This window comes from Rutidosis leptorrhynchoides, chromosome 7, assembly GCF_046630445.1.
Source record: "Rutidosis leptorrhynchoides isolate AG116_Rl617_1_P2 chromosome 7, CSIRO_AGI_Rlap_v1, whole genome shotgun sequence".
In the NCBI taxonomy this organism is placed as follows: domain Eukaryota; kingdom Viridiplantae; phylum Streptophyta; class Magnoliopsida; order Asterales; family Asteraceae; genus Rutidosis; species Rutidosis leptorrhynchoides.
In genome coordinates, this window is record NC_092339.1 from 52,534,277 (window position 1) to 52,606,365 (window position 72,089).

General features: G+C 32.8%; 2 protein-coding genes across 4 annotated transcripts; both read left to right on the forward strand.

Annotated features, from left to right (window-relative positions):
- The first annotated feature begins 17,840 nt into the window (after positions 1-17,840).
- On the forward strand, positions 17,841-21,393 carry LOC139857081 (two-component response regulator ARR2-like). Of its 3 annotated transcripts, XM_071845799.1 has the most exons (7): positions 17,841-18,033; positions 18,227-18,379; positions 19,000-19,350; positions 19,459-19,535; positions 19,878-20,430; positions 20,527-20,753; positions 21,034-21,393. In XM_071845799.1, exons 1-7 carry the CDS (start codon positions 17,874-17,876, stop codon positions 21,112-21,114), a joined length of 1,602 nt encoding a protein of 533 aa, XP_071701900.1. In that variant the 5' UTR covers positions 17,841-17,873; the 3' UTR covers positions 21,115-21,393. The 3 variants fall into 3 exon arrangements, with proteins under 3 accessions (XP_071701900.1, XP_071701899.1, XP_071701901.1); XM_071845798.1 differs by having other exon boundaries at positions 19,878-20,753; XM_071845800.1 differs by lacking the exon at positions 17,841-18,033 and having other exon boundaries at positions 18,241-18,379; positions 18,558-19,350; positions 19,878-20,753.
- Positions 21,394-38,855: 17,462 nt separating this feature from the next.
- LOC139857080 (two-component response regulator ARR1-like) lies at positions 38,856-43,022 on the forward strand. The gene is made up of 6 exons (XM_071845797.1): positions 38,856-39,180; positions 39,344-39,496; positions 40,458-40,841; positions 41,271-41,347; positions 41,481-42,473; positions 42,619-43,022. Exons 1-6 carry the CDS (start codon positions 39,000-39,002, stop codon positions 42,697-42,699), a joined length of 1,869 nt encoding a protein of 622 aa, XP_071701898.1. The 5' UTR covers positions 38,856-38,999; the 3' UTR covers positions 42,700-43,022.
- Positions 43,023-72,089: the final 29,067 nt, after the last annotated feature.

Here is a 72,089-nt window from a genome sequence, read left to right on the forward strand (position 1 = left end):
TGTTAACAAAGTAGTAAAACCTTGGTTTACACGCAGTCGATAACCTGGTGTATTCATTAAACAAAGTATTAAAACCTTGTTACAATTCGAATCCCCAATTAGTTGGAATATTTATCTTCGGGTATAATAATAATTTGACAAGGACACTTGCAATTTATATTTATGACTGATGGACTGTTATGGACAAAAACCAGACGGACATATTGAATAATCCAGGACAAAGGACAATTAACCCATGGGCATAAAACTAAAATCAACACGTCAAACATCATGATTACGGAAGTTTAAATAAGCATAATTCTTTTATTTCATATTTAATTTCCTTTATTTTATATTTAATTGCACTTCTAATTATCGCACTTTTATTTATTGTTATTTCATTTTATCGCACTTTTAATTATCGTACTTTTTAATTATCGCAATTTAATTTTTATCGCATTTTTATTATTCGCAATTTCATTATCGTTATTTACTTTACGCTTTAATTTAAAGTCTTGTATTTATTTTATATTTTACATTAGGTTTTAACTGCGACTAAAGTTTTAAAATCGACAAACCGGTCATTAAACGGTAAAAACCCCCCTTTATAATAATAATATTACTTATATATATATTTGTATTTTTATAAAAGTAAACTAATATAGCGTTGAGCTTTGCTTAAAGATCTCCCTGTGGAACGAACCGGACTTACTAAAAACTACACTACTGTACGATTAGGTACACTGCCTATAAGTGTTGTAGCAAGGTTTAAGTATATCCATTCTATAAATAAATAAATATCTTGTGTAAAATTGTATCGTATTTAATAGTATTTTCTGCTAAAATTTAATAGTATTTTATACCCCTCTGCTTTGACTTCAATTATATGTTTTCTAGCATATAATTTTGTGGTCCGAAAAGGAGTTTTTATGTTTTCAAACATAAATTTTCATTGTTCAAATTAAATATTGTTTGCAATATTAAACCTATAATTCACTCAACATTTTTGTTGACAGTTACTCGCATGTTTTATTCTCAGGTTCATGATTGATTGCTTCCGCTGTGCTTAGAGAGTCTGCATATTTATGATGGCAGCTTTTGTTAAACATTAACTTGCATTCTATTTTGTTACATTAAAAAGTGGTTGTTTGTTGACTTTATTTTGGTCAACTTTTGGTTAAAGTATTATTGTATAGTTTTTCTAAACTTATACATTTTAGTAGATTTCCTTTATAGGAAATCATTTTTAAATAAAGAATGCAAGGTTGTTTTATTAAATTCATATAGATTGTCGATCAAGCTGTGGGACCAAGTGACGGAGCCGTTAAGTGTTTTGACGGAGTCGTCACAGAAAGGACGATACAAACGCTTGAAGACATGCTACGATCATGTATTATTGATTTCGGAAACAGTTGGGATCGACATCTACCGTTAGCAGAATTTTCCTACAACAACAGCTACCATTCAAGCATTGAGATGGCACCGTTTGAAGCACTTTATGGTAGAAAGTGCAGGTCTCCGATTTGTTGGAGTGAAGTGGGGGATAGACAGATTACGGGTCCGGAGATTATACAAGAAACTACCGAGAAGATCATCCAAATTCAACAACGGTTGAAAATCGCCCAAAGTCGACAAAAGAGCTACGCTGACATTAAAAGAAAAGATATAGAATTTGAAATTGGAGAGATGGTTATGCTTAAAGTTGCACCTTGGAAAGGCGTTGTTCGATTTGGTAAACGAGGGAAATTAAATCCAAGGTATATTGGACCATTCAAGATTATTGATCGTGTCGGACCAGTAGCTTACCGACTTGAGTTACCTCAAAAACTCGCGGCTGTACATAACACTTTCCACGTCTCGAATTTGAAGAAATGTTTTGCTAAAGAAGATCTCACTATTCCGTTAGATGAAATCCAAATCAACGAAAAACTTCAATTCATCGAAGAACCCGTCGAAATAATGGATCGTGAGGTTAAAAGACTTAAGCAAAATAAGATACCAATTGTTAAGGTTCGATGGAATGCTCGTAGAGGACTCGAGTTCACCTGGGAGCGTGAAGATCAGATGAAGAAGAAATACCCGCATATATTTCCAGAAGATTCATCAACACCTTCAACAGCTTAAAATTTCGGGACGAAATTTATTTAACGGGTAGGTACTGTAGTGACCCGAACTTTTCCATGTTTATATATATTAATTGAGATTGATATTTACATGATTAAATGTTTCCAACATGTTAAGCAATCAAACTTGTTAAGACTTGATTAATTGAAATATGTTTCATATAGACAATTGACCACCCAAGTTGACCGGTGATTCACGAACGTTAAAACTTGTAAAAACTATATGATGACATATATATGGATATATATATAGTTAACATGATACTATGATAAGTAAACATATCATTAAGTATATTAACAATGAACTACATATGTAAAAACAAGACTACTAACTTAATGATTTTTAAACGAGACATATATGTAACGATTATCGTTGTAAAGACATTTAATGTATATATATCATATTAAGAGATATTCATACATGATAATATCATGATAATATAATAATTTAAAATCTCATTTGATATTATAAACATTGGGTTAACAACATTTAACAATATCGTTAACCTAAAGGTTTCAAAACAACACTTACATGTAACGACTAACGATGATTTAACGACTCAGTTAAAATGTATATACATGTAGTGTTTTAATATGTATTTATACACTTTTGAAAGACTTCAATACACTTATCAAAATACTTCTACTTAACAAAAATGCTTACAATTACATCCTCGTTCAGTTTCATCAACAATTCTACTCGTATGCACCCGCATTCGTACTCGTACAATACACATCTTTTAGATGTATGTACTATTGGTATATTGTAACGACCCGGAAATTTCCAACCAAATTTAAACTCTAATCTCTATATGGTTCCGACACGATAAGCAAAAACCCTAAAGTTGACCCGCACTTTTTCGATCGTTCTATACTTATAAGATTAATATTTACATAAATTAAACCTTACCAACATGATAAGCAATCCAAATTGTTGAGACTTATGTTTTCGAAAAGAGTTTTACACAACGTTTGACCGTCTAGTTTGACCGATGATATCACGAACTATACAATATATGATAATTATACGTGTGTGTATATATATGTATATATATACATATTTAACATGATCTAAGAATGTTTTAATATCTCATTTTGTATTAATAACAATAAGTTATAAGTATATTTTGAAACTACTAACTTAAGTTTTCAAAACGATAACCATACGTAACGTTATTTGACTTAAATACTTATGACCTATAATGTTTATACATATATCGTATAAGTAATGTATTTAATCACTTTTAAAGACTTAAATACATAAAACAATATAAGTATATTTACAAAAGATAGCTATATTTGAATCCTCGTTCCGTTTTCTCAAAGATTTCTATACGTATACCTAGGGTATATGTACCCGTATCATACGCAGCTTCTAGATGTATTTACTATTGGTATATACCAATAAAAATCTGCTCCTTAGCAGCCTTAAATGATTAAGAAACATGTGGAACCAACCATTTGTCAAGTAGCATGAATTATTTAGCAAGAAAACAAAGTTAGGTATTTTTTTTTTCCTTTATAACCTAAAAACGTTTTTATGCATGCACACCATTTCTTCACCCCATTTTCTTATACTTACACTTCCATTTCTCTCTCAAAATACTCTTAACTTCATACTTGATCATCTCCAAGCATTTTCCCCATCATTTAGCTTCAAAAACCTTACTTAAACACCATAAGAAAACCATACAAAAACACTTCAAGAAATCCTTCCAAGAACACAAACTTACTTCCAATCTTTCATCCAATTCCATCACCCTTTTGGTTCTAGCTTTTTACTCCTCTTTTACAGAAACCTTGTCCAAGGAACTTGAGGTAGTATCTATGTTCATAACCTTATTCGATTCATATATATATAGCTATCATATTTTGTGGTATACAATTTTAACAACAAGAACATAGTTTGAAAGTTTTCAAACTTGTTTGCAAACTAAATAGATCCTTCTAACTTAACTTTTAAAATACTTCAAGACCTGTAATATAACTTAAATATATGCTAACTTAACAAGGTATAACTTGGTTTTTCAAAGAATATCTTAAAAACTGTTTTTACGACGTCGGAGTGCAACCGGGGACTGTTTTGGGTTGGATAATTAAAAACCATTTTAAACTTTGAATTGGAGGTTTATTTTCTGGAAAAATAATTTTTACTATGAATATGATAACACATAAAAATTTCATGATTTAATTCAAAGTATAAGTATTTTTAGAAAAATGGTCATTAAGTGTTATTTTTTTGTAACAAAAATGTTTAACTTCATAAGTTTCACTAAAGTTTCACCTATGCCGTGTGATTTTGAATACAAACCAAGGTATTTTCAGTTCATAGTCTTAAAGAGGGACTCGATCCAAGGAGATGGCAAGTTGAATCAACGAAAACGGATTTGTAACGAAGAAACTATGACCGAAACAAAATTGGTTATCCTAGACTTGTTTAACTTCGGGATTAATTGGGAAAAATTAAATAAATCACATATTTCTAAGATAACATGATATTTTATATATATGTACTTATAATTCAATTTTATATGGTTCAGGATCACCCGTAAACAACACGAGAAGATTAATCATAAGATCCCTTGTTTGTACGCAACACGTCATTTGACAACACCGGTACTTTATGTACGCAACACGTCATTTGACAACACCGGTACCGTAGGTCAAGATTAATCTCGACCAATACATATACGATGGGGTTTTATTTATTTCGTTGGGGGTTTTATTTATTTCATTGCGGGTATATTAAACATCTAAAAATGAACCATTAAAATTGAATTACTAACAACGAGCTTCTAACTACGGACTAAGGAATTATTCAAAGTATTAAAAGTATAACAAGTATATATATGTGACGTTTGTTTAAAAAGAAAAGGTATTGATATATTATATATGGATAGGTTCGTGATATCAACCGGAGACCAAGTCAAATTATATATATTTTCAAGACGAAAGTGAGTATATAGTCCCACTTTTAAACTCTAAATATTTCGGGATGAGAATACATGTATTTTATGTTTTACGTTATGGACACAAGTAACTGAAAAATATATTCTACGTTGAGTTGTACCACTGGCATACTTCCTTGTAGCTTGGTAACTAATATTTACAGCGGTATTGTAAACGCGAATCCTGTTGATAGATCTATCGGGCCTGACAACCCCAACCGGACTGGACGACCAGTATTCAACGGTTGCACAGTACTTCGTTTCGTGACTACACTTGGTACAGTGTAGTAAGATTTCATATTAAAGGGAATATGCGACGTGATTAATTGTTAAGTATGGTTACAAAGTGCTCAACCACTTAGAATATTTTTATTAAAATGTTTATATATGAAATCTTGTGGTCTATATTTATATCGCTGTCGACATTAAACCTATATCTCACCAACTTTATGTTGACATTTTAAAGCATGTTATTCTCAGGTATGAATTAAGTCTTCCGCTGTGCATTATCTCGTACTAAGGATACTACTTGAGGCCATTAAGGACTTATATCATAAGGCGTTGCATTCGAGTCATTGAAGTTCATAGAGACTATTATTAAGTAAATGGCGGTTTAGGTCATTTGAATATTATGAAATGTCAGGCGAATATGTCAATTATGGATGTAACTATAGATTGTCTTTTAAGAATAAATGCAACGTTTGTAAGATGTATCATATAGAGGGCAAGTACCTCGCAATGTTATCAACTATTGTAATTCGTTTGTAATCAATATGGACAACGTCCGGATGATTAGTTTCGGATCCTTTCAGTTGGTATCAGAGCGTTGGTCTTAGCGAACCAGGCCTTGCATTAGTGTGTCTAACTAGTAGTTGTTAGGATACATTAAGTGAGTCTGGACTTTGACCGTGTCTGCCTGTCAAAAGTTTTGCTTATCAATCCTAGTCGAAAATCATCTGCTTATCATTCTTAGGGAACTGCCTGCTTATCATTCTTAAGTCTAGACACGTCTTACTGCATTTAGTGCATCGATAGTGTATAGACAAAATTCATATCCTAGCGTATCTGTTACTATAGACATTGCCTGACGTATTTCAAAGATTCTCCGTAATTCATGGGATTTTGATATTATATATACATATGTAAATTATGTATTGAAGAGTACCAAACCCAACTCCTATAATCTATTCCAAACCAAAAATTCATTTCTCCGACCATACAAGATGGATTCTTCATCCAGCTCAAATTCCTCCGACTTCGATAGCTTCGCCGATATGGATTTCCATTCGAGCTCCGAGAACAGCGTTACCGGAATGGATCAACCAATTTCCCATCATCTATTCTGGATGAATTGGGGATGGGTTCGTAATATACTAAATTTCTGGAGGCAAGAAGAAGGTGATCCATTCCATCCACCAAATTGTCCTCTTAACGATGAACCTGAAGCACTTACCGGCGAACCTATTCGAAACACCATTTTCTCGCTCATTTCTAGAGTATCTCGTCATGATTACATACTATCCCATATTTCAAATCTTGTTCATTCGCTCGTTCCAACCGTCAATCATCCCGGTATAATAGAAGAAGTCAACGAACTCCGTGCTCGGGTAGTGGTTTTGGAGAATATGGTGCGAAGGTTACAAACACCAACAGCAGCACCAGTAGCATAATCCGTACTACCATCGTCAACGCCGACAGTACCTTTATCACCCCAAACACAATCGCGCCTTAAATCTCAACATCACAATCTGTATCTCGAATATCAACATCACACGACTCAATATCTGTACTTCGAGTATGATCTTCGTTCTATATATCGTTCTACATCGATTATCTTCGCTTTACGTATCGTATGACGATTATGTAATTTCTAAAGTCTTAGAGATTATGTAATCTAGAATTAACGATAAATCAAATGAGTTTAATATCTTATTGACTTATTAAATCTATGATTATCTCTGAAGAAAATATATATGCAAGTATATTTTCATAAAGATAGTAATTAAAAATTCCTTCGTACAAACTATTAATGATGAAAATATTTTAACGGGTGGGTAGTACCCGAGGAATATTTAGAATTCACATTAATAAGTTATATTGTACATTCTTGAATCTGATTCAACGGTTATCTATTATCTTACTTACAACCACCGATATTCGTATCCGCTCACCCCAGAATAACCATTTTCAATCAAATTTCATATTCGGATTTTGACCTACCAGAATCCAACAAGTGGCATAAAGAAGAAAACATTGGACAAAATAAAAAAAAAAAATTGTTAGAAACACACGATTTAACTAATTAAAAATCTATTAAGGATTCCACGCTAACTGTTCCGGCTAACTCTGGACAATTAAAATGAATTAAAATGTTGATTGTAACATATGAAGCTAAACAATTCTTCAAGCTTTCCACTTGATTTTATCTTAAACCTCATTCGTAACTTGACGATTACAATTCGCATTCAAATCCTTTCATGATTCCTGAAAACACCTCGACCGAGAAGTTGAACCCGCCGCACCTCGCCTACGGAATGAAGATTTATACATACAGTTATACACCTGAAGAACTCTCGAACCCAAATTCATAATTTAACACATAACGTATTGAATCCTTTGCCATTTATTAGCAAGAACAACCCAACAATTCCTTTTCAAGAAGCTAATTTTGTCACAGCTCCACTTCGACTTTTCAGTGAGATTATTTCTATTATAATCATGATATTTATACCTTGTCCTTTCGCCGTCATTACCGGAAAACCTTTTATATCCCTCGACAACATCAACAGGTGCACCAGCAGATCGTTATCCTTTTGGCGAAATCAACAATCATTATTTTGAAAATCTCGCGGAACTTCTTCCATCATATCTATAATGTCTATCCCTAAGAATTTCATAATCTGAACGTGAAGTTTCTGAAAAACACCCGGGACTATGAAATAGTTCTTGAAATGCTAACGAAGCAGCAAAAACTGTAAACGACTTTAACGGTCAAAAGTTTGATGACAAAGAATAGTAAGGTGGTAAAGCTGAAAAAAAAAAAGTTTGGAACTAGAAAACGGATGAAGCAAAGTATGAAAGAGGCTGTGGATAAATCACAGGGACTGAACCTGCTCTCAAAGAATACAAACGATTCCGTACCTGCTGAAACCGTCAGTAAGAACCCTACTCTTTATTCAAAACCTTGCCCGGATGATATTTTTCATCATCATCTTATCTTAGATATTATAAGATATCTTCATATCATTCGTTATACATATTTTTCATATTTCTGGAGATATTTTTACAACTATTCCTATCTGCGATCATTTATCTCTCCGTAACATCTGCGTTACAATATAAAAGAAACTGTGTTAATTTCTAAATTCTGAAACCTCCGAGATTAAAATATAAATGATTTGAAGTAGTGTTGGGAACTGATGCATGAATTAGTATAATATAATGAAACTTGATCAACTTCATTATATTACAGTAAGTCATGTTAAGTTTCTAATGGAATGTGATGATTCACAGTACCGTCATCATGTGCCATGTTACACGGCTCTTACATTCTATCAAGTCTCCAAACATATTAGAACGTATCACCTTGAAAGTTCTATTTTTCCGGAATATTCGAGTAATTTAACGAATCAAGATCGTGCCATTACAATTTCATTCTAAAACCAATAGCTAGGTTCATTTCAAATTTCCTACCTACGAATTTCGGACCATTGTTCGCTTGGCTCGAGGACAGGAAGAAGAAACGAAGGGACAAAACCTCAGAATAGAAATAGGAACATAAACCACAGCAAATAAGAGAGAGCATTAACTGTGGATGACAATGATTTTAAGGGACGGGAGTAGGAACATCGAAATATAAGGGAAGGTATAAAACCTAACAACAACCCCGAAACTACAAACCGTGCATATCAATACGTATTGCAACGTAAAGGCACGGGAGAATTAAAAACATTATAATTCCAAGGAAAGGATAAAAGAGAATAGATTCTTCTGGTGATAGATGAAAAAGAAGAATGAAAGATATGAAAGTTAGAAATATAACAAGGATTAGAATGGGATGGAGCATATTAGCGAATGTCTTAAAGTAGGAACTAAAGAGAAAGAATAGAAGATGTGGGAAGAAAGAAAGGGAAGGAGGTAAATTTATAGTGAAATATTCGACAAAGAAATCAAAACAGATTGCCGCGTTAAATCAAAGAAGATCCTGATCGCCGCAAAACTAAATCTTATTACATAAGATTTTCTTTAAAACCCTTAAATCCCGGAAATCGATCATAATCACGTCATCGGTTATAACAATTCTATATTTACTCATTTCACTCTTTTGTGATAGCTTCGCTCGTGCGTCTCACATAACCGAATCGTTTTATCTAAATCTTTCAATAATGATAAAATTTCATTATTACCTCATATTCGTCATGAAAACATTCCTATTGTTATTTATGACAACCTCTACCAAATTTCGAGGACGAAATTTCTTTAACGGGTGGGTATTGTAACGACCCGGAAATTTCCAACCAAATTTAAACTCTAATCTCTATATGGTTCCGACACGATAAGCAAAAACCCTAAAGTTGACCCGCACTTTTTCGATCGTTCTATACTTATAAGATTAATATTTACATAAATTAAACCTTACCAACATGATAAGCAATCCAAATTGTTGAGACTTATGTTTTCGAAAAGAGTTTTACACAACGTTTGACCGTCTAGTTTGACCGATGATATCACGAACTATACAATATATGATAATTATACGTGTGTGTATATATATGTATATATACATATTTAACATGATCTAAGAATGTTTTAATATCTCATTTTGTATTAATAACAATAAGTTATAAGTATATTTTGAAACTACTAACTTAGGTTTTCAAAACGATAACCATACGTAACGTTATTTGACTTAAATACTTATGACCTATAATGTTTATACATATATCGTATAAGTAATGTATTTAATCACTTTTAAAGACTTAAATACATAAAACAATATAAGTATATTTACAAAAGATAGCTATATTTGAATCCTCGTTCCGTTTTCTCAAAGATTTCTATACGTATACCTAGGGTATATGTACCCGTATCATACGCAGCTTCTAGATGTATTTACTATTGGTATATACCAATAAAAATCTGCTCCTTAGCAGCCTTAAATGATTAAGAAACATGTGGAACCAACCATTTGTCAAGTAGCATGAATTATTTAGCAAGAAAACAAAGTTAGGTATTTTTTTTTTCCTTTATAACCTAAAAACGTTTTTATGCATGCACACCATTTCTTCACCCCATTTTCTTATACTTACACTTCCATTTCTCTCTCAAAATACTCTTAACTTCATACTTGATCATCTCCAAGCATTTTCCCCATCATTTAGCTTCAAAAACCTTACTTAAACACCATAAGAAAACCATACAAAAACACTTCAAGAAATCCTTCCAAGAGCACAAACTTACTTCCAATCTTTCATCCAATTCCATCACCCTTTTGGTTCTAGCTTTTTACTCCTCTTTTACAGAAACCTTGTCCAAGGAACTTGAGGTAGTATCTATGTTCATAACCTTATTCGATTCATATATATATAGCTATCATATTTTGTGGTATACAATTTTAACAACAAGAACATAGTTTGAAAGTTTTCAAACTTGTTTGCAAACTAAATAGATCCTTCTAACTTAACTTTTAAAATACTTCAAGACCTGTAATATAACTTAAATATATGCTAACTTAACAAGGTATAACTTGGTTTTTCAAAGAATATCTTAAAAACTGTTTTTACGACGTCGGAGTGCAACCGGGGACTGTTTTGGGTTGGATAATTAAAAACCATTTTAAACTTTGAATTGGAGGTTTATTTTCTGGAAAAATAATTTTTACTATGAATATGATAACACATAAAAATTTCATGATTTAATTCAAAGTATAAGTATTTTTAGAAAAATGGTCATTAAGTGTTATTTTTTTGTAACAAAAATGTTTAACTTCATAAGTTTCACTAAAGTTTCACCTATGCCGTGTGATTTTGAATACAAACCAAGGTATTTTCAGTTCATAGTCTTAAAGAGGGACTCGATCCAAGGAGATGGCAAGTTGAATCAACGAAAACGGATTTGTAACGAAGAAACTATGACCGAAACAAAATTGGTTATCCTAGACTTGTTTAACTTCGGGATTAATTGGGAAAAATTAAATAAATCACATATTTCTAAGATAACATGATATTTTATATATATGTACTTATAATTCAATTTTATATGGTTCAGGATCACCCGTAAACAACACGAGAAGATTAATCATAAGATCCCATGTTTGTACGCAACACGTCATTTGACAACACCGGTACTTTATGTACGCAACACGTCATTTGACAACACCGGTACCGTAGGTCAAGATTAATCTCGACCAATACATATACGATGGGGTTTTATTTATTTCGTTGGGGGTTTTATTTATTTCATTGCGGGTATATTAAACATCTAAAAATGAACCATTAAAATTGAATTACTAACAACGAGCTGCTAACTACGGACTAAGGAATTATTCAAAGTATTAAAAGTATAACAAGTATATATATGTGACGTTTGTTTAAAAAGAAAAGGTATTGATATATTATATATGGATAGGTTCGTGATATCAACCGGAGACCAAGTCAAATTATATATATTTTCAAGACGAAAGTGAGTATATAGTCCCACTTTTAAACTCTAAATATTTCGGGATGAGAATACATGTATTTTATGTTTTACGTTATGGACACAAGTAACTGAAAAATATATTCTACGTTGAGTTGTACCACTGGCATACTTCCCTGTAGCTTGGTAACTAATATTTACAGCGGTATTGTAAACGCGAATCCTGTTGATAGATCTATCGGGCCTGACAACCCCAACCGGACTGGACGACCAGTATTCAACGGTTGCACAGTACTTCGTTTCGTGACTACACTTGGTACAGTGTAGTAAGATTTCATATTAAAGGGAATATGCGACGTGATTAATTGTTAAGTATGGTTACCAAGTGCTCAACCACTTAGAATATTTTTATTAAAATGTTTATATATGAAATCTTGTGGTCTATATTTATATCGCTGTCGACATTAAACCTATATCTCACCAACTTTATGTTGACATTTTAAAGCATGTTATTCTCAGGTATGAATTAAGTCTTCCGCTGTGCATTATCTCGTACTAAGGATACTACTTGAGGCCATTAAGGACTTATATCATAAGGCGTTGCATTCGAGTCATTGAAGTTCATAGAGACTATTATTAAGTAAATGGCGGTTTAGGTCATTTGAATATTATGAAATGTCAGGCGAATATGTCAATTATGGATGTAACTATAGATTGTCTTTTAAGAATAAATGCAACGTTTGTAAGATGTATCATATAGAGGGCAAGTACCTCGCAATGTTATCAACTATTGTAATTCGTTTGTAATCAATATGGACAACGTCCGGATGATTAGTTTCGGATCCTTTCATATATACACTCCAATGATCAGCTCTTAGCAGCCTATGTGAGTCACCTAACACATGTGGGAACCATCATTTGGCAACTAGCATGAAATATCTCATAAAATTACAAAAATATGAGTAATCATTCATGACTTATTTACATGAAAACAAAATTACATATCCTTTATATCTAATCCATACACCAACGACCAAAAACACCTACAAACACTTTCACTCTTCAGTTTTCTTCATCTAATTGATCTCTCTCAAGTTCTATCTTCAAGTTCTAAGTGTTCTTCATATATTCTACAAGTTCTAGTTACATAAAATCAAGAATACTTTCAAGTTTGCTAGCTCACTTCCAATCTTGTAAGGTGATCATCCAACCTCAAGAAATCTTTGTTTCTTACAGTAGGTTATCATTCTAATACAAGGTAATAATCATATTCAAACTTTGGTTCAATTTCTATAACTATAACAATCTTATTTCAAGTGATGATCTTACTTGAACTTGTTTTCGTGTCATGATTCTGCTTCAAGAACTTCGAGCAATCCAAGGATCCGTTGAAGCTAGATCCATTTTTCTCTTTTCCAGTAGGTTTATCCAAGGAACTTAAGGTAGTAATGATGTTCATAACATCATTCGATTCATACATATAAAGCTATCTTATTCGAAGGTTTAAACTTGTAATCACTAGAACATAGTTTAGTTAATTCTAAACTTGTTCGCAAACAAAAGTTAATCCTTCTAACTTGACTTTTAAAATCAACTAAAAACATGTTCTATATCTGTATGATATGCTAACTTAATGATTTAAAACCTGGAAACACGAAAAACACCGTAAAACGGGATTTACGCCGTCGTAGTAACACCGCCGGCTGTTTTGGGTTAGTTAATTAAAAACTATGATAAACTTTGATTTAAAAGTTGTTATTCTGAGAAAATGATTTTTATTATGAACATGAAACTATATCCAAAAATTATGGTTAAACTCAAAGTGGAAGTATGTTTTCTAAAATGGTCATCTAGACGTCGTTCTTTCGACTGAAATGACTACCTTTACAAAAAACGACTTGTAACTTATTTTTCCGACTATAAACCTATACTTTTCTGTTTATATTCATAAAATAGAGTTCAATATGAAACCATAGCAATTTGATTCACTCAAAACGGATTTAAAATGAAGAAGTTATGGGTAAAACAAGATTGGATAATTTTTCTCATTTTAGCTACGTGAAAATTGGTAACAAATCTATTCCAACCATAACTTAATCAACTTGTATTGTATATTATGTAATCTTGAGATTCCATAGACACGTATACAATATTTCGACCTATCATGTCGACACATCTATATATATTTCGGAACAACCATAGACACTCTATATGTGAATGTTGGAGTTAGCTATACAGGGTTGAGGTTGATTCCAAAATATATATAGTTTGAGTTGTGATCAATACTGAGATACGTATACACTGGGTCGTGGATTGATTCAAGATAATATTTATCGATTTATTTCTGTACATCTAACTGTGGACAACTAGTTGTAGGTTACTAACGAGGACAACTGACTTAATAAACTTAAAACATCAAAATATATTAAAAGTGTTGTAAATATATTTTGAACATACTTTGATATATATGTATATATTGTTATAGGTTCGTGAATCAACCAGTGGTCAAGTCTTACTTTTCGACGAAGTAAAAATCTGTGAAAGTGAGTTATAGTCCCACTTTTAAAATCTAATATTTTTGGGATGAGAATACATGCAGGTTTTATAAATGATTTACAAAATAGACACAAGTACGTGAAACTACATTCTATGGTTGAATTATCGAAATCGAATATGCCCCTTTTTATTAAGTCTGGTAATCTAAGAATTAGGGAACAGACACCCTAATTGACGCGAATCCTAAAGATAGATCTATTGGGCCTAACAAACCCCATCCAAAGTACCAGATGCTTTAGTACTTCAAATTTTATATCATATCCGAAGGGTGTCCCGGAATGATGGGGATATTCTTATATATGCATCTTGTTAATGTCGGTTACCAGGTGTTCACATATGAATGATTTTTATCTCTATGTATGGGATGTGTATTGAAATATGAAATCTTGTGGTCTATTATTATGATTTGATATATATAGGTTAAACCTATAACTCACCAACATTTTTGTTGACGTTTTAAGCATGTTTATTCTCAGGTGATTATTAAGAGCTTCCGCTGTCGCATACTTAAATAAGGACGAGATTTGGAGTCCATGCTTGTATGATATTGTGTAAAAACTGCATTCAAGAAACTTATTTTGTTGTAACATATTTGTATTGTAAACCATTATGTAATGGTCGTGTGTAAACAGGATATTTTAGATTATCATTATTTGATAATCTACGTAAAGCTTTTTAAACCTTTATTGACGAAATAAAGGTTATGGTTTGTTTTAAAATGAATGCAGTCTTTGAAAAACATCTCATATAGAGGTCAAAACCTCGCAACGAAATCAATTAATATGGAACGTTTTTAATCAATAAGAACGGGACATTTCAATATAATCTATAATTAAATAACAAACATAAATTTCTTTCCAATATTACACGCCAACTATCCCTTGGAAACCACCAAACAGATTTAATTTATCATAATCCATAATCTATTTTTTTTTTATTTTTAATCAAACGAATTTCCATAATATTAGAAGAAGTCAGATAGCCATCTTTTCAAAATGCAAATCTATTCTTGTGATGCAATCACATGCTTTAAGATGTTGTACCATGTGCTTTAACACAATTATAAGATGCCATTGATGATGTCATATTTTGAAGTATTTAATTTTAAATGTAAATTTTACCATATAATCTATAATTAAATAACAAACATAAATTTCTTTCCAATATTACACGCCAACTATCCCTTGGAAACCACCAAACAGATTTAATGTATCATAATCCATAATCTATTTTTTTTATTTTTAATCAAACGAATTTCCATAATATTAGAAGAAGTCAGATAGCCATCTTTTCAAAATGCAAATCTATTCTTACGAGCAGTTGGAGATAAGCATTTGGAGATAAGCACATACTTTTGAATATATTTTTAGAACTTTATCTTAATCTATTTTTTTGAATAAGCAAATACTTTGGAATGAATTTCCTTAATCTATTTTTTTTAAACCAACAAAAATCCAATACTTTTGAATATATTTTTAGAACTTTATCTTTTCAAAATACAAATATAGGAACGAGCAATTGGAGATAAGCACTTCACCTCTTATTATTATTAATTATTAATTTACAATTTTTAACTCTTAACCACTAATTAAAATACAATTAAATTAAATTAATTATTATTGGAACAATTTTTATGTCAGTAAAATACCAACAAATTTGAATTTGAATGTACTTTTACTTCAATTCACACGCCAACTTTTAGGTACCCAATATATGTCATCATTGAATAGCAGTTTTCTTTTCCCAATATCAACATGCATAATGGCGTGATATTATTTTCGTTTCCAAAAAATATGCATTTAATTACAATTAACTAAAAAAATCGTCCCACAAGGAAAACAACTCAAACCCTATTTAGTCATTATCCCTCTATATATAGTGACCCACTCTCCAACTTGAACTTCACTCAACTACCAAAACATTACAACACATACAGATACAGTAATATCATAATCTCAATAGCTAACGAATCTTACAATTTCATTGAAGATCTTGATACTATCAAAGATTCATGGAAGCTTAAGGTTAAGCTTCTAAGTGTGTGGAAAACTTACTATAATGTTGAGATGATAGTAATGGATGAAAAGGTATTTTTCATACTGATTTTCATGTTTAAAAGATGCACATATCTCATAACTTTATTATTGATTTATAATAATTAATCTTATGTATGTTGCTTTTGTAGAGTGACAAGATTCATGCTACCGTGAAGTATGGTTTAATGCACAACTTTGAATCGGTTCTGGAAAAAGGGTGTTGTGGTCATGTTAAGCAAGTTTATTGTGGAACATTTACCCGTTGGTACTGATACATTCTTAAATATAATTTGTATTCGATTACTTTCCATATTTATACATATACATATAATGGTGATGCTTATGGTCGTTAATGTGCTTAGATGTATCTTTTGAACTCATTTTCTATAGATATTATTGGGGTTGTTTAACATTGCACTGATCTGGATGTGTACAATAAAATGAAAGATGGATGTGAAGGAGGTGAAATAGGGAAAAAAATGACTTTGGATGTACAAGATGCGAAGTAATCTAACACCCATTTTTAGCTAAATAATAAATGTCTATAACTATGCATCTTATATGTTGTACATTTGCGTTAATATTTTACTCTATTCTGTAGTGGAGTGGAGTGTAGTTGAATCAGGTATCTCCAGTCCCTTTCTTGATATTAAGTGAGTGTATATTCACTAAATAAAAATACTCTTTTATATCTTAATTGTAATTTTAATTATTAGACACTTTGATCTTCATTGCAGTTGTTTACACAATTGGAGTTCAAAATCGTGGTCTTCCTCACGCACACATCCGTCTGTTTTTGAAATTGAAATCTACTGATAAGTTACCAACTCAACATGTTGATCGTATTATTTCTTTTGAAATTCCAGACAAGGTTGAAGATTGAGAAGTGATGAACTTGCAAGATTGTTTTGCTTTTGTTAGTTATTGTTAAGTAATTTGAGACTATGGTGTTTGATTGTAATTCTTATCAAGTTTTGAATGTTATTGTTTTTAATAGTTGCAAAAACATTGATGTATTATATTATGTTGAACTTCGTGTATTTGAACAAGGTTTCTCTAATACAGTTTTCATATGTGGATGTAGTCTTTTGACTCTCCTTAATGATCATATTTCAGCTTCAGGTCAACTACAACCTACAATAGGCAGACGCTTTGAATCGAGGCATGAGATATATTGCGCATATAAGAGAAGGATTTTTACACGCAACTTCCACTCTATCATATACTTTATGGAATAATGTTTGATGAGAAATTGAAGATGTGTCAAGTACTTTTAGTTGTGTACGATTTCTTTAATCAATTGTTGTAAATAAGTGTGGTTAATGGCAACAGATTTCCTTATCCATAAAAGTTGCTGAAATGTTAATAATATTAAACTCGTGTTTTCACGGGTCACTGAACTAGTTTTACAATAAATTTGACAAAAATACAAAGCGTCAAAAATTTTGAGGCATTAAAGAAAAAAATCTTGTCCAAATATAAATCTCAAATCCACCAATTATAATCCCCCATTTTTCTCTCTAAAAGTCAAAACATACCCTGTTCTATATATATTTACGGAGTTTTATTTTTTTTTGGCTATTCATTAACAGGTGATGATGTCTAGTTCAAGTGGTGCTTCTCGGAAATCCTCCGGCGCCGTCGATCGTAATGTCGCCGATCAGTTTCCGGATGGTTTACGCGTGCTTGCTGTCGATGATGACTCTGTTTGTCTAACGATTTTAGGGAGGATGTTAACAAACTGCAAATATCAAGGTACACACACCAACTGTTTGTATAAAATCCTCACTGACTTGTGAATCATCCCAACTGAAAATTGTTATTTGTTTTCAGTTTATTGACTTTAGTTCGTGTACATAAGAACATATAAAATATGCATGCCTTGTAGTAACTGACCCAATGGTTTTTATTCTATTATTTATGTATTCATTTTAATATCTTTTTTCAGTGACTAAATGCAACAGAGCTGAGGTTGCTTTATCATTATTGAGGGAAAATAAAAATGTGTATGATGTGGTAATTAGTGATGTTCATATGCCTGACATGGATGGATTTAAACTTCTTGCACACATTGGACTTGAAATGGACCTTCCTGTTATAAGTAAGTCAACCACTTTTTTGTTTGACTTTTTGTTGATTTCTAATTTGTGATGTATAAGTATTCATATACATGATTTATTGTCTCTGATTGAGACCAGCAAGTGATATATGCATCATGATCATTGTTTGCAAATTGTGATTGGTTTCGGATCATGAGTCCATTTACATCGCATGTGCAGATGAATGAGAGTTTTTGCAACATTGTAGAGGTGGCACAATCGACCCAATTATGTATTAATGGACCCGGTATTTTATGTCTAACAAGCTGTATAGGTAACCAAATTACCTAAGGAGAAAAGCATCAAAGGATCCAAAACTTATCCAACGTATTATTTGAACGCATTAACAGTCTTAGATCATTTTAAAAAAATATATATAAACTTATTATTGAAACTATATTAGTTTTATAGTCAATTTGCACCCTAATTATATTTATAGAAAAGAAGTAATAAAAATTTGGACAGCAAGAATTTGGATCACACACACCGACATTTGTAAAATTACTGGTCTGAGTTCATTTTGACCCGTATAATAGTAAATATATACATTTCGCCACATACACTACATTTTATCAACGACAAGGTAATTTAACTAACTACATCATGATTATATATATATCAGTGATGTCAGCTGATGACAGCAAGAGTGTAGTAATGAAGGGCGTTACTCACGGTGCATGTGATTATCTAATAAAGCCCGTGCGTATAGAGGCATTACGTAACATCTGGCAGCATGTGATTAGAAAAAAGAAACATGAATGGAAAGATATCGAGCAGAAATCACATGAGAAAGATCCTGAGTCATCTTCTGCAAATGAAGGGCAAAATGGTAAAATTACAAAGAAAAGGAAAGAAGATGAGGAAGAAACAAACGAAAGAGATGATTCTTCTTCTTTGAAAAAGCCTCGTGTTGCTTGGAACCGAGAACTTCATGAACAGTTTGTTGCAGCCGTTTGTCAGCTTGGAATTGAAAGTATATAAAATTCTCTGATCATTTTCTTTATACATTAAGATCGTCTTAATGCCTGATTACTAAATTACCAACTTATCCTTTACGTTGTTGAATATTGTATCCACGCAGATGCTGTCCCGAAGAAAATTCTCGAGGTCATGAATGTTCCTGGACTAACACGAGAAAATGTAGCCAGCCGTCTTCAGGTATACTCTAGTTAAATAATGGAACGGGTCAAAACTCACCCAAAGTGTACTTAAATGCTTATAACTCTTAACTTTTTTTCCTAAGATATATTGGATATTGTATCTAATAGTAAGTCATTGTAAACATATGTAAGTTAATGCATCAATCATCAATCAATTATATTACATTTAATATTATATTATAATATTATGGATTAGTCGTCGGTTAAAACCATGGTTAAAAAATGTGTATTGAATTTGGTTGATTTTATTGTTGTTTATTTCCAGTTTTGTCCTTGATGTTGCTTGTTGATGACTTCTTCCTGTATATGCTTTAAAAATGCCAATATAAATTTGTTGCAGAAATATCGGAATTATCTTAGAAGTCTCAGCGGGTCCCAACAATCAGGCGGGATTAACAGCTCATTTATGGATAACCCAAACATAGGTTACGGGTCAAGTAACTTGAACTCTCCTGTTTCTATGCCACTGGCTAATCAAAGAAACATATTTAGCTTTGAGAATCCCAAAATGAGAAACGGGCCCACCCAGAACTGGCAGGGACAAAATGGTAATATCAGCAACCAGACAAATTTGCTTCATGGGGTTCCCGTAACTATGGAGCCGACTTTGCAACGTTCTTTATCAGGCATGAGTAGTCAAACTCTGATACCAATGATCGGTCAAAGTCAAAGTCAAAGTCAAAGTAATGCTATGAGACAACCTGTTGTGAGTGACAATCAGGCAGTATCACATACATCCTCTATTGTGGATTTTTCAGCCAATCACAGGACCGAGTCTACAACTGCCATGGGTAGTTCAGGAATTTTGACAAATTCGATAGATAGGTTTGTTCCAAGCTACAGTTTTGCAAACAATGTAAATCACATCAAATCACATGATTGGGCCCCACAAGGTATGGATTTGACCGCCCACCCGTTTCAATATACAAATAATATTCAAGAAAGATTAAATGTACTTCAACATAACTACACTTCGAGTCAAATGACAGGAGGTAGTAACGGAATTTTCTTGACTGGGGACAATATTGGGACCCAAGTTGCTGATAGTTCTTCATGGCCAAGAGCGGGAAATGTTAATTATGAAGAAGGTAGTGGGACCCACGTAGATCTTAACCCTTCATGGATTAGGGATGGAAACGTTGATTATCGGATGTCTAGTCAAACGTTTTGTCCTGAAGAATATGGTTCAGATGATCTAGCCGCAATCTTCACACAGGTTCGTAATGATTCCATGCTATCAAGTTAAGCAATTTAGATAGTTGTATGCATGCTTCCATTTAATGTACACTTTCATCAACTATCAACTTGTTTGACTGATTATGTTTTATTTTTTACCCATTTGACCGGTTTGATTAAAAAATATAAATCCTACCGATGGCATTAGCGCGTTGAAATATCCATATGTAGTTTATTTGTACTTAAATTTGGACAACTTAGTTTAACTGCATGATCGTAAACCCTAGTCTTACGGAATGTTGATTTCTTTTTATATACAGCCACATCAGCAAGAAGGTATTGGGCGGCCAGAAAATGGATGCGGATACAATTGGTATTCTTTGGATAATCTCCCAGCATAAGGAGGACGTGTACCTTGTGCTTCAACGCTTATACTTCTTGCGTTCTCTGGTTTACATTGTTTTCTTTTAGCCAAGTTGGTCAAGATCTATTATTTATTTTTATCATGATGAATGATGATAACAATTCAAAAGTGCAATATCCAAAGGTATATCTGCAGATATTTTGAACTTGTGTAGGTAAATTACGAGAACTTAGCAATAACTACGCGGTTTGAATAGTTTAACTTTTTGTGATTTGGTTATGGTATTTTGGGTATTTGCAGAATTTTTATGCGTTGATGATGTGATATTAGTTCATGGTGTTTTATAATTGGTTTTTATGAGATGATATGTTAATCAGTCAGTTTTAATTTATTTAATTGTAGTTTTGTATTTATTGTTGGTTAATCTTTAGCCATAATTATAATTTGCCCATGTATACAAGCTACCCATAAGAACATGCGTTTCTTCAAAACGCGACCCATAAGAACCTGTGTTTCTTCACAGTTAATCGAAATACAGATAATAATAATAATAATAATAATAATAATAATAATAATAATAATAATAATAATAATAATAATAATAATAATAATAATAATAATAATAATAATAATAATAATAATAATAATAATAATAATAATAATAATAATAATAATAATAATAATAATAATAATAATAATAATAATAATAATAATAATAATAATAATAATAATAATAATAATAATAATAATAATAATAATAATAATAATAATAATAATAATAATAATAATAATAATAATAATAATAATAATAATAATAATAATAATAATAATAATAATAATAATAATAATAATAATAATAATAATAATAATAATAATAATAATAATAATAATAATAATAATAATAATAATAATAATAATAATAATAATAATAATAATAATAATAATAATAATAATAATAATAATAATAATAATAATAATAATAATAATAATAATAATAATAATAATAATAATAATAATAATAATAATAATAATAATAATAATAATAATAATAATAATAATAATAATAATAATAATAATAATAATAATAATAATAATAATAATAATAATAATAATAATAATAATAATAATAATAATAATAATAATAATAATAATAATAATAATAATAATAATAATAATAATAATAATAATAATAATAATAATAATAATAATAATAATAATAATAATAATAATAATAATAATAATAATAATAATAATAATAATAATAATAATAATAATAATAATAATAATAATAATAATAATAATAATAATAATAATAATAATAATAATAATAATAATAATAATAATAATAATAATAATAATAATAATAATAATAATAATAATAATAATAATAATAATAATAATAATAATAATAATAATAATAATAATAATAATAATAATAATAATAATAATAATAATAATAATAATAATAATAATAATAAAAAAAAAATCAAGAAATCTATAACCATGATAAATGCTACAACAAATCATTACATCAACACGACATAATCTACCTACACGGGTTCGGGTGTGAAGAAAGATTGCTTGTGTTGCTACTCATTTAGGTGCAATGTTCGGATTAATAGTAAGAGGATAGTAATCCTGTATGAATAAAGGTGATTAATAATAATTCTAAAACTCAGCTCGTGTTATATATATAGGGGTAGGATTAATAGGGAAGTAACCAATTTGGAGAAAGTGGTGAAGTAAAATTCTTTTAAAATTTTTTTTGGTTTTTTTCGATTTTTTCAGTCATCAAGATCGCACGAAAATATGAACATTAAAAAAAGACACTTCGTGATGAATGTTATTACTTAGGCAGGAAAACGATCGACAAAAATAACATTCAAGATAATATTAATCGTGAAGAATGTTAATCTTCGAACGTTTTTTTTTTTCTTCATGTTTTGTGAAATACTTTTTGTCAAAATTTAGCCCGAATTAGAGTTTAGGGTTTAGGGTTTAGTGTTTTGAGTTTAGTCCCTAAGCCCTAAACTCTAAACAGTTCGTATTAAAAACTCAATCTAAATCCTAAATCTAAACCCTAAACCCTAATATCTAAGCCTTAATTTCTAAACCCTAATATCTAAACCCTAATTTCTAAACCCTCAAAATACGCACAAAAAAACACGATAATTGTTATATATTATTCATTCGAGCGTTTTCCCGCAAAAAAAAAAACATTTATCAAAAAGTGTCTTTTTTAAATGTTCATATTTCATCCAATATATAATGTTCGTGAACAAAATTTTTTCAAAAAACGAAGAGAAAAAATTTGCTTCCCCCGCAAGTGACTACGAGTCGTCTAGAGCAACTAGCAGTGATGACAGCTATGAGGCTGGTGCAGCCGTTGTTTGTGACCCAGGTCCAGAAAACACATTGATTATATTGCCCTCAGATTTAATAAACCTGTGCTCAAAGATAAGAAACCCTTCAGGCCTTCTAGCATTCGAATATTTTGAACGTGCATCTTCGTTTCAACGCGAAACTCTGGCAAATAAGGCAAGAAATTTAGCAACAATTATTATTTTCTATTTGTTACTTATGCATTACATATCACTACTAATTATATTGTACTTGCATATTATTGTTCAGTTCTTGATGATGTATATCCATATACGCGATAAGTGGATGCAATTATGGATTGCATGAAAAACTTTTCAAGACAGTGGCGGTACCAGGATTTCAAGTCACCGGGGGCAAAAAAAAAATTAAAAACCGTGACAATTTTTTGGGCAAAATATGGAGATTTTGGGGCAAAAAATTGAGGTTTTTAAGCAAATTAAGGAGGTTTTGGGGCAAAATTTTAACATTTGTGGACAAAATTTGAAGGTTTTGGGGTAAAATTTGGAGATTTTTGGGCAAAATTTAAAGGTTTTGGGGCAAAATATATAGGTTTTGGGGCAAAAAAAAAAAATCCACTGGGCCAAAGTCGAAAAATTCAAAAATTTTACACTGAAAATTGCAAATCCACCGGGGGCGGCTGCCCCCGCCTGTCCCCATTAAAAACCGCCCCTGTTTCAAGACCGATTGTTCCATATATAAATATATAGAGTGAATGTGTAAGTAATAGTAATAAATATCTTATATTTTATATATTTATTAAAAAAAATGTTTTTGTTTCAGATATCAGATCTTAAATATACGTTCCCAGAACTCAAAACATACAGGAGCTGTGATCTAACTTAGTCAAGTTTGCTTCCTGTGGCTTGGTAGGTTTCATATTACAAATAACATTTCATAAGATCATTTTTGCTGTCATTATTTGTGTGATTAAAGATACTTGTAGTCTTCCGGTGAGTAAATTAATTAAATATTAAAATTGAATCTTCCTTTTTAACCCTAATTTTATAGCAGCCGCCACCAGTACTTTTACTTCTCTCCGGACGTCGGCTTTGTCCAGCAGTCCGGAGAGCTCTCCCTGTTACCCAACTCTCTTATAGATTCTTTCATCTTTTTCGTTGCTTCATTTTTTTGGGTTTTAGATCGAATGTTCGCGTGGGCTCCGATCTTAGGTTAAGTTCTACTTTGCATCGGAGTTCTTCGAGAGGTTATTGGTTTCGTGTCATCGATCCTACTTCCTTCATGTGTAGTAGTACTACATAAGCTCGACAAGACTTTTTTTAGCTAGTGGTGTCGCTGTTTAGATCTAAGATTTAAGCTTTCGATAGGAGTTAGTCGGTGGTTTTAAAACGTTTAACAGGATAACGGTTGCGTGGATTCAGAGCTAATAGTGATATTCCGGCTGAGGTTCGTGTAAGTTTCATAGTTTCGGCTCGTGATAGTTGGAATTTTTCGGTGGTTGTGGTTGTCGGGAGTTTTCTTCGTGGTTGTCGGGAGTTTTTTAGTGGTTTTCGGGTGTTTTTATTGGTGGTTGTCGGTGAGATTTTCGGTGGTTGTCGTGAGATTTTCGGATGCTTTCTTCGTGGTTGTTGTGAAATTTTCAGTGGCTGGAAAGTTTTATGTGATATGCGCTGTATCCATGCCCTTATATTGGACCTTGGCTACATCAACGGGTTGAGGTTCAACCTAATTGTCGAGCAAAACCGTGTCCGATATTGCAATTTCAGAGCTTAGAAATTTGTCAACTAAGTTTGTAATCTCCTCATATCAGTTCATTAATTGATGTCATTGTGTTAGGAGTTCTTGTTGTGCTTATTCCATTTTATGGTGTGGTTAAAGGTTCAGAGGTGGGAATTACAATCAAGGTATTTTCTTCATCATCCATACCTATGTATATCATTATCACCACTCGGTTTGTTTGTATGGTCCTTGTTAGCAGAGATTTCATGGATTTTGGTCGTTGTGTTCGGGGTCGTTCCCTTTACCGTGCATTTTACCGGGTGTTGCCTCTTTATGGTAATGACTTATATTGGGCTTGGATGATAGAGTTAATGCTTTGATTGTTGGAGCTTTCTTTCGGATTTATTGGTGCTTTTTCGCTATCGTGTTGGTCGTGGCTTTCGTGGGTCGCTTTGGATTATTGACTAATTGGTTGGAAGTTTTGAGTGTTGGTAGTGTTTAGGGATCAGTCGTGTTAGAGGTTTTAGGGTCGTCGTGTTGGCACATTGATATGTATGAGATCTTAATAGTCGTGTACTCGTGTAGGCTTATTGGGTCACTTTATCGTTCTCTTTGTATAATCGTTGTAATGCCTAGCAACTTGCTAGTTTTTTTATTTATATATAATGTTATATTGCCTTTCAAAAAAAAATATATATTAAAATTGAATACAAAAGAAAACGGGTTGAAAGTTGTCCCAAGTGTAATTGTTACGTAGACAGCTAGCCTACTACCTCGTTTTTATTCAAATCATTAGATGCATTCATTTGTATTTGAGTTGGTGTTACAATGCTGTTAGTTGACTCCTTGGGTACATATGGGAATTGGTTGCACCCAAATGGTTCAACGGCTAGGGAGATTCATGAACCCAGAATAACTACTAGTGCCTTCGGATCTGAAACTTTTTGGCTAAAAAAACCAAAAAAAAAAAAAAAAAAAAAAGAAGGTAAATTTGGAAACTGATATAGTAATAGTTTTTTGTTTCGTGAAAGTTTCATTAAATGATGAAACTTTTGTACAATGAGGAATCTGATGGAAAACCGTGTGTACTTTTCAATGAGATTAACGGAGATTAACGCAGCGGATAGTTAAAATAAACTTATTTTACATTACAAAACATACACACGATTAACGGTTCCATTAGATCCAATTACACCACTAATAATTGTCAAAATATATAAATTCACAAAGTGAGTTAACGATATACCTTTCTTGAAGAAACTGATGAACAGAGAGAAACCTACGATCAAAGGTATGACCTTCTCTTTGGATAGTCCACACTTTCTTGAAGAAACTGATGAACAGAGAGAAACCTACGATCAAAGGTATGACCTTCTCTTTGGATAGTCCACACTACACTTCAAACGATCGTCAATGGATGCTAGTCCAAAACCCGAGTAACGTATTATAATAATCAAATTATTATAATAAGAGTATGAACAAATAAAAATACTCAATATGTGATTTCCTTTTCTATTCAAAAGGAACCAAAATTAAAGCGTAATGTATCTCAGTAGCTTGAAAGAAATATGAAGAGAATTAAAGTGTGAAGATTTTAATTTTCAGAAGAAAAAAAAACAAGTCTCTCTGGTTCTCTCACCTTTGTCTTCTTTTATATCATACTTCAAAAATAAAAAGAATAGCTACATCTATATTAAATTAGAAATCACAACCGACACATGTATTGGTTATGATTACTCTTTTTCTTTTTACTTTTTTTTTTTTTTAATCTTGCCATTTTCTTTTGTCTTGTAAGTGATCACCAACTAATCCACATTTATTTGGCAACAAGCATTTAATTTAATGTACTAGTTGATCAACTTGTTAAAGTTATAATCATCTGTAAATTAATTAATCACACTTTAATTAATTTAATTCAAAACAAACATTTTAATTTGTTCCATTAGTCGAGTAGTAAATATACATCATATGTATATATATTTAATTTGACGTCTAGGTGTATATGTGTGTGACCCCGAAGGCTCAAAAGAATTTAGCCATATAGTTTTATGTTGTACCTTGCACATTAATCCTACAGACTCCCACTTGTGCATGGTACAACACCAAGTAACTATACAAACAATGGATACCATCTAGCAACAGGCCATTGTCCCTAAATTCATGTGAGGGTAGTTTCTCGGAACTGCTTATGGTAAGTGTTAAAAGTCATTCGTCCTTTTGTTTCAGATACTTTAGTTAAACTAGAGATATGGATCATCGGTCATTCTCATTTGTTTAATAATTTTGTTTCTCAATCTTAGAACTGAATTAGATCGCCAAATTAATTAAGTATCATCTTAATTACATCTGGGTGCGGCCACACAAATATCCCATTCATTCATCGAGGAGCTCAAAAGTATCTAACTCCAAACACTTTGGAGGAACAAATCCTATATTGCATACACGTGTCTCTCACGAGCTTTACATTATACCCAATAATGGCCTTTATTACAGCCTTATTCAGGACAACATTTAACCATATCAAAGTACAATATTTCACACATCAAAACCGGCGTGCATCTCAAGTCTAAGGACATAAAAACATAATCACTAAAAGATTCACTACTGACAACCATCCATGTAGTGATATCTCGGTTGGGTCATTCCAATATTCATCATCAATGAATACATATGAATTTTGGTCTCTACAAGTTAACTATTTATCATCAATAAATATAAACCAAAACTTCATATTAATCTTAATTCATGTTATTCCCATAACATGATCGATTATGGAGATTTTGAATAATCAACAATTACTCATGGATTAAACATGCTAATATAGAACATAGTGATATAAATGAAAATGATCATACCATCAATATATCAATTCATTATGATAAAACTGTTTAATGTTCCAAAAATATCCAAATACTAAATTACAAATTAAAAAGATCAGCAGCATAACGAAGTCCAATACTACTAGCATGATCATCATGCTTGTTGTGTGTCATGGGCTTCGTGAACGGGTCAGCCACATTATCATCTGTATGAACCTTAAGAATACTAATATCATTCCTCTCAACGACTTCTTGAATGTAGTCAAACTTTCGAAGAATGTGTCTGCTACCTTTACGTACACGTGATTCTTTCGCAAGTATAATAGCACTTGAATTATCACAGTACATTTCCATAGGGGATTCAATGCTGGGAACTACTCCGAGTTCAGCAATAAACTTCCTAATCCAGACAGCTTCTTGAGCAGCTTCTGAGGCAGCAATGTATTCTGCTTCCGTTGTAGACTGTGCAACTGTGGTCTGCTTTGAGCTTCTCCAATCAACTGCCCCGCCATTCATGACAAAGACATACCCTGACTGGGATCGGGAATCATCTCGATCAGTTTGGAAGCTAGCATATGTATAACATCTAATACTCAACTCTTCTTCCAAACCACCGTAAACCAAGAACATATCTTTAGTTCTCCGCAAATACTTAAGAATGCTCTTAACAGTAATCCAATGTTCTTCACCTGGATTCTGTTGATAACGACTCGTCAAACTCAAAGCTAACGAGACATCAGGTCTAGTACATAACATAGCATACATAATGGATCCTATAGCCGAAGCATAAGGAACACATTTCATTCGTCTTATCTCATTAGGTGTGATAGGACTTTGAGACTTGCTCAAGGTTATGCCCTTTTGCATGGGCAATGCTCCGCGCTTGGAGTTTTGCATGTTAAATCTTCGTAAGATTTTGTCAATGTATGTACTTTGACTCAAACCAATAAGCCTTTTGGATCTATTTCTATAGATCCTGATTCCTAAAATATACTTAGCTTCTCCAAGATCTTTCATGGCAAAACATTTTCCAAGCCAAGATTTGACATCTTGCAAAGTTGGAATGTCATTTCCAATAAGTAGTATGTCATCAACATACAAGATCAAGAAGACAACTTTGCTCCCACTAGCTCTAATGTAAACACATGGCTCATCTTGGTTTTGAGAAAAACCAAACTCTTTGATTTTCTGATCAAACTTAAGATTCCAGCTCCTGGATGCTTGCTTTAATCCATAAATGGATTTTAGAAGCTTGCATGCTTTATTAGGATGCTTTGGATTTACAAACCCTTCCGGCTGAACCATATATACGTCCTCACTTAGGTCGCCATTTAGGAAAGCGGTTTTCACATCCATTTGCCATATTTCATAATTATGAAAAGCTGCTATGGCAATAAGTATCCTAATTGACTTAATGCTCGCGACTGGTGAATAAGTTTCCTCATAATCAATTCCTTGAGTTTGAGTATAACCTTTTGCCACCAATCGAGCCTTAAAAGTGTTTACATTAGCGTCCATGTCAGCCTTTTTCTTGTAGACCCATTTACACCCAACTGGTTTACAATTGGGTGGAAGATCAATCAAGTCCCATACTTGATTTTCTTTCATGGACTGCATCTCTGTATTCATAGCATCTCCCCATTTTTCAGATTCTAAACCTGATATGGCCTCACGGTAGCTAGAGGGTTCATCATAATCCCCTAGATGAGATTCATCTGAATTAATTAGAAGATTTAACTTCTCAGGTCGATGAGGAGTTCTACTAGATCTACGAATTATAGGTGCAACACGTTCTGGCTCATCAACAATGTGCTCAGCTTCAACGTGTGGATAACTAGTGCATTCAAAAGGTATGTTACCTTGTGATTCTTGAATTTCTTCAAGATCTACTTTACTCCCACTGACTTCTTGTAAGAGAAGATCTCTTTCAAAGAATTCAGCAAACCGAGCAGTAAACACTTTGTTTTCAGCTTGGTAGTAAAAGTAGTAACCCATTGTTTCCTTTGGGTATCCCACAAAGTGACATTTGATACCTCTGGGTTCTAACTTGTTTGAAGTGTCACGTTTCACATACGCTTCACAACCCCAGACTTTCAAATAAGACAACTTAGGACTCTTTCCGTGCCATAACTCATATGGTGTCTTATCTACCTTCTTGGTTGGAACCATATTGAGTATGCGTGCAGCAGACTCTAATGCATAACCCCAAAAAGACATCGGTAGAGTAGTTAGACTCATCATAGATCGAACCATATCAAGTAAAGTTCGATTCCTACGCTCCGACACACCATTGTGCTGTGGTGTATAAGGTGGAGTGAATTGTGAGACAATCCCACAATTCTTCAGGTGGTCCAAAAACTCTTGACTCATATATTCCCCTCCCCGATCAGAACGAAGGGCTTTAATGGTCTTTTCAAGTTGATTCTCTACTTCATTTTGGAAGATTTTGAACGTTTCAAAAACTTCATGTTTATGTTTCAGCAAGTAAACATAACCATATCTACTATAATCATCAGTAAATGTAACGAAGTATGTTTCACCATTTCTAGACATAGTTCTAAAAGGGCCACATACATCCGTATGTATTAGTCCTAAAAGATCTTTAGCTCTTTCACCTAAACCGGAGAAAGGAGCCTTTGTCATCTTTCCACATAAACATGACTCGCATACATCAAATGACTCAGAGCCAGTTGATTCCAAAATCCCATCAGATTGGAGTTTTGAAATGCGTTGTTTGTTTATATGACCAAGACGACAATGCCATAGATAGGTATTATTCAAGTCTTTCTTGACTCGTTTGGCAGTACATGTATATACAGAATTATTATTTGAAATTACACCATGCATATCAATTTCAAAAATACCATCACGTGGAATAGCATTAAAATAAAATACATTATTCTTAGAAACTGAAATACCAAAGTGCGTAAATGTAAGTTCAAAACCAACATTTTTCAAAAGAGAAACTGAAATTACATTGCTCGTAATACTAGGAGCATAATGACATTGTTCCAACAAAACAATAAGACCACTAGGTAGAGTAAGCTCATAGGTGCCAATAGCTTCGACTGCAGCTCGAGCCCCATTGCCCACTCTTAAGTCTAGTGTGTTGTTCTTCAGTCTCTTACTTCTTCTCATTCCCTGCATATTGTTACAGATGTGAGTACCACAACCAGTATCAAAAATCCAGGAATCACTAGAAAAAGTATATAACTGTATATGAAATATACCTGATTTGCTAGTCTGGCCAGCTTTGCCTTTTCTCAACTCAGATAGGTAGGAAGGACAGTTCCTCCTCCAGTGGCCAACTTTTCCACAGTGAAAACATTCGGCGTCTTTCGATGGGTTTTATTTCTTGGGAGGTGGTGGAATCTTTTTCTTAGCAATTGACTTGCCTTTTCCTTTTCCCCAAGTTTTTGGCTTATTCTTTCTCACTCTACCTTCCCTAATCATAAGGACACCTGGATTGGAAACCTTATATGGAATATCCTGTTCAGCAGTTTTGAGCATCGAGTGCACCTCTGCCAGAGATTTCTCCCAACCTTGCATATTGTAATTCATCACAAATTGGTGATACGATTTTGGTAGTGAAACCAAAACCGTGTTCACGGCCAAGTTAGGCGGCAAGGTAGTTCCAAGTTTTTCCAATCGGTCAATGTAGCTTTTCATTTTTAAGACATAAGAACTCACTGATTGACCCTCCTCCATTTTGCATGTTTGAAGAAGCTTATAAGTTTCATATAACTCTTGACTAGCCTGTTTCTGAAACATATTTTTCAGCTCAGTCATCATATCATATGCTGTACGATCTTCCATTTCCTTTTGGAGGTCAGAAGTCATACTAGCAAGCATGATTAAAGCTATCTTCTCTTGCTCATCAAACAACTTCTGATAAGCATTCTTTTGAGCAGCAGTAGCTGTCTCAGGAGGAGCTTCGGGTAAGGGTTCTTCAAATTTGTTCAACTTCCCTTCAAATTTGAGAACAATTCTCAGGTTGCGGTGCCAATCGAGAAAGTTTGAACCATTAAGTTTCTCCTTCTCCAACAAAGAACGGAGGTTGATTTGGTTTACGTTTTGATTGTTTGACATCTACAAGAGAACAAGATTCAATTTTAGTATTTTCGATATTGTACTTTAATAAATTAATTACCCAAGTTTTAATATATTTAAAAACAATTAATTTACGAAAGCCTAAGATCCACATAGAGGTTCCATAACTACATCTGTTGATCAGCTAGCAGTTATAGAGTCTACTGGTAGGTAGCGAGTACCAATTGCATCACAGATGCAACTCTTAGATCTTTATGGGACCCTGAGATATGTATAGTCTAACAAATCACTATTATCTATTGGCATGTTTGTCCCATCCTTGCCTCGATCTCAGGTCTCACCGTGAATACGATTAAGTCGTCCAATTTGGAAACAGTGGAAATTCAGTCTAGTCTCACTCGTAACTGAAAATTCACCTCGTGACTATAATTCGATTAGGTCTCACCGTAATCAAAAAATAACGAGGAGTGTTTGCAAGCTCATTGGATGGCATGACTTAAATTTGACGGGTATTTTAAAAATGTTTGTGTTAACGAATAATGCATGCACACAAGATTCGCTACAATTTGTTAAAAAACATTTTAACCAATTTTATATATGTCGATCGTGTTTATGCGTCAAGTTTGTTATTTTATTTTATATAAAAAAAATAACAAATACACAATGTGTATCATTTTAAAACATTTTTAAAAGATGTTGCTCATATATATTATTTGAGTTTCAAAAAATATTTAACTTTAAACTCGTTAGAGTTTAACTTTTTAAAATCATCAATTTTAACCTTTGAAACTCGTTACTAGTTTTATTTGATGTTTTCATCAAAAAACATTTAGCATATATTATAATCAACAATTAAATATAAATGCGTAAAAATAAAACACAACCATACCATGCATCACACACACATAGCCTAGCCCAAAAATCCTATGCTTGATCTCATGAGCCGACATGGGATCAAGAGGTCAAACTAAGGGTAATATCGTAGCTCCCACTTGATTCAAGAATCAAGTGAAAACTTGACAAACGCCATTGTTGTCAACTTGACCTGTTCGCCATCTTCTAAGCCAAAAGCATGTTGTATTTTATCTTCAATCTTCATCTTGTTACATTTATTTAAATTTGAAAATACAACTAAACTAGTACTTTTACAAATTGAAATAAACTTAAATACAATACTATGAAAATAGAAAATAAATATAATACAATTTTGGCTTCAAAATGGCCTTATAATACAAATAATCAACATGACACAATATTGCTGTAATCAACAATCACAACAATCATACATAGGCCGGGGCATTATGGGCTATGTGTGCAATCACAATTCTAATAACTACATTATTAAAAACTACATATGGCTTGTCCATGGTTACAATGCATGTGTACAACCATGGAATGAAATAAACAACAATTATTCAAGCAATAATAAATAAATTCAAAATTTATAACAGTGATATTTTTCAGATCTTATTTGTGCGTCATGAGATTTAATTTAAAACAAACATGTTGAAATTATAAAAAAAAAGTTTTTACTTTTTACCATCTCACAAAACTAGATCTGAGAAAATCACGTGACAATTAAAATGGTGTAAAAGCGGCTCTGATACCACTGATGGAAAACCGTGTGTACTTTTCAATGAGATTAACGGAGATTAACGCAGCGGATAGTTAAAATAAACTTATTTTACATTACAAAACATACACACGATTAACGGTTCCATTAGATCCAATTACACCACTAATAATTGTCAAAATATATAAATTCACAAAGTGAGTTAACGATATACCTTTCTTGAAGAAACTGATGAACAGAGAGAAACCTACGATCAAAGGTATGACCTTCTCTTTGGATAGTCCACACTTTCTTGAAGAAACTGATGAACAGAGAGAAACCTACGATCAAAGGTATGACCTTCTCTTTGGATAGTCCACACTACACTTTAAACGATCGTCAATGGATGCTAGTCCAAAACCCGAGTAACGTATTATAATAATCAAATTATTATAATAAGAGTATGAACAAATAAAAATACTCAATATGTGATTTCCTTTTCTATTCAAAAGGAACCAAAATTAAAGCGTAATGTATCTCAGTAGCTTGAAAGAAATATGAAGAGAATTAAAGTGTGAAGATTTTAATTTTCAGAAGAAAAAAAAAACAAGTCTCTCTGGTTCTCTCACCTTTGTCTTCTTTTATATCATACTTCAAAAATAAAAAGAATAGCTACATCTATATTAAATTAGAAATCACAACCGACACATGTATTGGTTATGATTACTCTTTTTCTTTTTACTTTTTTTTTTAATCTTGCCATTTTCTTTTGTCTTGTAAGTGATCACCAACTAATCCACATGTATTTGGCAACAAGCATTTAATTTAATGTACTAGTTGATCAACTTGTTAAAGTTATAATCATCTGTAAATTAATTAATCACACTTTAATTAATTTAATTCAAAACAAACATTTTAATTTGTTCCATTAGTCGAGTAGTAAATATACATCATATGTATATATATTTAATTTGACGTCTAGGTGTATATGTGTGTGACCCCGAAGGCTCAAAAGAATTTAGCCATATAGTTTTATGTTGTACCTTGCACATTAATCCTACAGAATCTGGTGTGACGAGTCACCCCTCTATAGTTTTGTACAAACTTCTATTAGTATGTGTAACTAACTTTTTTATCTATTTGTCTAATATAGAAACTAATTTTGTCCATATGTTGTGGTTTCTGTCATTTATCATAACTTGTCTGTCATTAATTTGATCATGAAATGTGATGTTCACCTTTCCTATTTGGCCAAAAGTAATTTGGGGTAACAAAGTTCCTTCCAAGATTATGTTATTCCATTGGTTATCAATTCGTAAAAGTATTCCCGTTCGTGAAGTTCTTGTTAGAAAGTAGAACCCCCGTCCCTATTATTGACAAATACTACACGGTATTTATAGAGTACAAGAACCAACCCTAAACATCTAAAACCTAATGAACCCAAGCCGACAAACGGACTTGAGCCTAACCTAATCCGTCTAACACTCCCCCGCAGTCCGAGCGGCGAAATCGCGAAAGCTCGGACTGGAAGAAAATGCTAATAATGAAAAAAAACACAAACAAATAAAAAACAAAAGTAACTCATTTTTTTCTCTCTTATTTGCCGCATTAAATAAACTGGTATTCGTTGATGCAGTTGCAGATTTCTTTACGGCTTCTCCTTTTCCGTAGCGTTTTTTTTTTTTTTTTTTTTTTTTTTTTTTTTTACGCCGTGGCTTGCTATGCCTAAGGATCAAGTACCGCTTTGATATGCTACTTTTGTCGACAATAACAATATTCTTCAACGCTGCAAATAAGGATTTTGACTATATTCTCTTTTTTTTCGGGGTTTAATAATAAAGATAGAAAATAAAAAGAAATGATCTATTTTTTTTTTTATTTTTTTTTATTTTTTTGTCAGAAAGAAATTAGGATCAAAGATTTGTCTATTGTAACTATGAAGAGTGTGCACATGATAAAGGTTCTAGGTGGTAGTAAATGGGGATAATACACATACGCACAAGAAGGTGGTAGGTGGCGGCTGAACAAGCATCATACGCTCATGCTACAATTGATGGTGGATCTTTTGAACTTTTTTATATTATTTTTAAAATAAGGATAGATCAAGAATGGTGTAGTCGACTAAGAAAAAGAGAATAAAAATTACAGTAGGTTAACGGCTGCTAGGGTTCTCTTTCCAGCCGGATAAACAAAAGAAAAGATGGAGGATAGGGACCGGGTCCTCGGGTAACGGCTGCTAGGCACATTCTTCCTTCGAACCAATCCATTATGTGCGTGTGGTGTTTGGATAATGTCGAATCTATCAATCACCTTTTGTTGCATTGCAAATGGTCTTTTAAAATTTGATCGGAATTGTTTAGATGGTGGATCATAAGGTGGGTTATCACGGGTTCAATTGAAGAGTTTTCGTTCGATTGGTACTTTGGCATTGGGATCAAAGCCTAAGTTTTGAAAATTAATCGGTCCCGCAACGATTTGTGCAATTTGGATGGCTAGAAACGACTTTATTTTCAACAACAAATACACGTGTGGTTCGATTATCATACGTAACATCAAACTCAAAGTTTTCTTATGGGCCACGAATCTCAACTTTTGTCACGGGTTACATTCTTATGTATGGGAACAAAATCCCGCTTTATTATGCTTCTAATGTCGTTTTTTCTTTCAATTTTTAGGCCGAGTTAATCTCCGTCTTTGTATCTTTTGATTGATCCTTCATTGTTTAGATGAAGTGTTCTTGTTATAAAATTATATTTCTTCGCCGAAAAAAAAAAAAACCTTTCGAATGCTTTACTAATTGCATTACAACAACAACAACAAAACTCAACTCCACATAAGTGGAGTATGCTCTACTAATTGCATTGTTATTATTATTTGGATTTTACGATTTACCAAAGCAAATGTGTTTCCTTGTAAGAGTGTGGGTAGACGAATGATCATCGTTCTCTACCCGGGGGGTTTGCTATATGTTTCCAAGCCCATTATTGTAATTGTGACGTGACGCAAAATTGGGTTTTTTTGAAAGGTGTCGGGGTTTTTGACAATTATGTGATCGTGTTAATCTTTGTAGGGGTGTAATGGTGAGCGTTAAATGCATAAAAATTATGAAATTAAAAACTATGAAATATATATATATATATATATATATATATATATATATAGTGAAATGATCTATAGAGAACTAGAGTATGTAGAGAACCCATAGAACTCATAGACTGAACTTCAATCTATGTGGAGATTGAGCTTTAAAAAAAAAATCAATCTACAAAAAAAAAAAAAAAAAACTGAAAAAAACACTAAAAAAAGTCAATTTGCAAAAAAAAAAAGTCAATCTGCAAAAAAAAAACAGTCAATCTACACAAAAAAAGTCAATCTGCACACAAGAAAAAGTCAATATGCACAAAAAAAAAGTCAATTTGCAAAAAAAAAAAAACTAAAAAAAAAAGTCAATCTGCACAAAAAAAAAGTCAATCTGCACAAAAAAAGTCAATCTATACAAAAAAAGAAAACTGTAAAAAAAAGTCAATCTGCACGCAGATTGACTTAATCTGCATGCAGATTGAATTAATCTGCACAAAAAAAAATCAATCTGCACAGGAAAAAAAAGTCAATCTCCCAAAAAAAAATAGCAAAAAAAAGTCAATCTGCTCTGCACAAAAAAACTGCACAGAAAAAAAAAGTAAATCTGCAAAAAAAGTCAATCTTCACGCAGATTGACTCAATCTGCACGCAGGTATGAAAGGTTAGTCGATGGTTCCATGAGTTCTCTACTACCTTTGGTTCTCCATGAATCCTCACATTATATATATATATATATATATATATATATATATATATATATATATATATATATATATATATATATATATATATATATATATACAAGGTTAATTTATTCATAGAAATATTTAGTTTAAAAACAGAATTAATTTTTTTTTTTAATTTTGGAATGCTTAACCAGGGTGCTAAAAGTTATCGTTATCATTTTTCTGAAATATTTATAAAATATATTATTCCTTTTTAATACAGGTTTTTGTATATTTTATTCCAATACGAGTATTTATTCACGGTAACTATGAATTATAAATATAAATATAAATATATAAATATAAATATTGATATAGATATAGATATAGATATAGATATAGATATAGATATAGATATAGATATAGATATAGATATAATATAAATGTAAATATAGATATAAATATTGTCATAAAGGTTATGGTTATTATTTTTCTTGAGTTATTTATAAAATATATTATTTCTTTTTAATACCGATTTGTATATTGTATTATGATGCGGGTATTTATTTCGGTAACTATGAAATATAAATATTAATATAAATATAAATATAAATATAAATATACATATAAATATAAAATGAATAAAGTAATCTTAATCATAACCATGAGAAATGGTTATCATTATTCTTATTTCAACTTAAAATGTTTGAATTTCGGTTGATAACAACAATTAAGTAAAAGCATTATGATTGTATGCCCGTTTAGCTAATTTGACTCCATTTTTCAATAAACTCTACACCTCGTTTTCGATCAAGTTGAAAGTTTCAATAAGCTCATCCAAATTTTTAATTGGATTTGGCTAATAAAATGCCCAAAATAAAAATGAAATGAGTTCAATAAATGAAATTTGAGTGTATTTAATCATCCTTATCTTGTGCCCTTAAAGCACAAAATAGTCAAACTCTAAATTAGTTTCTTTTTAAATACACAAATTCTAGATAAATTAAGTGGAATACAATTTTCAATTGGGTCATAAATTAAGGGTAACAAACTTGTCAAGTTCCATAATTAACAAAAGTTAAATACGAAAAGAAACTAAATACTATAAACCAGAGACGGATCTTGAACGACTTTAGTGGGAGGGCCAAAATAATTTCAGAAACTTATATATGAAAAATTCTAAAATCTTGGATGAGCTATTATATAAAATATTTTTATTTTAGATCCCAGAAAATAAAATTTACACTAAGAGAATAAATTTTTGGAGGGGCCACTGCCCACCCCTGCCACCCCAAAGATTCGTCCCTGCTATAAACTTGTCTCCGTCGTTGTACTTTGTATTTGTATCTTTATTATTTTGATGAAGATCTTTCAAGTAATACAATTCAATTTTTTCGCCGAAAAAAAAAATTTAAATACTATAAACTCGACATAAGTACAAGCATATAAAAAATTTGAGTCATTGAATAACAAAATCATGTCCTAATATAAATCTCCCCCATTTCCTCTTTCTAAAAGTCAAAACTTTACCCTGTTCACCCTGTTCTATATATATTATTTTTTGGCTATTTAATATTCGGGTACGCATGTATTTAACAATAATCGATTGGGTTTGTTTCATAAATCACAAAAGGTGATCCCTTTTATGGGTGTGACTGAGGTTGTCATATAAAAACCAATAAATCTTCAGAGTCAAATGATAGTAAACAAACAGGTGATAATGCCTAGTTCAAGTGGTGCTTCTCGGAAATCCTCCGGCGCCGTCGATCGTAACGTCGCCGATCAGTTTCCGGCTGGTTTACGCGTGCTTGTTGTTGATGATGACTCTGTTTGTCTAACGATTTTAGGGAGGATGCTAACAAAATGCAAATATGAAGGTACACACACACCAACTGTTTGTATAAAATCCTCACTGAGAATTGTTATTTCTTTTCAGTTTATTGACGTTAGTTCGTGTACATAAGTACATATTAAATATGTATGCTTTGTAGTAACTGACCCAATGGTTTTTATTCTATTATTTATTTATTTATTTTTCAGTGACTAAATGCAACAGAGCTGAGGTTGCTTTATCATTATTGAGGGAAAATAAAAATGGGTATGATGTGGTAATTAGTGATGTTCATATGCCTGACATGGATGGATTTAAACTTCTTGCACACATTGGACTTGAAATGGACCTTCCTGTTATAAGTAAGTCAACCACTTTTTTGTTTGAATTTTTGTTAATTTTCTAGTTTTTTTTAGTGTGTAAGTATTCGTTTACATGTTTTCTTGGCCCTGATTGAGATTAGGGAGTGATGTATGGATCTTGATCATTGTTTGCATATTGTGATTGGTTCCGGATCATGAGTCCATGTGCATAGCATGTGCAGATGAATGATAGTTTACAACCTTAGGATTAGTTGCATTACACATGATTGTGTATTTTTTATTTACCCTACTTGCTGCTCTAGTTTATGCAACATTGTAGAGGTGGCACAATCGACCCAATTATGTATTAATGGACGGGGTATTTAATATCTAACAGGGTGTATTGGTAACCAAATTAGCTAAAGAGAAAAGCATCAACGGGATCTAAAACTTATCCGACATATCTTTTTGATGCATTAAAAGTCTTTGATCATTTAAAAAAAAAATAATAAGTACACTTAATACTACAATTTTATTAGTTTTGTAGTCAGTTTGGCACCCTTTTTAGTTAGAAAAGAAGAATTAAGAATTGGACACCAAGAGTCTTGATCTCACACCCTGGCATTTATAAAATATACCCGTATCGGTTCGAGTTCATTTTGACCCCATAACCTCCGTCCGTCCCAAAATTACTCTCTCAGTTTGACTTATGAAATCTTTCTTTATCACTTTGACTATAAATATTTTTATTTTTTGTTACACGGAGTATAAAATTTGATAAAAATCTATACCAATGAAAGCACGTTTAAAAACTAGCCCGTTCGTATAAGTTTCATCACATAATATATAAAACAAACAAGAATATTTGAGGTATAAGTTGTGAAAGAAAGACTTTTAAAAGTCAAATGGGACAGTTATTTTGGGACATCGGGAGTAGTAAAAATATACATTTTGCCACATGCACTACATATAATCAACAACAAGGTAATTTAACTAACTCCACCGTGATTGAATATATTAGTGATGTCAGCTGATGACAGCAAGAGTGTAGTAATGAAGGGTGTTACTCACGGTGCATGTGATTATCTAATAAAGCCCGTGCGTATAGAGGCGTTACGTAACATCTGGCAACATGTAATTAGAAAAAAGAAACATGAATGGAAAGATATCGAGCCGTCAACAGGTTTAGATAATAGTAGCCCCCAACAGAAATCACCTGAACAAGATCCTGGTTCATCTTCTGCAAATGAAGGGCAAAATGGTAAAATCACAAAGAGAAGAAAAGAAGATGAGGAAGAAACAGATGAAAAAGATGAATCTTCTTCTTTGAAAAAGGCTCGTGTTGTTTGGACTCAGGAGCTTCATCAACAGTTTGTTGCATCCGTTCGTCATCTTGGAATTGAAAGTATAAACTTCTCTGATCATTTTTTTTTATATAATCACTCAAATAGTCTTTGCGGTTTTACTCAAATTGCCAAAATAGTCCCCGGGGATTTTTTTGACGGAGATAGTCCTCGTGGTTTTCAAAATGTTGCTGATATAGTCCTTTTGTTATTGAGATAGTCCATATGGTTTCAGCAATTTGGTGAAACCACGGGGACTATCTAGGGGACTATCTCAGTAACAAAAAGGACTATCTCAGCAATATTTTGAAAACCACGAGGACCAAGTAGATTGGAAAAAAAGCTTGTGGACTATTTCAGCAATTTGGGTGAAACCACAGGGACTATCTCAGTAACTATGTTTTTTTTTTTTTGTATATATTAAAGTCTTCTTAATGCCTAATTACAAAATTACTAATAAGTCCATGTTGTTGAATATTGTATCCATGCAGAGGCTGTACCAAAGAAAATTCTGGACGTCATGAATGTTCCTGGACTAACACGTGAAAATGTCGCCAGCCATCTTCAGGTAAACTCTGGTTAAATAAAGAAACGGGTCAAAAGTCACCCAAAGTGTATTTAAATGCTTATAACTCTTAACTTGATTTTTGATGACTACTTCATGTATATGCTTTAAAAATGCCTACATAAATTTGTTGCAGAAATATCGGCAGTATCTTAGAAGACTCAGCGGGTCCAAACCATCAGGCGAGATTAACACCTCATTCATGGATAACCCAAATGTAGGTTACGGGTCAATCTCATCACTTGATGAGCTTGATCTTCAAGCTTTAGCCACCAGTGGTCAACTCGGTCAACTCCCTGGTCAAAGTTTGGCGACTCTTCAAGCAGTCGCTATCTGCAGGTCAAGTAACTCGAACTCTCCTGTTTCTGTACCATTGGCTGATCAAAGAAACTTTCTCAGCTTTGAGAATCCAAAAATGAGAAACGGGCCCGCCCAGAACTGGCAGGGACAAAATGGTAATATCGGCAAGCAGACAAATTTTCTTCATGGGGTTCCCGTAACTATGGAGCCGAATCAACTCGCGACTTTGCAACGTTCTTTCTCAGGCATGAATGGTCAAACTCCGATACCAATGATCGGTCAAAGTCAAAGTCAAAGTCAAAGTCATTCTATGAGACAACCTGTTGTGGGTGACAATCAGGCAGTCTCACATACATCCTCGATTATGGATTTTTCAGTTAATCATAAGACCGAGTCTACAACTGCCATGGGTAGTTTAGGAATTTTGTCAAATTCGATAGATGGGTTTGTTCCAAGCTATAGTGTTGTAAACAATGTAAATCATATCAAATCGAATGATTGGGGTTCGCAAGGCATGGATTTGACCTCCAACGTAACTACAAATAATCTCCAAGGAGGATTGAATGTAGGTCAACGTAACTACACTTTGGGTCAAACAACAGGAGGTGGTAATGGAATTTTCTTGACCGGGGACAATATTGGGACCCACGTTGCTGATAATTCTTCATGGCTAAGAGCGGGAAATGTTAATTATGGGGAAGGTAGTGGGACCCAAGTTAATCTTAACCCTTCATGGATTAGGGATGGAAATGTTGATTATGGGATGTCTAGTCAACCGTTTGTTCATGAAGAATTTAGTTCAGATGATTTAGCCGCAATCTTCTCACAGGTTCGTAATTAATTTACAGTATTTTTTTGCCTATTTGACCAGTTTGATTAAAAATTTAAAAATCCTATTAAATTTGGACAACTTTGTTTAACTGCGTGATTGTAAACCTTAGTCTTACGGAATGCAGAATTCTTTTTATTTACAGACACATCAGCAAGAAGGTATTGGGCAGCCAGAAAATGGATCCGGATACAATTGGTATTCTTTGGATAATCTCCCAGCGTAAGGAGGACGTGTACCTGGTGCATCAACGCTTATACTTTGTGCGTTCTCTGGTTTACCTAGTTTTCTTTCAACCACGTTGGTTAATATCTATTGTTTTAATTTTTATCATGATGAATGATGATGATAACAGTTCAAAAGCGTGATATCCAAAGGTATATCTGCAGATATTTTGAACATGTGTAGGTAGATTATGAAAACTTGGTAATAACCATGAGGATTGAATAGTTTTACTTCGTGATTTGGATTAGGATATTCAGTTATTTGCAAAAATTTTAAGTGTCGATGATGTGATATTAGTTCATGGTGGTTTTTAATTTGTTTTTATGAGATGACATGTTAATCAGACAGTTTTTAATTATTTAATTGTAGTTTTGTATTTATTCTTGGTTAATCATTAGCTATAATTTTAATTTGTCCATTATGCTTGAAGCTAAACTAGGTGTAAAGTACGTAGACAGTAGTAGAGTGCTCGTGCGAAAATACTGCTATACAACTAAACGCGACCCCATAAGAACCTGTGTTTCTTCACAGTTAATCGAAATACAGATAAAAAATCAAGAATTCCATAACCATAATAAATATAAATCATTATATCAACACGATGTAATATACCTATACGGGTTCGGGTGTGAAGAAAGATTCCTTGTGTTGCGACCCTTTTACGTGCAACGTCGGGCTCATAAGGCTCGATGTTCCGAGGTTGTTGACATGAGTGATTCGGGATTGTTTCTGGGTCAATGATTTATCCAAGAAGAAAGCAAAGATGAAGATGTTAGCCACTTGTGATTCCTTCGTGTTGCGTGACCAAGAGGATGATGTAGAGGAGGTGATCCCATGCGGAGAGTTGGGTTGGACGGTTCGTTTGGTGGTTTGGATAGTGGTGGTATTAACATAGTTATGGGATCTTCTCTCAGTTATTTCGACGTGTTCATGAAGAACTTTGATTTACACAAGGTTGAAGGAAAGTTGATTAATTCAAAACCTAAGGTCAAGTCGACAATAGTTAAGCAGGTGCACCGGGCCAAGTTGAAGAAGTTTAATGTTGACGACATTTGATTCGATTCGCTTAGTTTGTTTTTGAGTTTTTCCTTGTATTTTGTCCCTTCAGTTTTGCTTCGTTGTCATTTACTTTGTAATTTGGGGGTGACTAGATTTTTGTTTGGTTTCCGTTATGCTTTGTTTAGGTGTTTAGTTTGTATCATGTCCCTAGTTGTTTGTTCTCGGTTGGCTTGCTCGGCCCTTTAGTTAGTTGTATAGTGTTAGTTTGGGTCCGACCTTTGTCCCCTTTTGTTTGCCTGTTATCAGGCCTTCATCGTTTCGATGAAGTGCTCTAAGTTTTACTATATCATTCCATTTTTTGCCAAAACACAGTACGTTTGATCGTAACTCTGCGTTAGTATAATAAACCATCCCTGCATCGAATTGTGAATTTTTGAATCCTCTATAAGCATAAAGTAGTACTTAACTAATATCTCTCGTTATGATTTTTGGTTGAAACTTGAAAATATTTATAGTAACTTCTGAGATTGTGTAATTTTACTAAATTTAATAATCGCAAATTTTTTTTTACTAAATTTAGAAATGAGATGGTGGGAAATGTGGTCCGTGGACACCTCATCCACATGGCATTGATAATGGTAGGTTACAAAACAAAGAAAACAAGTTTGAGACAAAATGCTAGACAATTGTGCAAACTGCATAATAAAGAAAAAAAGCATGTAAACTTTCGAGTTTATTAACATATCATTTACAGTACGTCCATCTTAAAAGAAGATTATATTTTTATACTATTAATCTAAGGAGGTTATGTCATTTAACACATTTATAATGAGAGTCTCATGACTAATTTTTGATGATGCAAGTGAATTTGAGTTATGCTTTTACACCACGTCACCATTATGGTGAAAATCACAGTTTCTTTCAACATAGACATAAACATTCGTATTATTCCTTCTATGTTGCACCTAAATAAAAGATCACCAACGAAGGCTTGCTTCAACGGTATCAAGCCTCGGTGTGAAAGGGCCCACGATTAGTTGCCAAGCAACCCGGGTTCAATTCCTGAGGGCGGAAGGTTTTCTCCCCAATTTCCTGCGATTAGTTGTCAAGCAACCCAGGTCCCGCTATTAGTTGTCAAGCAACCCGGGTAGGAGTTTCATTCTAGCGTGTGTGGGTGCAAATGATGAGAATCGTTGAAATAAATGATCCGCTCATACAAATTCGCCAATCAACAAAATAAAATAAAAGATAATTCTCCACTTGATTCAATTCATTTTCATATAAAGAAAAAAAGAAAGTACTTATTTTTGTGACAACTCACAAAATCATCACAATGCCTATATAATGACACAATGATATTACTATATGCTTTCTAACATAAGGATACAATCTTTAAAGCATGATGTGCAAATTACAAAACCATTTTGTGAAAAGGTGTTGTCCTTATTATTACCACCCTCAAACATAAAAATTAAAGACCATCCATATCTCCATTCAATTCCTTTCCAAAACTCACCTCATAATTCCTTACCCTTCTCATGGATGTCAAAAGTCAACAAGTCAACACTTTCTTCATATTCATCTTCCTTTTAGCTTTTCACTTCTCACTTGTAGCTCCAACAAACCAATGGGTCGGGTCAAAATACCAAATTGAATGCACAATGTGTGCCGCTTGTGACAACCCATGTAACCAACAATCACCACCACCTCCATCACCACCATCACCACCATCTCCGCCACTTTGTCCACCGCCACCGTCAACCACCGGTGGCTACTACTACTCACCATCACCTCCCACCACCGGAACCGGTGGTGGATATTATTACTCTCCACCACCACCTTCACAAAGTGTTTACTACAACTACCCACCACAATCATCCAACTTAAACAACCCCGCCCAGGGCCCACCAAACCCCATCATGGGTTACTACCCTTATTACTATCATAACAACCCAACACCGTATTCTGCCGCTGGTGTCTCACTTTCCGGCTCCACCACCCTCATGCTGTTAATTAACATGCTTTACTTATGCTTGTTTTTCTAATTAATTTATTATATATAGATTAATTAAAGTACAGATGTGGATGAATAAAAGTGTCAGATTTATCATAGATCTAACACCAGGTGAATTTCCGGAATTATCCATCATTACAATGATTTACTGAGGTTGGTGGTGGCGGTGGTGATGTAATCTGTAAATTCTTGAAATTTGCAATAACTAATGTATTATTGAGTTCTATAATCAGAAATAAAAAAAAATTACTTGTAACATTTACTTTTAATTATCTTTAGGTAACAATTTTTATATTTGTGTAAAAGTATATTGTTTGATGACTGCTCAGTTAATACTAGTTTTTACTTTTTAGCTAACGTTTCTTGGTGTGGGAATTGGAATTATAATTTCAATTAAGTTCAATTTATGCATTAGTTTTTTTTCTGTTGAGAATTAAATTGTTTATATTTATCATCGTCTGGTATTTGCTATACTATTCCTTTTAATTTGATGATTACTGAACTGGATAAAGTAACCAAATATGAATATATGGTTAGCATTCTAAAATACTCCGTACTTAGTTAATTATTTGAGTGTCTACAAATCTACAATGATCCTTGGAGCTTAAAATTTAGGGTGATATTAATTCACTCAAATTATGCATTGATTGTTTGTATGGTACAATCTATTAATGCATATAATGAATGGATCTATCAAAAACTTGTTGGATTTATTACTGCTCTAAAATTAATACTCCCAGATGTACAAAGTGGATTATTAGATTGAGATATATCAAAAGGGAAAAATGCCCTATTAAATTAAGACGTGAGTATACAATTTCTAGCTAAGATATATTTGTTCTTTTTTACTAGCTACAATTAAATTATTATAAAATGTACATCAGTACATGTTTTATATTGAAATATAAACAGAGTACATGTCTTTTATATAAATGAAAATTCTTGTTAAATTATAATATATATATTATAATTATAATGTTTATATTTATATTTATATTTATATTTATATTTATATTTATATTTATATATATTTATATTATTATATAGATATATTAAAACAAAATTGTGAATAGCAGCTTGGGGAAACATTGAACAAAATTGTAGGGATATCCTTTGATGTCCAAAGGTGCCCACACATTTTTTGGACGTTATCCCTTGTTTTAGTGGCCATGACTAGCACTAGGGTAACCATACCTTGTAACAAAACTGGATTTTTAATTTTCAACCACTTTCAAATTAGGTGGTACTTGTTTTGTTAAATGGTTTGTCATGTGAAAGCCATTGTAAAAATAAGTGAAGGTTCGAGTCTTACTCTTGACAAAATTTACAACCACAAAGTGGTATGATACTCATTCATGTCACATAAGAGTATTCGGTAGAGGTATTTTACTGGTTTCCGACTCTTACATAAAGGTTTTGATGGTTTTTAAAAGAAACGCATGGTTTGAGAGTCAAGGTAAAATAGATCAAACATGGTTTTGATGGTTTATAACCACAAAGTGGTATGATACTCATTCATGTCGATAAATTATCAATTTTGCTTCTATTTAATGCTATTTTAACATAAACTTATTTAAAACTAAATAACTATAACTAGTAGATATAAATACTCGTCCTGGCAGCTAGAAATATTAATGTTATTGACATCTCATGTAGTCTATATTGATTTTCTATGAACTTCTCTAATGGGCGATTTGACCTATCTATTTTATCATTTGACCCATTTTATCTTTCATGCTAAGGTAAAATAAAGATCTAATGATGGCAAACTGACTGTTTTTTATAGAATAGTCAAAATTGTTTGATGAATTATTAAAATTTGATGGAGGGCCGGAGTATCATTAAATAAACTTTTACGAGTAACATAAAACGAGATATAACAACAACAGAAAGCTTATATTGAAGATTTGAATTTTGGATTTTATAAACATAAGTTTATTATACGAGTTCGGTTTTAAGTACGCCCGGTTTTGGGTTCGATTTTAATATGTACTCCGTATCCGTACTAGTTAAGTAAACCGATCGGTTTAGATGCATTTTATAGATATAGGTGGCATATGAGAATTACTCCGTATTATTTTCCCATATATTAGTTGGATATGTTCACTTGCACATTCAATGGTTGAAAAAACACATTATTTAAAGCAATATATGATGACGCAATGCGACTGTATGTGTGTATCTTCTGTCAAATTTAATTTGTTACTCATTTAATAGCACTAAAAATACTAAGAAAATAACGCTTAATTTTGTTTTTTTATCGAAAATAACCAATATGCGTATAGAAATAAGGTCGTTCTTCAAAGAAAAACGCCCTCAACAGTAAATACAAAAGGCCGGGGAAAATTGAAAAACTCGCACCTAAAAAGCAACTATTTAAACAAAATCATCTATAAACGAGCTCCCTAAACATCTCGAAAAAAAAAAAAAAAATTGAACCAAACATACTCTTTATTTATGAAGTTAATGTTATAAACCTAATATATATAATCGGATTGTTAGATTCGTTTTTTAATCGAATTATATGTATATGGATAAAAATCCGGCGACTTTTTTCCGTTCAACATAATCAATCTGTTATCTTTTTTTCAAAACTTCTTTCAAAATTTTAAAATTAACAACACAATCATGCCTTTTGCAATTCCCACTTCTCCTTTTACGCCTAAAACAACATCAAAGAGATGGATTCCAACATCCAAGATGCAAACTTCCACCGTCGAAAATGATGATGGCTGGACGACCGTCACAAGAAAACACAAAAACAATTCTCACCTAGATCAAATAAGGAAACTAATAAACAAATATGGGAATGCCAATCAACCTTTTCAACAGAGTCACCACAATACCTATCACAAACATTCTTGTGCCACATATCCAAACAACATCCCCATCCGCCAATCCACCCAACACGAACACCTCGATACAACATCTATCATGTTCTTTAATTACCCTGAGCATTGGTCGGAAATTGAACTACGTACCTTCTTCAAGAGATACGGCACAGTTGTGACGACCCGGGAATTTTCGACCAAATTTAAACTTAATCCTTATATGATTTCAACACGATAAGCAAAGTATGTTAGGTTGAGTCTCAAAAGTTTGAACTGTTTCATATATTCATTTAACCTCAGACTATCCCCGACGATTCACGAACCAATGTTTGTAAATAAATATGTATTTATATGTAAATGTTAATAGACATAGTAATATTATTATTATTTCGATATTAACATTATATTAGTAACTATTTATATGAAGATGAATATATATATATATATATATATATATATATATATATATATATATATATATATATATATATATATATATATATAGTACTGTGACGACCCGGGAATTTCCGACCAAATTTAAACTTAATCCTTATATGATTTCAACACGATAAGCAAAGTATGTTAGGTTGAGTCTCAAAAGTTTGAACTGTTTCATATATTCATTTAACCTCAGACTATCTCCGACGATTCACGAACCAATGTTTGTAAATAAATATGTATTTATATGTAAATGTTAATAGACATAGTAATATTATTATTATTTCGATATTAACATTATATTAGTAACTATTTATATGAAGATGAAAAATATATATATATATATATATATATATATATATATATATATATATATATATATATATATATCATTATATTATTATTATTATTATTATTATTATTAATATTATTATGATGAGTATTATTATTAGTAATAATATCATTATTAGTATTTTATTTTTTTAGTAACATTTAAAAAAAAATTATTATTAATGGATATATATATCATTAATTAATATTACAAAACCTAATAAAACAGATATATATAAATATATATATATATATATATATATAAGTACAACTATATAAATAAATTTATATATAATCAAATATGAAGAAAATCCAGTAATTGAAATATAAACAGATATAGATACGAATTAATATATATATACAGAGGTATTCACGAATATAAATACAATTATAAATATATGTACAGTTATATATATGGAAATACAGTTTAATGCAGATATATTATATAAAATTTTCTAAATCGCACGAGTTGTTGAAATTAGCCATCAAACTGTTCTTCAAATTTGTTTTTGTCTTCTGGATTGTTAAACATCTCAATCCATCGTACAAATTAGTTGAAAATAATAACCAAAATTTATAATTTTTCTTCCCCACTTTTGTTCCTGTCTGTGAGCTGTTAGACGTCGACATCCAAACAACTTTGATCGACTATATGTCTTACAACACACCCAATTTCTCAAACAAATCCACATTACAAACCAACCAACACAAGATCAAAACAAACCACTATGATCATCAACCACCATTACAATTGTTTTGGTTCCTTCTACTGAATCTGTTGTCCACACCACATGCACACCACTACAACATTTAAAACCATCACTAGGTACTTTTTTTTGCTACTATAATCGTCACCAAAACACCTTTCAACATCCACGAACTTCTTTATATCACCAAGGGCCTGCAAATCGTAACACTCGAAGGTTAGTTCCTGTTATAAAGAGCACGCGTATGCAGCCTCCTAGATTCAATCAGAAAAACATCATATCTACCTTCAATCTATTATCTCGACAAGATTGTTGCTTTAATCAATCAACCCTTGAACCACCTACACCCATATACCATGTATACACATATGCATATTCAAGATAGAGATACATATATATGTATACCATTGATGCTGATTTATTCTCTGATCAAACCGTTGCCAGAAACAACATTGTTTCCTGTTTCATTTCGAACAGCTTGGATGTGGATCTGTTTTCGTTCCTTAACATGCTATATTACCACAATCATGATAATAAATATAAGGTGATAAAGAAGTAAGTGTTGATTAATAATTGGGATAACTAGTGGCTGTGTTTATTTATTCCCATCAAATGCTTTACATGTGGGGCAAAGCACACATTTAAGAAATCCTTTACAGCTCATACTAGATCTTCGCATGTGATTGTTAATTGATGGAGTTGGTTATCGACCAACATGGGTCCAAGGAAAAACGACGGGTGATTATTGTTAATAATTTTTTTTTATTATGATGATTAACTAAATGATGAAAAGGTTGTGATATTGAAGATCTTGAAGTTAAACCGATTTGATTTTTTTAAGCACAAATATAACGAAAATGGGTTGATCAACTTGAGTAGTTCTTTATGTCCTTAGTGGAAACCGAACCCCACTTCAATCGTTCATTTTACAAACTGCTTTGCTACCGCTATATCTTGCTATTTGAAAGAGTTAGTTTGATGATGATGACATATGATGATGATTCGTGATTTTGTAAAAAAAAAAAAAAAAAAAATTAGCTAGCCTAATAAAGTTGATGAGCATAATACACAAATGAATAATTATAATGCAAATTGCAGAAAGAAACATGTTATTCGGTGTAGGCTAGTAAAAGTAGGGCCCATGATGATGTGGCAAAGTATACCTCTAATTTTTTGTTACTTTATGTTCTATAATTAGAGATCCTAAATTAGATATCGGGAAAAATGATTGAACGGGTTAGAAGTATAACGGGTAACTCGAGGTGTAGGGCCTGCGTGTCTAATCTCTTTTGATACAAAAGTTTGTAATGGGAATGTAGTAAATGAAGGGCCATCGGTTAATATTCTTTATGAGTAACTTGAGGAGGATGAAACGTGATATGATGATGTTATTGGGTTAGCGGGATGTCACGGGTTTAAACCCGGACTTGGCATTATTTTTCAGGGCTACTTCTGTGAGGTAGTTATTTATTTATTTATTATTATTATTATTATTATTATTATTATTATTATTATTATTATTATTATTATTATTATTATTATTATTATTATTAGTAACATTATTTATCTAAGAAATATTAGATACATAAATATATATATATATATATATATATATATATATATATATATATATATATATATATATATATATATATATATATATATATATATATATATATATATATATATATATTTGATCCATAATATATTAGTACTACATAAAATTATAGAATAAACGTATTAACACTAATTATATAAATATTTACATATAACAAATTATTAATTTTCAATATAATACTAATCACATATATATATAAAACTATCTAAATATTAATTATTTTAAATGAATGTACAAACTAAATATATAAGATATATAATTTAAGATATAATATATAAATTGTTCGATTACAACTATGTGTGTTAATATATATACAAATAATATAGGTTTGTGAATCCGAGGCCAACCCTACACTTGTTAAATGATGTCATATGTATTTTTACTACAAAATACATTAGGTGAGTTTCATTTGTTCCCTTTTACTCTTTACATTTTTGGGGCTGAGAATACATGCAAATGTTTTATTAAATGTTTTACAATAATTATATGTGTGAGTTTCATTTACCTTTTTACCCTTTATATTTTTGGGCTGAGAATACATGCGCAACTTTTATAACTGTTTTACGAAATAGACACAAGTAATCGAAATTACGTTCTATGGTTGAATGATCGAAACTGAATATGCCCCTTTTTATTAAGTCTGGTAATCTAAGAATTAGGGAACAGACACCCTAATTGACGCGAACTCTAAAGATAGATCTATCGGGCCCAACAAGCCCCATCCAAAGTACCGGATGCTTTAGTACTTCGAAATTTATATCATGTCCAAAGGAGGATCCCGGAATGATAGGGAATATTCTTATATGCATCTTGTTAATGTCGGTTACCAGGTGTTCACCATATGAATGATTATTTTTGTCTCTATGCATGGGACGTATATTTATGAGAAATGAAAATCTTGTGGTCTATTAAAATGATGGAAAAGATTATTTATGTTAAACTTATGAACTCACCAACCTTTTGGTTGACACTTTATAGCATGTTTATTCTCAGGTATGAAAGAAATCTTCCGCTGTGCATTTGCTCATATTAGAGATATTACTTGGAGTCATTCATGACATATTTCAAAAGACGTTGCATTCGAGTCGTTGAGTTCATCAAGATTATTATTAAGTTAAGTATAGTTGGATATATTATGAAATGGTATGCATGCCGTCAACTTTCGATGTAATGAAAGATTGTCTTTTCAAAAACGAATGCAATGTTTGTAAAATGTATCATATAGAGGTCAAGTACCTCACGATGTAATCAACTATTGTGAATCGTTTGTAGTCGATATGGACTTCGTCCATATGGATTAGGACGGGGCATTTCAGTTGGTATCAGAGCGGTGGTCTTAGCGAACTAGGTCTTGCATTAGTGTGTCTAACTGATAATTGTTTAGATGCATTAGCGGGTCTGGACTTCGACCGTGTCTGCATGTCAAAAGTTTTGCTTATCATTTAAGTGTCGAAAATTATTTGCTTATCATGCTTAAAGTCTAGACACGTCTTACTACCTCTATTGCATAGACAGTGTATAGATAAATTGATATCTTAACGTATCTGCTACTTCATATCTTAGCGTATCTGTTACTGTAACTTTGCCTGACATATTCCGTAGATTCCTCCGTAACTTATGAGATTTTAGTATTATATATGCATATGTAAATTATGTATTGCATGGTACTTATCTACATCCTATAATCTATTTCTTATCGAAAATACTTCATCTGATCGTATGAGATGAATCCCTCAACCAGTTCGAGTCCCTCATATTTCGATAGCTATTCTGATAGTTATTCCGACAGTTATTTCGATACGGATATTCACCTAAGCTCCGAAAGCAGCATCACCAGAATGAATTAACCAATCATCCATCCCCAATTCATCTGATGGGTTCGTGATCTACTTAATCATTGGAGACAAGAAGAAGGTGATCCTTTCCACCCACCGAATTTCACCTCTTGGCGATGAACCTGAAGCACTTACCGGCGAACCTGTTCGTAATACCATTTTCTCTCTCATTTGCAGAGTAACTCGTCACGATTATATTCTATCTAAAATTCTAAACCTTATTCATCCGTTCGTTCCGACCGACAATCATCTCGAAATAATAGAAGAAGTCAACGAGCTTCGCGCTCAAGTAATCAATTTAGAAAACATGGTGCAAAACTTACCAGCTTCAGCAACATCACCGGCACCAATAGTACCATCAACAACCCAAGTCTCAACATCACATGTCTCAACATCTCATTCTGTACTTTGAGTATAATTATCGTTCTACATGACGTTCTACATCATTTATCTTCGTTCGACATGGCGATTATGTAATCTCTAATGTTTTAGAGATTATATATATTCTTGTTCTAACGGTAAACCAAACGAGTTTAATATCATATTGAATCATTAAATCTATGATTACATCTAAAGAAAATATATATGTATATATATTTTCATAAAGATTGTAATTAAAAATTCTTTCGTACAAACTGTTAATGGTGAAAATATTTTAACGGGTAGGTAATACCCTAAGGAATATACATATTTCACATTAATAAGTTACACTGTACATTCGTCAAAGCTGATTCAACAGTCATTTACTATCCTACTTACATCCACCGATATACAAATCCGTTCACCACAGAATAACCATTTTCATCCAATTTCATATTTGGATTTTGATTTATCAGAATCCAACAAGTGGCATAATGAAGAAAACATTTGACAAAATAAAATTTGTTAGAAATAAACGATTTAATTATGAGTAATTTTGTTAAGAATCCACGCTAACTGTTCCTAGCTAATTATTCCTAGCTAACTGATTACATTTTATTTATCGCAATTTAATTATCGTAATTTTAATTCTCGCAATTTTATTTATCGTCATTTAATTTCCGTTATTTACTTTACACAATTTATTTATCGTCATTAAATTTCTGTTATTTATTTTTCGCACTTTAAATATCGGGACACGCATACAAGGTTTTGACATATAATATCGACGCATCTATATATATTATTTGGAATAACCATAGACACTCTATATGCAGTAATGATTGAGTTCTCTATACAGGGTTGAGTTTGATTCTACAATAATATATATAGTTTGAGTTGTGATCGAGTCTGAGACGTATACGGGTCACGACACGTATTAATTAATACGAATATTATATATTAAACTATATATGAATTATTGGACTGTCGACTGTGGACTATCGACTGTGGACTAATAACATTGGACAATTAAAATGAATTAAAATATTGATTATAACATATGAAACTAAACAATTCTTTAAGTTTGCCACTTGATTTCATCTTAAACCTCATTTGTATCTTGACGATTCCAATCTGCGTTCAAACATTTCATATTTCTTGAAAACACCTCAATCGAGAGGATGAACTAACCGCACTTCATCTACGGAAGGAAAGATTTATGTATATAGTATTGCACCTGAGAAACTCTCGGCAACTGAGTAAAAGTTTAACACGTATATGTGCTAGCTCCTTTGGCATTGTTATTATCGAAAATAACTTTACAATCTCTCTCCAAATTAGCCAGTTTGTCACAACTCCAGCAAGTCAACTTCGACTTTTCATTCAAAACAACCTTATTATAACCTTGATATATATGCGTGCTCATTTATTATTACCAGAGAACCTTTTATATTCCACCATACTACCATCAGCATTTAATCATCTAAAAACACAATTCTCCTGAAACCACCTCGGATTAATAACCAATTATTCAGATATCATAGCATTAAATGCAGAGGAAACAGAAAAATGGTAGATGGTCTAAACGGCCAAAAGTTTGATGATAAAGAAAGGAGTGTTAGGAACGCTTGATAGAAAATTGGGTATTGAAAATGTAACATCCCGCATTTTTCCGTTAAATTATTTTAACGCCCGTCTTTTTATTTTAATAATATCCTTCGTAACTAAATTCGTATCCTCCGTAGCTAACATTCTTAATATTTTTCCGTTATTGGATTTTAACATCCTCCGTTAATACGCGTTTTAAAATATTCCGTTTAGGTAATTCCCGCACCCGACTACAACTTGAGGGACTTGTTTTGCCAAAACCCCAAAATGGTGACTAGCACTTGACTAGTCAACCATCTTCCACCTCCACCCACTCATTCATCCATTTCTATTTTTTTCTTTCTTTTTTTTTTCTCTCAAGAACACAAACATAAATCATCATCTAAATCCGGATCGGGAAGCAAACTTCAAAACAAATTACATATTCGTGATCCTCTCTTCATCCTCTTCGATTTGGTACCAATTTCATCCATTTTGGGTAACTTTCTAAAATCACTAATTTTCTTTAAATTCGTGTTTTTGACTTGAAATTGTGTTAGTTAGTGTCTATGGCTCGTGTATAATATGAATATATGTTTTGTTTGCTCGATTTGTTGATTTGGAGTAACTAGTATGAACTTTGAAATGGGTGTGCTTAATCTTTGATTTTGGATGATTAAATGTTGTTTAATTGTTAAAGTTCATGTATTAAATGTGTTACTAGCATCATTAGCTTCAATTTGATGTGTAGGTTGATTAAGAAAACTTCAAAAGCATGATTATTGATTTTGAGATGTTTGACTAGGGTTTGATGGTTCTTGACATGAATTTTTGGATGCTTGATTGCCATGGAATGTTAATTGTTAGTGTTTAGTTGTAATGTATGCCTCATTACCTTCAAAACGGCATATCATATGTGAGAATTGGATTCCCGAAACTCAAAATGCATTTGATGAACTTGAAAATTTGAAAATAGACTTTTATTGATCACTTGACGAGAAATCGGTTGTTGAAAATGATGTTTTTGATTGATGATACATGTTTAGTTGTGTTCCTTGTCAAAAGAGCTTTCCAACGGTATAAGATACGCCTTCTAGTTGTTTACGGTTTGCGTTTTATGGTTGTTTGAAGTTTTGACCAAGACTTGAACATTTGAAACTGACCAGGCACCAGACCCCGTGTATGGCCGCGGCGCGGCGCTCCAGGTCGCGGCACGACATAATCCGCGTCCAGATTCTGTTTCCCTTGACCTTTTTACTAAAAATGTTTGACATGTTCTAGACCTCCAATTTACATGCAACTTGTTTTAACATGCTTATATATGAATAACTAGCATAGAAAAATAGTTCGGGACCCGACCCGAACGTGTTGACTTTTTCGTTGACTTTGACCAAGTTTGACTTTTAGTCAAACTTAACTAAACTTTTATACAATCATTCTAACATGCTTTTATACTTGATTCTTCCATGAAACTTGACAACGTGATTCACATGCTATACTATTCGAGTCGTAACGAGCCATAGGACTAATTGAACACATTTCGCTCGACCTTGTGTCGTAACCGGTTAATTGATACAACTTACTTGTTTAGGTCAAGGCTAAGCAACATTCATGCACACGTTTACTTTGTGAAGTACATTTATACTCTTGCAATCAAAGGTGAGATCATAGTCCCACTTTTACTCTTTTTGAACTTACATTTGGGATGAGAAAACATAAACATTTCTTTACTAAGTGAACACAAGTACAGGAAAACAAACATTCTACATACGAGTTTAGAACAAAATCCTCAATTCGATTATCATTAGTTACACTTGCCGGGTGTAAGCGAGAACTTATGTTGTGTGGATCCATATGGGTTTGACAAACCCTCATTCAAACGGTTCGCTACCGTTTACGAATGAAATATATTTTCGAGAAACAGTGTATGTTCTAGCACTAAGTGATGGGGTTCTATGGTAGGAATGTTAAGCATTGATAATTGGGTGCTCGTGAAACAAACTTTTGGAATGTATTACTATTATTTCATTGATGCAAATCTTGTGGTTCACTTGTACTTACTTACTTAAACCTATGATTTCACCAACGTTTTCGTTGACAGATTTCTATGTTTTTCTCAGGTCCTTGAACGATACATGATACATGCTTCCGCTCATTATTTTGATACTTGCATTGGATGTCGAGTATATATGCATACACAGAGCGTCTTTTGGCTACTTTTAAATTGTGTCGCATAAGTTTCATTTGTACTTATAACTTTGTAACGAAATTTTGTGGTGGAACTATTCTCGTAAACTTTGAACATTCTTTACATTTTAAATGAATGCGACATATCTTTTGGTCAAACGTTGTTTTAAAGACTAACGACCACGTAACGGGACCTAAGTAGACGGCGCCATCAATGATGATTTTGTCGGGTCGCTACAGATGGTATCAGAGCGTTGGTTGTAGGGATTTAGAGTTCATTGGTGTCGACCCCGAGTCATAGGGTACATTGGTGAGTCTAGACTACAACCGGCATATAGACTTGAAGTAGGAATTACTTGACTACTTGTGCATTTATACTCGAACGCTTCTACTCATATCTACTCTTAGTTCATCTTAATCTCACGTTGTTTAATTTGATTGACACGCCACCTTGACTATATGAAATGATGTCGAATGCACATATGAATCAGGGTAATATAATTTCCGGGATTATATTACGGTGACTCATATGAACGTTCCGACATTATGACATAAAGAATTTAAGGCGAGTCAAGGAAAAATTTCCTCTTTATCTTGATTCCATATCACGATTAGTATTATTGATAATACTAAACAACGGTATTCTTGTGTCATGAAGGAACAATGGCTCACCAAGGACAACCCAATGCTCCTTCCGAAACTCTCGAACAAGCTCTTCAACGAATGATAACCACCGTCGTGGGTGCGGCCGTGGCCGATCACTTTTCCAACAACAATAATCATGGAGCTGGTAATTCAAACGAGGGGTGCTCCTACAAGAACTTCATGGGGTGCAAACCTCCTACTTTCGATGGAACCGAGGGACCGGTTGCTCTCACCAGATGGTTTGAACAAACGGAAGCCGTTTTTAACATAAGCGGTTGTCGGGACCAAGATAAGGTCAAGTTTTACACCCTCACTCTCACCGGTATTGCTCTCTCATGGTGGAACACGTATGTACAATCAGTGGGTATCGATGAAGCCCACGCACTCACTTGGACCGAATTAAGAGAAAGAATGATCACCGAATACTTTTCGCGCGATGAGACTCGAAGGCTCGAACAGGGCCTAAGAAATTTACAAACGGTACGGAATGACCTCGAAGCTTATAATCAACGGTTTGCTGAACTAGTCTTAATGTGTCCAAACCTCATGACTCTCGAGTCCCTAAGAGTTGAACTTTACATGGATGGCCTTCCGAAGAGCATTCAACACAGGGTAATGTCATCCAAACCCGCCAACCTACAAGAGGCTTTAACGATGGCTCGCCAATCTATAGAAACGGTGGATGAAATTGAAGCACCGGCACCAACGGCCGAGGACCAACCGGGTAACAACAAAAGAAAATGGGAAGCCTCTCAATCCAGCAACTACAACAGCAACAACTTTGCCAAGGAACCTTTCACCTCCGTCGGCAAGAAAAGTTATGCTGGAACTCGACCTTTTTGCAACAAATGCCACAAGCATCACTTTGGTGAATGTGGCAAGCTAATTTGCCACCGGTGCCAGGGAAGTGGTCATATTGCCAAATATTGTGGAAGTACTGCCCCCGTCAGTCAAAAGGGACCCAACACACAAAAGCCGGGTGTTTGTTTCGAATGTGGCCAACCGGGTCATTTTAGGAATGCATGTCCAACGAAGAAAGCCAACCCCAACACACGCGGCCGAACTTCCAACATTAGCACCGAGGATGCTCGAGACGACATGAACTAGTCACGGGTACGTTTCTTCTTAACAACTCCTATACTTCATGTTTATTCGATTCGGATGTCGATAAATGTTTGGTATCCAAGGCTTTGGAGCCTACTATTTGCACTCCACCACCCCCTAGATATTACTTAGACCATTCAAGTGACCAACGGAAAACTATTGCGTACCGACAAATTTATCGGAGAGTGTACGTCAAACTTATTGGGTAGGTAATTTGAACTTTGATTTGACATCTATAGAACTAGGGAGCCCAAAACCTATACGTTAGGAAGGGAATGTTTTCCCCACATATATGTGATTTTAGTGAACTAAATAATTTCCGTTTTAGAACCGATATCCTCTTCCCCGTATCAACAACCTCTTGAACCGTTACACGGATCTCGCGTATATTCTAAAATCGACCTTCATTCTGGTTATCATCAATTGAGGGTTAAGGGAGAAGATGTCTCCTAAACCGCTTTCCGAACTCGCTACGATAGTTATAAATTTCTTTTAGTGCCATTCAGTTTATCTAAGGCTCCGCCCGTATTCATAGACCTCCGGAACCGCGTATGCAAACTTATCTAGACAAATCCGTTACCGTACTTATAATTGATGTTTTAAGCTATTCAAGCGGAAAGGAAAAACGAACAACGTCTCCGTCTTACGCTCGAACTCTTGAGAAAAGAGCAACTCTATGCCGAATTCTCCAAGTGAGAATTTTGGTTAAACGAAGTCCAAATTCTAAACCATGTTGTTAGTGGTCAAGGTATTACAGTAGATCTCGCAAAAAAAAAAAAAAAAAAATTAATTAATTAATTAATTTTGGAGAAACCCTCACGACTCCGACTTGTATTCGTAAAATTTTGGATCTCGCGATTATTACCAAAGATTAATTTCCAATATTTCCGTATCGCTCGTCCTTTAACCTTGTTAACGTACTAAGGGAAAGAATTAAACATTTTCCGTGTCCGGACTTTGAACGTGATTTTTCACACCAACCTTACTAGATAAATTCGTGTGGCACAAAATGGAACTCAAATATAGAAATACTTCTACGTGAACGCCTGAAAGGCAACCCATCTCTACTCGAAATCAAGGAAGCTGAAATTCGTTATTTTACACGGAGAATTTGAATACTTATTTATGGATCCGATCAATCTTCTCGTCATCGCGTACCACGATACATAGCTATGCTATTTCACTATTACCGTCTGATATTACTGGGACCAAAGATAACACACAATCCAAGGATACCGCTTTCTTCTTTGACTTAACGTCCTTGTGCTTCTGTTATACGGCCAACTACTACTCAACCCCGAGCTATACAACTACGTGTACTATCTCGTTTCCCACCAAGTCTCAACATTTGGCCACTAGATGCGCGATATGGCTACCTCAAAATGTGAACTCATCCTATTCTAAGTTCTCATTTCACTCCTATCTTTTCGCTCGTACTTTCGTATAAGGAAACCTTTTTATATAATTTCTCAATGGAGAGAGAGACCCTTCACGTGTTACTAGTATTCGCCACGAGGGTGACTAGCCCTTACGAACATTTTTCAGTAGCCGACAAGAAACCTGTTCCAACAAACGCTTTCGAACCCTAACTAACTTTTCCAAACATATCTTTAGAAATTATATTCCAATACGGTGTATCATTGTCAATTATCCCGGATCGAAAATACTCGCTACACATCTTGTTTACAAGAAGCCTTCGGAACACGTTACAAACTTGTGCTGTCGCCTTTAGTTGATCCCTCTTACAACAGTAGTTACCACTCGCGTGTTAACGCGCACTTTTCGAAACTTTATATAACCACAAATGTTGTTCTCCTATTCGTTGGACCGAAGTAGGTGACAAGCAAATCATCAGATCCGAAATCATTCAAGAAATAACCTTTGAGATAGTTCAAGTCCGAGAAGGGCTCAAGACGGCCCGTGGTCGCCAAAGGAGTTATACCAATGTTAGATGAAAATCTCTCAAATTTAAAGTCAGTAACCGTGTAATATTGAAAACCACACCTTGGAAAGGTGTAATCCGTTTCGGGAAATCAAGGAAATTTATATCCGCAATATTGATCCTTTTGAAATCTTGGGGCGTATTGGAACCGCTTCCTACCGTTTAGAACTTTCGACTCAATTAAGTTCCCGTTTACCTTACGTTCCATGTAACAAACTTAGATACGTGTCCTGAGGAACAGGAACGTGCTATCCTTCTAGATAAACTTACTATTGATGACAACTCCTCTTCGTAGAAAGACCGGTTGAAATTGTGGATCGTAAAACCAAGCCTTAATACAACATAAAACCCCGACTGTCCAAATTCGTGGGAATGCCCAAGGATGTATCTTCACTTATTCATAGCTTTGACAATGCAAGGTCTCAAGGAAGAGACATCGACTATTACTTCCAACTAAATTTCGGGACGAAATTTCTTTTAAGGTGTGGGTAATGTAACATCCCGCATTTTTCCGTTAAATTATTTTAACGCCCGTCTTTTTATTTTAATAATATCCTTCGTAACTAAATTCGTATCCTCCGTTAGCTGACATTCTTAATATTTTTCCGTTATTGGATTTTAACATCCTCCGTTAATACGCGTTTTAAAATATTCTGTTTAGGTAATTCCCGCACCCGACTACAACTTGAGGGACTTGTTTTGCCAAAACCCCAAAATGGTGACTAGCACTTGACTAGTCAACCATCTTCCACCTCCACCCACTCATTCATCCATTTCTATTTTTTTCTTTCTTTTTTTTTCTCTCAAGAACACAAACATAAATCATCATCTAAATCCGGATCGGGAAGCAAACTTCAAAACAAATTACATATTCGTGATCCTCTCTTCATCCTCTTCGATTTGGTACCAATTTCATCCATTTTGGGTAACTTTCTAAAATCACTAATTTTCTTTAAATTCGTGTTTTTGACTTGAAATTGTGTTAGTTAGTGTCTATGGCTCGTGTATAATATGAATATATGTTTTGTTTGCTCGATTTGTTGATTTGGAGTAACTAGTATGAACTTTGAAATGGGTGTGCTTAATCTTTGATTTTGGATGATTAAATGTTGTTTAATTGTTAAAGTTCATGTATTAAATGTGTTACTAGCATCATTAGCTTCAATTTGATGTGTAGGTTGATTAAGAAAACTTCAAAAGCATGATTATTGATTTTGAGATGTTTGACTAGGGTTTGATGGTTCTTGACATGAATTTTTGGATGCTTGAATGCCATGGAATGTTAATTGTTAGTGTTTAGTTGTAATGTATGCCTCATTACCTTCAAAACGGCATATCATATGTGAGAATTGGATTCTCGAAACTCAAAATGCATTTGATGAACTTGAAAATTTGAAAATAGACTTTTATTGATCACTTGACGAGAAATCGGTTGTTGAAAATGATGTTTTTGATTGATGATACATGTTTAGTTGTGTTCCTTGTCAAAAGAGCTTTCCAACGGTATAAGATACGCCTTCTAGTTGTTTACGGTTTGCGTTTTATGGTTGTTTGAAGTTTTGACCAAGACTTGAACATTTGAAACTGACCAGGCACCAGACCCCGTGTATGGCCGCGGCGCGGCGCTCCAGGTCGCGGCGCGACATAAGCCGCGTCCAGATTCTGTTTCCCTTGACCTTTTTACTAAAAATGTTTGACATGTTCTAGACCTCCAATTTACATGCAACTTGTTTTAACATGCTTATATATGAATAACTAGCATAGAAAAATAGTTCGGGACCCGACCCGAACGTGTTGACTTTTTCGTTGACTTTGACCAAGTTTGACTTTTAGTCAAACTTAACCAAACTTTTATACAATCGTTCTAACATGCTTTTATACTTGATTCTTGCATGAAACTTGACAACGTGATTCACATGCTATACTATTCGAGTCGTAACGAGCCATAGGACTAATTGAACACATTTCGCTCGACCTTGTGTCGTAACCGGTTAATTGATACAACTTACTTGTTTAGGTCAAGGCTAAGCAACATTCATGCACACGTTTACTTTGTGAAGTACATTTATACTCTTGCAATCAAAGGTGAGATCATAGTCCCACTTTTACTCTTTTTGAACTTACATTTGGGATGAGAAAACATAAACATTTCTTTACTAAGTGAACACAAGTACAGGAAAACAAACATTCTACATACGAGTTTAGAACAAAATCCTCAATTCGATTATCATTAGTTACACTTGCCGGGTGTAAGCGAGAACTTATGTTGTGTGGATCCATATGGGTTTGACAAACCCTCATTCAAACGGTTCGCTACCGTTTACGAATGAAATATATTTTCGAGAAACAGTGTATGTTCTAGCACTAAGTGATGGGGTTCTATGGTAGGAATGTTAAGCATTGATAATTGGGTGCTCGTGAAACAAACTTTTGGAATGTATTACTATTATTTCATTGATGCAAATCTTGTGGTTCACTTGTACTTACTTACTTAAACCTATGATTTCACCAACATTTTCGTTGACAGATTTCTATGTTTTTCTCAGGTCCTTGAACGATACATGATACATGCTTCCGCTCATTATTTTGATACTTGCATTGGATGTCGAGTATATATGCATACACAGAGCGTCTTTTGGCTACTTTTAAATTGTGTCGCATAAGTTTCATTTGTACTTATAACTTTGTAACGAAATTTTGTGGTGGAACTATTCTCGTAAACTTTGAAAAATCTTTACATTTGAAATGAATGCGACATATCTTTTGGTCAAACGTTGTTTTAAAGACTTATGACCACGTAACGGGACCTAAGTAGACGGCGCCGTCAATGATGATTTTGTCGGGTCTCTACAAAAAAAAACAGATTGAGCTACCCATGAAGGAGACCAAGGAAAAATACAAGGACCAAACCCTATATTCAAAGGATTCAGGTAATTCTGGATCCGTTGAAATCTTTAGAGAATATCTTGCTCCGAAGTCATGTTAAAATCTTGCGGAAAATCTTTCTCCATCAACCATCGAACTTAGAAATTCCAAAATATCATCATCAATATCTTCGATATTTCTGAGGATATTTTCATAAATATTCTCGTCCGAAATTATATACCTCTTCGTGCTTCCTGTGTATCATTATATTGGAAACATTCAATAGAAAATTTAGTACCGAAAAGCAGATTATGCGAAACTATGAAGAAAGCCGTGGACAAATCACAAAGAATAAGTTTGACTTCAAAGAATCCAAATGATTCAATGTCTGCTACAGTCTTTAGTGAATACCTTGCTCCTTACTCTAAACCCTTGCAGACAATAGTTTCTATCATCCTCTGATCTTAGATATTCCGAGATATTATCGTATCTTTCATTATAAATATCCTCAATATTTCAGGAGATATTTTTATAACTACTCTTATCTGAAATCATTAATCTCTTCGTGCTATCAGTATTACATCATATAGAAACTGTTAGTTTCTATATTCTGTAAACTTTCGAGCTTAAAATATGAATGTTATTGAAGTAATGTTGGGAACTGATGCATGAATTAGTATAATATAATGACACTTGATCAACGTGATTATATTACAGTAATTCATGCTGAGTTTCTAATGGAACGTGATGATTCACAGAACATACCGCCATCATGTGCCATTTACACGACTCTTGCGTCCTACTCAATCTCCAAACATATTAAGAACATATCTTCTTGATAGTTCTATCTTTCCGGATATTCTGGTAATTTACCAAATCAAGATCGTGCCATTGTGATTTCCTTCTTAGAACATTAACTATGTTCATTTCAAAATCCATACCTACGAATTCTGGACCACTATTTGCTTGACTGGAGGTCGGGAAGGGAAGACGAAAGCATGAAGCTCCGAAATATGATGGTAGAATATAAAGCCCGATAATAACACATAAATTACAAACCGTGTATATCAATGTCTATCACAACATAAAGACACGGCAGAATTAAAAACACTATAACCCAAGGGTGAAGTAGAAGAAAATAGATTCCTCCAGTGGTAGTTGGAAAAGGAGAATGATTGTTGTGGTAGTAAGTATAATGACAAGAATCAGAACTGGATTAAAAAATTTTCATAATCTTTTGGATGTATGAACTAAGAAAGAAATTACAGGAATGGTGAGAATAATGGAACGGAAGAAGTTCATTTATAGTGAAAATACCAGACAAAACAATCAAGACAGATGATCGCATTTAATTAAAGAAATCTTAATTTCCATAAATCCCGAAGAATCAAATCTTATAGATTTCGAAGATTTTCTTTTAAATCCCTTGAATTCCGGAATTCAAACAAGACAACGTCAAAAGTTAAGACGCACCTTATTTTCTAAATTCAACAGTGACTACGTCAAAAGTAAGACAAATTTTTAATTTCTCAATTCACTCATTTGTGATAGCTTCACTCGTACGCTCGGCATAATCGAATCGTTTTATCTATATTAATCAATAATGATAAAACTCTATTTATCAACTCATATTCGTCATGAAAACATTTTTATTGTTAGCCATGACGACCACACTCAAATTTCGGGACGAAATTTCTTTAACGGGTAGGTACTGTGACGACCCGGGAATTTCCGACCAAATTTAAACTTAATCCTTATATGATTTCAACACGATAAGCAAAGTATGTTAGGTTAAGTCTCAAAAGTTTGAACTGTTTCATATATTCATTTAACCTCAGACTATCCCCGACGATTCACGAACCAATGTTTGTAAATAAATATGTATTTATATGTAAATGTTAATAGACATAGTAATATTATTATTATTTCGATATTAACATTATATTAGTAACTATTTATATGAAGATGAATATATATATATATATATATATATATATATATATATATATATATATATATATATATATATATATATATATATATATATATAATACTGTGACGACCCGGGAATTTCCGACCAAATTTAAACTTAATCCTTATATGATTTCAACACGATAAGCAAAGTATGTTAGGTTGAGTCTCAAAAGTTTGAACTGTTTCATATATTCATTTAACCTCAGACTATCCCCGACGATTCACGAACCAATGTTTGTAAATAAATATGTATTTATATGTAAATGTTAATAGACATAGTAATATTATTATTATTTCTATATTAACATTATATTAGTAACTATTTATATGAAGATGAAATATATATATATATATATATATCATTATATCATTATATTATTATTATTATTATTATTATTATTATTATTATTATTATTATTATTATTATTATTATTATTATTATTATTATTATTATTAATATTATTATGATGAGTATTATTATTAGTAATAATATCATTATTAGTATTTTATTTTTTTAGTAACATTTAAAAAAAAAATTATTATTAATGGATATATATATCATTAATTAATATTACAAAACCTAATAAAACAGATATATATATATATAAGTACAACTATATAAATAAATTTATATATAATCAAATATGAAGAAAATCCAGTAATTGAAATATAAACAGATATAGATACGAATTAATATATATATATACAGAGGTATTCACGAATATAAATACAATTATAAATATATGTACAGTTATATATATGGAAATACAGTTTAATGCAGATATATTATATAAAATTTTCTAAATCGTACGAGTTGTTGAAATTAGCCATCAAACTGTTCTTCAAATTTGTTTTTGTCTTCTGGATTGTTAAACATCTCAATCCATCGTACAAATTAGTTGAAAATAATAACCAAAATTTATAATTTTTCTTCCCCACTTTTGTTCCTGTCTGTGAGCTGTTAGACGTCGACATCCAAACAACTTTGATCGACTATATGTCTTACAACACACCCAATTTCTCAAACAAATCCACTTTACAAACCAACCAACACAAGATCAAAACAAACCACTATGATCATCAACCACCATTACAATTGTTTTGGTTCCTTCTACTGAATCTGTTGTCCACACTACATGCACACCACTACAACATTTAAAACCATCACTAGGTACTTCTTTTTGCTACTATAATCGTCACCAAAACACCTTTCAACATCCACGACCTTCTTTATATCACCAAGGGCCTGCAAATCGTAACACTCGAAGGTTAGTTCCTGTTATAAAGAGCACGCGTATGCAGCCTCCTAGATTCAATCAGAAAAACATCATATCTACCTTCAATCTATTATCTCGACAAGATTGTTGCTTTAATCAATCAACCCATGAACCACCTACACCCATATACCATGTATACACATATGCATATTCAAGATAGAGATACATATATATGTATACCATTGATGCTGATTTATTCTCTGATCAAACCGTCGCCAGAAACAACATTGTTTCCTGTTTCATTTCGAACAGCTTGGATGTGGATCTGTTTTCGTTCCTTAACATGCTATATTACCACAATCATGATAATAAATATAAGGTGATAAAGAAGTAAGTGTTGATTAATAATTGGGATAACTAGTGGCTGTGTTTATTTATTCCCATTAAATGCTTTACATGTGGGGCAAAGCACACATTTAAGAAATCCTTTACAGCTCATACTAGATCTTCGCATGTGATTGTTAATTGATGGAGTTGGTTATCGACCAACATGGGTCCAAGGAAAAATGACGGGTGATTATTGTTAATAATTTTTTTTATTATGATGATTAACTAAATGATGAAAAGGTTGTGATATTGAAGATCTTGAAGTTAAACCGATTTGATTTTTTTAAGCACAAATATAACGAAAATGGGTTGATCAACTTGAGTAGTTCTTTATGTCCTTAGTGGAAACCGAACCCCACTTCAATCGTTCATTTTACAAACTGCTTTGCTACTGCTATATCTTGCTATTTGAAAGAGTTAGTTTGATGATGATGACATATGATGATGATTCGTGATTATGTAAAAAAAAAAAAAAAAAAAAAAAAAAAAAAAACTAGCTAGCCTAATAAAGTTGATGAGCATAATACACAAATGAATAATTATAATGCAAGTTGCAGAAAGAAACATGTTATTCGGTGTAGGCTAGTAAAAGTAGGGCCCATGATGATGTGGCAAAGTATACCTCTAATTTTTTGTTACTTTATGTTCTATAATTAGAGATCCTAAATTAGATATCGGGAAAAATGATTGAACGGGTTAGAAGTATAACGGGTAACTCGAGGTGTAGGGCCTGCGTGTCTAATCTCTTTTGATACAAAAGTTTGTAATGGGAATGTAGTAAATGAAGGGCCATCGGTTAATATTCTTTATGAGTAACTTGAGGAGGATGAAACGTGATATGATGATGTTATTGGGTTAGCGGGACGTCACGGGTTTAAACCCGGACTTGGCATTATTTTTCAGGGCTACTTCTGTGAGGTAGTTATTTATTTATTTATTTATTTATTTATTTATTTATTTATTTATTATTATTATTATTATTATTATTATTATTATTATTATTATTATTATTATTATTATTATTATTATTATTATTATTATTATTATTAGTAACATTATTTATCTAAGAAATATTAGATACACACACATATATATATATATATATATATATATATATATATATATATATATATATATATATATATATATATATATATATATATATATATATATATATATATATATATATATATTTGATACATAATATATTAGTACTACATAAAATTATAGAATAAACGTATTAACACTAATTATATAAATATTTACATATAACAAATTATTAATTTTCAATATAATACTAATCACATATATATATAAAACTATCTAAATATTAATTATTTTAAATGAATGTACAAACTAAATATATAAGATATATAATTTAAGATATAATATATAAATTGTTCGATTACAACTATGTGTGTTAATATATATACAAATAATACAGGTTCGTGAATCCGAGGCCAACCCTACACTTGTTAAATGATGTCATATGTATTTTTACTACAAAATACATTAGGTGAGTTTCATTTGTTCCCTTTTACTCTTTACATTTTTGGGGCTGAGAATACATGCAAATGTTTTATTAACTGTTTTACAATAATTATATGTGTGAGTTTCATTTACCTTTTTACCCTTTATATTTTTGGGCTGAGAATACATGCGCAACTTTTATAACTGTTTTACGAAATAGACACAAGTAATCGAAATTACGTTCTATGGTTGAATGATCGAAACTGAATATGCCCCTTTTTATTAAGTCTGGTAATCTAAGAATTAGGGAACAGACACCCTAATTGACGCGAACTCTAAAGATAGATCTATCGGGCCCAACAAGCCCCATCCAAAGTACCGGATGCTTTAGTACTTCGAAATTTATATCATGTCCAAAGGAGGATCCCGGAATGATAGGGGATATTCTTATATGCATCTTGTTAATGTCGGTTACCAGGTGTTTACCATATGAATGATTATTTTTGTCTCTATGCATGGGACGTATATTTATGAGAAATGAAAATCTTGTGGTCTATTAAAATGATGGAAAAGATTATTTATGTTAAACTTATGAACTCACCAACCTTTTAGTTGACACTTTATAGCATGTTTATTCTCAGGTATGAAAGAAATCTTCCGCTGTGCATTTGCTCATATTAGAGATATTACTTGGAGTCATTCATGACATATTTCAAAAGACATTGCATTCGAGTCGTTGAGTTCATCAAGATTATTATTAAGTTAAGTATAGTTGGATATATTATGAAATGGTATGCATGCCGTCAACTTTCGATGTAATGAAAGATTCTCTTTTCAAAAACGAATGCAATGTTTGTAAAATGTATCATATTGAGGTCAAGTACCTCGCAATGTAATCAACTATTGTGAATCGTTTGTAGTCGATATGGACTTCGTCCATATGGATTAGGACGGGGCATTTCAACAGTAAGTGATGTTTTCGTTCCTCTCAAGAAACTCCGCAGGAATGGTAAAAAATTTGGTTTCGTAAGATTCATAGGCATAAAGGACATCAACTATCTGCTCAGCCATTTGAACACCATATACTTAGGAGGCAATTGGTTAAGGGCTTACCGTGCTTATGATAGGAAAGAACGTGCCCCAGCTTCATCATCCCGAACCATACCACAAAAAGACCATCCCAAGAACATCCCTAAACCACCTGCCTCAAAGAATCATAACCCCAATAACTAAAACAATAACAATCATACCCCTAAAAATCAAAATTGTGATACCCAACCCCCTGCCCAAAACAAAATTCACTCCCCTGCCAAGCGCGTTGATAATCAGAAAAATGAAGTGTTGTTCGACATACCACAAAAGAATAAAGGTATCTCAAGAAGAATTGCCCTTGAAGAAGAAGAATCTAATATCAAAGCTCTTGAGCATACCATCATCGGAGAAATCATAAACATAGACCTCATGGAACAATTTCCCATCCTTTGTTCAACAGAAGGACTCACGGATTTTAACATAAAATACGTTGGAGGTTTAGACATCTGTCTTGCGTTCGATAACGAAGAAACGGTAAATAATATAATCAATTCGGAGGATCACTTTTCAAAAAAGGGCTGAAAAATGTAAGGAAACTAAACGACCCTTGCCTCCAATCTGCAAGACTCACGTGGCTTTGTGTAAAAGGGGTACCGGTATCTTGTTGGTCAGAGAAAAACTTCAAAAGAATTGCCGAATGGTACGACCCAGTCCATGACTTCCAAAATTGCTAATTTACGGGTAATCAAAACGTGGTAATTGGAAAAGTTTTGGTCAAGCTTAGGGGCCATGAACTGCCAAACACAACGGCTGAGGTCACAATTAAAGGTAAATTTTTTATGTACAAATTATTGAAGATTCAAGCTGTATTGTGGATTTAGAGATGGAAGAGCAAGGTAACGAATCCCAATCTAAAGCCAACAGTAAATCTGATTGCCAATCAGACTTTTGCCCTTCTGAAGCTGAAAACTATGATGAACATCTGGCCGACGACCTTCTCAAAAATTCCGGCGAAAGTGGTAATTCGAAATTATTTGCCACATCAGCAAAGAATTATATCATTAATGACAATCTTGAAACAAACAATCTCAACGGCTCCAATATTAATGATATTAATAATAGCGGTAATTTGGAAGAAAGTGTAAGTTTTGGGAACTATGAAAAGAATCCAGAGTTGACGATTGAGTTAAACAAGGAAGATGATACGGTAAACCTAGATTCTGTGAACAAAATACTCGATACTTTTCCCACATCATCTAACCATACCCGTCATTTTAGCCCAACACCCCCCCCCAAGCCCAATAAATGTAAATCATTCCAGCCCATCTACCCCTAACCATAATCCTAAAACCACTTATGAGCCCACTATACCTGTACCCACCCCTAACCCATCTTATCCTGGAATCTGCCATAAGCCCACAATTGTTTTAAACCCACAAGAAGACAATATCGGGCTTTCCAATACTTGTTTCAACCTGAACTGTCCTCCTGTAACTAACAAAACGAATGAATTCCCTAGTAATCTAGATCGACCTATCCAACCTAACTTCACTTTTAATTCACAAGCACAAACTGATAAAACCAATACCTCTAAACCGAAACCCCCCAAGATCGCAATTCCCACTTTTTCTGGTAACTGTGTTTACTCGACTTCTGACAAACCCTCAAACCCAAATAAAAAACGCAAAACCTGCTACGATAGAACTCCTTCTAAATCTAATTCGTCAAGTTCTTCCCGTTGGAGAAAAATTATTAAGTGGAATGCTTCATCAAAAATCCTTAATGATAAAGCCAAAGCAAGAATCCCACTGTCAGCAAAAAGAAGGAGATGGTGAAACCAATTCCGATT

Bases quoted from the DNA above. Each gene is read 5' to 3' on its own strand.
- LOC139857081 (XM_071845798.1), top strand. From the start codon at position 17,874: ATGATGTCTAGTTCAAGTGGTGCTTCTCGGAAATCCTCCGGCGCCGTC. The intron at 19,351-19,458 runs GTATATAAAATT...GTATCCACGCAG, and splicing joins TTGTCAGCTTGGAATTGAAA to ATGCTGTCCCGAAGAAAATT. The intron at 19,536-19,877 runs GTATACTCTAGT...AATTTGTTGCAG, and splicing joins ATGTAGCCAGCCGTCTTCAG to AAATATCGGAATTATCTTAG.
- LOC139857080 (XM_071845797.1), top strand. From the start codon at position 39,000: ATGATAGTAAACAAACAGGTGATAATGCCTAGTTCAAGTGGTGCTTCT. The intron at 39,497-40,457 runs GTAAGTCAACCA...TGAATATATTAG, and splicing joins AATGGACCTTCCTGTTATAA to TGATGTCAGCTGATGACAGC. The intron at 42,474-42,618 runs GTTCGTAATTAA...TTTTATTTACAG, and splicing joins TAGCCGCAATCTTCTCACAG to ACACATCAGCAAGAAGGTAT.